We start from the raw sequence: 72,089 nt of genomic DNA on the forward strand, positions 1-72,089 counted from the left end.
TGTGCATTTATCTGTTACATGTCGACATGTTAAGTGGGATGGGTTGAGGTTGTACTGCTCCGTGCGGTAGCCAACAAACCCCATAGTATTCCAGATATGAGCTGAGGGCTGGTAGGCATTCCAGACTCGTACTAAGGACTTGGGAGCATTCCAAATACAAGTTGAGGGCCCAGTACGCATTCCAGACTCGTACTGAGGGCTCGGTGGCAATCCAGATGTGAGCTGAGGGCCCGGTAGGCATTCCAGACTCACGCTGTGGGCCCAGGGGTATTCCAGTCTGTAAAGCTGTGGACCCGTTACGTGCTATTCTGTTTCAGTTTGTTATGATATGTTATTACTGATATGGTTATGTGGACTGTATGTGTATCGGTATTTTGGGGGTAACTCACTAAGCTTTCGGGCTTACAGTTTCAGTTTATTGTTTCAGGTACATCAGGGGATCGCGGCAAGGCGAAGGCATGATCGTACAGTTCCTCACATTATGTTTATGTTTCTGGGAATACTCTGATAAATAATATTTTGAAAACAAAGTTGTAATGTTTTGATGAACTTGACATGTTTTAAAAGTTTAAATTGGTTTGAAATTTTTGGGTGTTACATCAAGTTTTGTAACAATCTTTATATTAGTTTTCTTGTTTACACTTATGTAATTATTTTGAACCAAATAAAACTTGCTAATATAATTTAATTATGAAGTTTTGATACGTCATAATATAGTTCAATTATGAAGTTTTGATTCCGCCCCTAGCTGTAGTGCTTGTGTTCAGCCCCTGGTACCATGCAAATCAATTTGTTAATATGGGTTTTATGGTTAAAAAAACCACCACGGACCACCTTACATGCAAATTAGTTTATATGGCGAAGCATTTTCTCAAATATGGTAGCATAATTAGTTTATATGACAAGCATTTACGATATCAGTTTTTAATTAATTTTTTTAATCAGTCTTTTATTAATTTTTTTTGTTTTGTTTCAATTTTGCAGGAAAAAATGGCTAATATTTCGGATTTTTCTACCGATGAAGTATAATTTCTAATCTTATATTTATATGTGTATATTTATTTGATATATTTATCGATTTTTTAACATTAAATTTTTCTCTTAATTTTTAGGTTTTTAGATCTCTTGAAGATTTGAAGAATTGAGTATAAAATATTGCGCGTTCACAAGGTTATGTTACAGTCACTAAACGATCGATGGCAACAACTTTTGGATTCAAATCTAAAGTATTTCTTTGTTGTGATCGTAGTGGCATATCCAAAAGTAAAAATGCGGAAACAAAAAAAAATTAGTTGTCCATTCGAATTGATAGCAAAGTATTTGAAGGCACAAGATGGTTGGAAGTTACAGGTCGTACGTGATGATCACAATCACGAACCATCAATGTATATGGAGGATCATTCATTTGCAGTGCGATTGTCGGATAAAGAGACTCGTTTGGTCCATGATTTGACAGAGCTGAATGTTAAACCACTAGATATTTTGTCAACAATAAAGCAGCAAAATGAAAATAGCGCGTGTTCACTGAAAACTATGTACAATTGTCGCCATAAGTTTACGATATCTCAACGAGAAGGTAGAAGCCCGATACAAATTGTCATGCACATTTTGCATACTAAAGGGTATAATTATGGGTATCGTTTAAACGAGAGCACTAACGAGTTAGATGAGTTTTTTTTATGCACCCAATATCGTTACAGATGTGGCAAACATTTCCATATGTGATGTTGATGGATGCTACATACAAAACAAACAAATTTAATCTCCCATAAAGGGTATAATTATGAGTATCGTTTCAATTGATATTTTTTTGGAGAACGCTTGATTTTAAGCCTTGTGTATTTGTGGATTATGGAAATCTTAATGTTGATGATCATATGCAAAGGTGGAAGGAAAAATTCAACAATCAACCAGATCATGTCAAATACAGTTATATAAGAAAGATGGAAGCGATAATCGATCCTTCAAAAATTTTGATCAATGCACCTTCGGTTAAGAAAAATAATCGTGGACGCCCAAAAGTGAAGCGTGGTCACCATCAAAGTCAAGCTCCTCACCGATATAATTGTTCAGACTTGAATCAGGAACCACCCAGGCATAGTTCATCATTTTTCGACTTGAACGATGAACCAACTAGGCATAGTTTATCATTCTTCGACTTGAACGATGAATCGAATAGGCATAATTCATCATTCTTCGACTTGAACGATGAACCGACTAGGCATAATTCATCATTCTTTGACTTGAATGATGAACCAACTAGGCATAGTTCATTCTTCATGGGCATGAACGAGGAACCAATAGACCAATGTTCGTACCAGTTTGACTTGAATGAGGAACCAACATGCCAATGGTCGTACCAGTTTGACTTAAAAGAGGAAGCACCGATGGAACATAGTTCATTGTTGAAGGAAATTTCATCAATATTTCATCTGTACATCACGCGTATACAAAATGTAATGGGTGATGGAAATTGTGGTTTTCGATCGGTAGCCGTTTGTCTCGGGTATGATGAAAATGAGTGGCTTTTCATTCGCCCACAATTGCATGACGAGTTATTGACTTCATATGAAGAGTATTCTAGAGTTTTCATTGGATGTGATGGAGTACTTGATTCAATGTCTTTCTTCATGACAAATAGGACAGCACCACCAGAACACTATATGCATATGTCTGAGACATGTATCCTGATAGCCAACAGGTTTGGTGTGATTGTCCAATTTTTGACCACAGTGGGCCCTGTAACCTTGTAGTGAGTTTCAAAATCATCGTGTCCTTACATTTGTACTTGTATACACCAATCACTATGTGATGGTACAGTTAGAAGGAGAGTACCTGATGCCTCCTATTTCAGCATTATGGATCCGTCACAAAGACCCGTCCGCAGCCGAATGACAAACTATGTATAAGTCGCGTCTAGAATTTTATAAGCAACTCAGACCTACAGAAAGATCTTTTATGACAAAAGATGATTAGTTGTTTATTTTTGTCTCGTATTTTTGTTATGTAATATTTAGAATTAAAAAAAATGATGAAGATTTGTTCGGATTTTATTTCTTATAATATTATTTATAATATCAATGATATTAGATTGACGAAAATTTATTTATAATTTATTTTTTTATAATATTATATATGTTATTATATTATAAAAATTATATTAATTTTGTTTTTTTTATCTTAATAAAAAATAAATATAAAGTTATTAATATTAATTAAGTTAGTAAAAATATAATTATTAAATAATAATGATTTATTGATTATGTAATAATGAACTAATAATAAAAGTTGGTCAAATAATAATTATATTGTGATGATGATTTAAAAAGCAAAGTAAATAATAATTATAACCCAACCTAATATATAGTAGGACCCGATATTATGTAATCTTTTTAACTTCGAAGGGCTGCTTGTTAATTAATAGAAAATAAAGGCATTATTTAATAAAAAAGAAAAAAAAATGACAGGAGTGAGATGGTGACTTATGAGTAGTCAACGTAGGTGTCATAATTTGGGTGCCTTTAAAATGAGGGATTCTATTCACACCATGCTGAAAAACCATTTAATATAGTCAAAACCACTGTTGGTCAAGTCATATTAAAAAATTGAAATAATCATATTTGATTAATGATAGGCTAATACGACGGAACGTTAAATTTCATTCTTTTTTTTTTAACTTTGATGTCAATTAAAATTTTTTATTTTTACTTTTATGCTTAAACTAATTATTTTTATATTAATATTTGTAAGTATACAATTTACTTTCTAAAATTTATTTTGTATATTTTTTTTATTGATTTATAATCTCTAAATTAATTTTTCATAATATAAAATAAATTTTTTAAAAATATCATAATTTTTTTTATGTTGATTAGTTTCGTATTAATAATTTTTGTCTTTCTTTTATATGTTTGATTAGACTCATACTGATATCTCACCTTCATTACACAATAGGTGGCTGTCTCAGCCGTAGTCGCACCTAACTGATTAATCTTTGTGTATGCAAATATTAAAAAATATAATATTAGTCATTTCAGAGCTGCCACTTTTTGTTTCTTTTATTATTATTAACGTCAAACAAAAATCATATTAGAAAAACACAGTTATCAATTGTAACATCCAATTTTCACAAACAAAGTTTTTCAAATTTATATTTATCAGAGTTTTGTTGAATATATATAAGTGGCTGAATATTATTCTTAAATATCAAGGTTTTTTTTCTATACTAAAATAATAAAATATATAAAAACAAGACCATAGAAATTTAGAAACTCTAGGCAACTACCAAGTCGTCCCACACATTCTTATATATGCACGTTTTAGAGATGCATAATTTGTTTTGAATAAAATTTACGATGGAAAAGATTATCGGGTTCTTACAAGTGTCTGACAATGACGGAACCAGGATCAAAGTAAATGGGTATCCAAAACCGATGGGTTCAGTTTCTCGGTTTACCAAACTCGGTTGCGGGTTCAAACTCAAACCCATTCGAAAGTTTAACTTGTTGATATGTGAAAAACTTGTGTTGCTTATATAACATAAGTATATGAGTTATGTTTCATGTTATGGGCGATGTGAGACAATTTTAGAATTTTAAGAAACTAGTTGAAAAACTGATAAACAAAATAAAGTATATCCGTGTAAGGGCCAAAACTCAAAATAGGGACATCAAAGTTAAAAGTTCAACGCTTTACCACTTAAACAACTCAGTACTTTTGTTTAAAATTCACAACATCATCATATAATAGATATAAAATCCATATAAAGCTATATAAAAGGGGTTGTGCTATAAGTACCCCCTTAACCCCCTAAACTCAATCTAATCAATTTTTTGACATTTGATTCGACATCATTTTTTTGTTTATTTTCTTTTTTTTTTGACATTTGATTTGACATCATTAGACTATATATATATATATATATATATATATATATATATATATATATATATATATATATATATATATATATATTGTGTCGGCCGATTTAAAAAACCGATTTATAAAATATAAAATAAAAAAGAATTAAAAACCGATTTTATATAGTAGTTCGAATTTGTAATGTCGTCCGATTTATAAAATGTTGTTCGAAATTTATAATAATAATAATAATAATAATAATAATAATAGTAATAATAATAATAATAATAATAATAAAATATAAAATAAAAAAATAATTAAAAACCGATTTTATATAGCCGTTCGAATTGTATAACGTCGTCCGAATTATAAAATTTTGTTCGAAATTTATAATAATAATAATAATATTAATAATAATAATAATAATAATAATTAAAAATGAAATAAAAACAACAAAAAAAACAAAATAGGAAAAAGAAAAAAAAACAAAATACATAAAATCAAATCAGAAAGGGTAGAATTGGAAAAAGGATAGGGTACTTATAGAAAACCCTTTATATTTTGTTATCATGGTTGACTTGAATCAATAAACTTGTCGTATAACTAAATTTTTGTATAATAGAATATTAAATTGACCAATAACATAAAATAAAATTAAAAACCGATTTTATATAGTCGTTCGAATTTATAATGTCGTCCGATTTATAAAATGTTGCTCGAAATTTATAATAATAATAATAATAATAATAATAATAATAATAATAATAATAATAAAATATAAAATAATTAAAAACAGATTTTATAACCCGTTCGAATTGTATAACCACTAGTACAAAAATGACCTATGGTCACACTTTTGCCAAAACCGCCCAGCCACACTTTTGACTAAAACTGTGTCTAAAGGTTATTGCTAAAGCTCTGCCATTGTTTTAGTGAAATTTTAAGTTGTATTTCATGACCATTAGTAATATAGTTGAAACCTTTAGACACGTTTAAACATAACAAATGTGACAATTATTAGCCACACTGGAACAATAAGGCCAAATGTCACCATCTGCCACATGTTTGTTAGATATATGGAAAAACTCTGTGATGGTTTTTATAAGAGACAATAGATTATTATATGGTCACATGAAGCAAATGTTTATGTGGCTGTATCATGGAACAAATATTGACATTTGAATGCAACGTAACTAAAAGGCAATATATGGTCACATTAATTATTTGTGTGTCCATACGGTAGCATTTATTACACACTGATTAAGAGCAACCAAACAAGTAACTATAAGTATTTTATGGTCATGTTTAGTGTATTATGTGTGTCTAAAAATAAACATTTGTCATGATAAAAGAAAAAAATGTATAACTATAAGTATGTTATAGTCATAGTTAAACATGTTATGTGTGGCTAAAAAGTAAATCATGTTCATGAAAAAGGAAATACTTGTAACTATAAGTAATTTATTGTTACTTTTTACAATTTGGTGTATGTATAAAAGTAAAAGATAGTCATCATTAAAGAAAAAAAAATTGATTGTAAGTATTTAATGGTTACTAATTAAATTATTAAGTGTGTAAAAGGAAAAAAAACAAAAAACTATGATTAAATATAAAACATGTGACTATGAGTATTTTATTGCCAATTTTTAGAACACATAATCATGATTTAATCTCTTATGCGTGTTTAATAGCTAACAATAGTCATTTTATATGACTGTTATTATTTTGTGGACATTTATTCATTTCATACGTATGGTTATAAATAAAAAATATTAATAATCATAAAAAAAACATGTGACTTTTAGTATTCTACTGCCATGTTTTAAGGGAAAATAACAATGACTATAAGTATTATATGGTTACGGTCTATTGAAAAAAGAACCTTGAACTACAAGTGTTGTATGGTTACGGTTTAATTTTTACGTGCGACTAAAAGTAAACAATTGTCATGAAAAAAGAAGAAACATATGACTATTAGTATTTCATGGTTACGGTTTAATTCTTATGTGTGTCGAAAATGAAGAATTTTCATGATAAAAACATTTAAAACTTTTTGCGTATAGGTATTATTATACCGCCATGTTCTACTCTATAGGGCGTCGAAAAGTGAATATTTTGTTATGATAACACAAAAAAAAACATGTGACCATAAGTATTTTTTTGCCACTGATACTCAATTTTTAATAGTTGAACTCTAAACATCTTTTGCAAAAATAGTAAAAGTAAATATAGTGATGGTTTAATTTTTTTTTTGGAACGGCAGAGATTTTATTAAAAAACTAGCAAGAAGCTAGAGGAAAAAAATACATCACAACAAATTACAAGCTAAGAGGGGATTATGAAGCCAAGAGATCCAACTAATTTTAGCTTTTCTATACCTACTGGAAATCCAAAAAAAAAAGATCTATCAATCACATCGTCTAAAATGAGAGACTTCGGGTTGAGCCGATCCAAAAATGGTGGAGTTACAAAAAATTCCACAGACACCATAAGGTAGTGATGATAACAGTGTCAAAGGCTTGTCGTTGCCCTCTTTTAAGGGAAAGAGAATCAGACCACGAGAGGAGAGAATCAATAGAGGAAAGTTGAGGAAGCTGAACATCCCACCAAACATCTAACCGGGTCCATAAGTCGATCAACTGATTGCACTGATTGCACTGGAGAAAAAGGTGATCAATAGATTCAACAGTATTGGAGCAGACGGGACAAAGAATGGAATACATAGTAATCCCACGGAGCGAAAGATTTTCTCTAGTCGGAAGACTTCTAGACTGCAATCTCCAAATAAAAATATTTACCTGCGAATAAGCAAACTACTATTTTTTATTTCTGTTTTACCGGCTGATCATACCGAGAAAAATAACCCCAATGGTCATGTTTATGAACATGCCAAAATTTTGCCTAAATAGTCAAAATAACAAAATTGGTCCGAAAAAGAAACTTTCTACTAGAATCGGAAAGTTTAAAAAAACCAAAATTCTGATTTTGTTTTTACTAAGCCGAATATAATGTGCAAATTGTTCATTTTGGTCATTTTGACCAACATGCCAAAAATGGACCTAAGACAAAATGACCTAAATGGTCCAAAAGCTAAACTTGATACATGTAATGCCAAAGTTTCAAATATCTTAAATACTAAATATTTCATGTTTTACCATATAAACCTACAAAAATTGGACAAATGATCATTTTGAACAAAATGTCCAAAAGAGTTAAGTAGTCAAATCGACCAGGTCCAAACAACTTAATTTGGACTTGGAATGTGATAATGTTGATTACCTAAAGTATAAGTTCTATATGATTAAGCTAAATAAAATGACCCAATAAAGATATTGAAATTCTTTAATTTGTAGGGTTAATGCGATAGTGAAATTACAGTCGTGCGTGGGTCAAATGTCAAAGTGTTAATTAGTATACTAAGTTGACTTTTTGACCGAAGTGGTGTATTTAAAAAAGTAAAAAATAAGAATACGTAGATTTTTTTAAAATAGTATTGGTAAAGCAATTTAATTTTACTTTGCCATAATTTATGTTTTCCCAATTTCTTATCTTCCGAGAGCATCAAACAAAGCATCACTGTCATCTTATCTCCACTATATGAAATATATATTTTTCGATTTAATTAAAATAAAATTCAATTGATATTGAAGCCCACTGCCACCACCACCACCACCTACCACCGCTACCGTTTCCACCGTCACCACCACCACCACCAACTATCACCGCCATCGCTACCACCACCACCTACCACCACCGCCATCACCTAATGCTACTGCCACCACCACCTAACACCTATCACCTCAACTACTAACTACCGCTACAACCACTTACCACCTACCATCGCCACTACCAACCACTTACCACCATCGCCACCACTACCACCTACCACCAACACCACCACCACCTGCCACCATCGTGACCACTACCACCACCGCCACAACTACCGCCACCACCACCTACAACCGCCACCACCATCTACAACCACCTACTTACCACCATCGCCACCACTACCACCCACCACCACCACCTGCCACCGCCGTGACAACTATCACCACTTCCACAACTACCGCCACCACCACATACTGCCACCACCATCTACAACCGCGACCACCTATCGCCACCCCCACCACCTAACTTTACCACCACCACCACTCAACACCTATAACCTCAACTACCACCTACTTGCTACCACGACCACTACCACCCACTTACCACCATCACCACCACTACCACCTACCACCAGCACCTGCCACCGCCGTGACCACTACCGCCACCGCCACAACTACCGCCACCACCACCTACAACTGTCACCACCTAATGGCACCGCCATCTACAACCGCCACCACCTACCGCCACTACCACCACCACAACCACCACCACTACTATCATGAGCTACCAACATCGCCACTATCACCCACCACAACCACCACCTACCACCGTCATCGATTACAATTTCATTTATAGCTAACCAAACATACCAACCAAACAGTATACGAAATTGGATTCAAAGTCCTGACATATTCCTTTTCCAATTCCAATTTCATTTTCTTTAAAAACATTATATGAACCAAACAACACCTTAGGCTATGGGGAATTATGGATACAAGATTATGAGTAACCATTGAAAGCTAATGGCTTGTGTCTTTAGGGCATATGTGATTATGGTTAAGGGATTATGACATACCACTTAAGGCTAATGAGTTATTATTTATGGGACTTTTTAGGATTATGGCTTTATGCTTATTTTACATTTGGTTTAAAAAGATTTTATTAGTTTTGCAAATAGTTTTTGTATTTATGATTATTAATAGACACTACTGCATAAGGCCAAATGGGAGTTATGGATATATGACTACTAACAAACACCATTACTTAAGGAAAAATGGTGTTATGGATATATGCATGCTCATTAACAACATGGCAATTGAATTATAAGCCGAGATCATTTAGAGCATACTGCGAATGACCATAGGGGATTATGGCTATATGATAATAAACACTCACTAAATGCTAATGACTAATGCCTTTAGGGTATGGGGAATTATGGCTACAAGATTATGAATAAGACTTAAGGCTAATTACTTATTATTTATGGGCCATTTGGGATTATGGCTATTAGATTAATACAAATAATCAAGATATTCGTTAAAAGCTAATGGCCTGTAACTTTAGGGCATATGAGATTATGACCTACAACTTAAGGCAAATGACTTATTATTTATCGGCCATTTGGGATTATGGCTTTATGCTTATACTTTTGCAAAAACCGAAAGTTTTAGATACCGTGCGGTTTTTATATGTACATCAACCGTAAAAACCGTGCCAAACCATACTATTATATTATATATTAAATAAATTATATATTTATATTTTATATATAATAAAAACTATATATACTTAGCCTAACTAAATAATGAATATAATATTCTTTAGCAAAAACTTTTAACAAAAAGAAAAAAAGGTAGTTAATATTTTTCTATTAACGCGTCAAGAAAATGTTCCTATAAAACATGAATGCAAATTTTGTGTGACAAAAAAATCAAAAATATAAACTAATTATCTACAAGGACCAAAATGTAATTTTCATTAAATTTGGTAAATGTCAATGTTGATATAGTTTCAAATCGTTTAAGGGAGGATAAGATGAAATCTAAGAACAATTAGAAACTAATATCAAATACTCTTTTTCGGCTCCAAAATCGTTTTAGGGTTCAGAAAATTTCAAGAATGTGTTTACTCTCTAAAATCAGGCGGGAAGTCTTCATCTTTCTCACCGCCAAAACCATATCAAATCAATTCGAGAAAGGTAATGTCGAGATATTAGGTATCATCCTTCAATCATTTTTATCGTATTCTCTAGTTTGAAAACAAATCAGCTGTACTACAAGTGTTCTTCTACCAAAATCATTCTTTATTCTGTTGTAAGTCTCCATGAATGTTAACATTAAGTTTCTCTTTCAGTTGAATAAAAATATTACTGATAGCATATTGTTTCAAGTTATGTCATAACGAAATTTATTTTTTTGAACACCAGGTGTGCTTATTGCACACCAACTGTTCGATGAAAAGCTTAAATCAAGAATTTATGTTAAATATTATTGTTTGGTATCATATTCTTTAATGAAATACTAATCTAACTTGTATCTTATTTTTCATGTTTAATTAAGCATTATGGAAGGAGAAAACGTACTGATTGAAGATGTGTCTACATTGGAAATGGAGGAGGAGGAGGACCAAGATAATGGATATGCTCTGGATGATTCAGAACATGAAGACAGATCTGATTACACTTCCAGTGATTCCGATAGCAACACAGAGACTACAAAGAAAACAAGGAAGAGGGGATTGACTCGATTGCCAAAGTTACGGACCGAACATACAAATTCTGGTGGAAGAAAAAAATGTGTAAAGTTTGATGAATTTGAAAGGTTCGCAGGGAAGTATAGATCACAGCTACCTAGTTATCTGGGAGACTTAGTACGGGAGAGGGTAGGAGTTAGTGTTTTCAACTGGAAGAAGGTAACAAAAGAAGTCAAGGAAAAACTATGGGAAGAGATAACGGTAAATAATGTTTTTTTATATGTAGCTCATATGTTATTGTTATTCTCCAATGCAATTTCATTCAATGCCTAACATACTAGTTATTCGTATTTTAGCGTTTTTATGAAATTGAAGATAGTCGAAGAAAATATATAATGAATCGGCTTGGTATCCTTCTACGAAATTTTAGAAGAAAATTGTACGCAAAGTACATAAATCCCAACCTAGGGAATACCACCAAGCTTAAAAGAATTCCTAAACGATATCGTACAATAATCCTTAGCCAAGATCATTGGAACAAGTTCGTTGAACACACACAGTCAGAACAATTCAAGGTTAAATTCTTTTTTTTTTCATTATCACTTTTATTTTATAGTTTCTGAAGGTAAAAAATATTTATAAGATCCGTTAATTTATTTTTTGGAAGGATATGTCGACAAAGACGATAAAAGCGCGTTCTAAGTCGAATTATAATCACCGGATGGGACGGGGAGGATATACGGCTCTAAGAGAGAAGATGGTAAGTTCTATATTTTATTCAATTATGTATGTCTATATGTGTTTGTTTTTATAAAGTTACATACTACACCTATATGTTAATATTAGAGCATTGAACTAGCATACGCCATTTGTTTGGTTTTCTATTTGCACAAAATTAACCCTTTGATTGGTCAAAACTATGAAAGTGGGACTACCAATTAGAGCATTGTACTTTCAAGTTTTGAAGTACATTCTTTACTAAAAAGTGGATGTTATATGTCACCGCTGTTGGAGTAATTAAAAACCGGGACAATTTTAATGCCAGGGGTATTTTGGGAAAAGTTTCCTTATTTTAAGTTTTGGTATTTGTTTAAGTTTTTTTTTGAGTAGATGTATTGTACTAAATAGGAATAATATCTTAGTTGTTTAGTATAAATAGGAGTAATATCTTAGTTGTTTTTTAATTGAAGTTCATGTTTAATAAGTTTGAAAAGTTTTGTTTTGTCCCATGTTCTTTTACATCACCTGATCACGTTTCTGTATGAAGTTTTGAAGAACAAAGACTTGCAATTGTTCTATTTGTGCATCCGGTTTTAGTTTCACTTAAAAGACCCGGTGAACAAGTCAAATTTCTAGAAGTTCTTTTGTCTTCTGTTCGTCCTTTCCTCTCCCCTGTTTTCTGTCATGTTGCTTTGTTGCTGTCACAAAGTCTAATACCAAAAATAACATTTCAAGTATATTCTTCTTTTACTAAATTATATGAATTTTAAATAATACCTTTATATTTATTAGCTTTTTACAGATTTGATACACAACTTTTTTTTATTACACTACCTTTAAAGATAATATAATAAGAATATTAGACAATAATAACAAAAATAAATTATTTTTATGTAATTAAATTCGATGTAGTTATCATATTAACAAAATTAGCATGTTATCACATAGAAAAAAATTAACACCAATTTTAGAGTATTTCATATGATGTTTAGGGTCAAACAATCCACTATTCAACTTTGAAATTTCATAGAAAATTTCTTAATCTTTCAAGAAGTTATCAATAATAAACCAGACTGTGTACAAAACCTACTTCTGGTATGATTTCCGACTCGTACCACCACTTCAGATTTACATCAGATGGTCAAGAAAGACCAAAAATTTACCAAACTTTTTTTCTTTGGAAATGAAACATTTACCAAACAGTTAATGGACTAAAGGACCTTTTTATTAAAATGTTGCTTCTTATTTCATTCATTGTGTGTCGGACGAGCCATGTGTCTTATGGGTAACCGGGTTATTCATCTGGTCAGATCCATATGTCATGTGGGTAATCGAGTTATTCATCGGGTAATAGTTTTTGTTTGGCTGAAAGAGGACATGAAAATGTTAATAATCTGACATAGGAAAGTAAGCTACAGGGAAAAAAAATAAAAAGGAAGCGCCTCTATCTTTCTGAATAACTACATAACTTAGAATAGGAACATTAACATATTGTTATTGGATTTTGTAATATATATATATATATATATATATATATATATATATATATATATATATATATATATATATATATATATCGTGACTTTTATGAGTTGACAACTATGATTACTAGGTAAATAATAAAGTACTTGCCAAAGATGAAATGCCACCCCGGTCATTAATGTGGTGTAAAGGACGTGAAAACAAAGCAGGCGAAATAGAAGATGCTAATGTAAAACTTATGGCAGAAAAACTAGTAAGTTATTGAAAATTTCTCCTTTGTTGTTTGATTACTGTAATAAATGTGACTTGTTTAATAAATGTTGATGTTATTTTGATATCGTTTTGTGTACAGGTGGAACATGAAAAACAAATTAAAGATGGAGATGTGAAGCTTGATCCTGGGATGGATGCCATGTCACTAGTCTTTGGCAAGGATAATGGTGGATTCTTAAAAGGGGTTGGCACAGGAGTGACTGCCAGTAGATATTTCTATATTCCTAGAACCAATGGATCTTCAAAAGAACACATTGCGGACCTAAAGTTTGAACTACAGAATGAGAGACTTGAGCTTCAGAAAAAAGATGCAGAACTTAAAGCGTTGTCAACAAAGGTGAGAGAACAAGATAAAACACTAAAGCTAGTTTTACCTCATCTTGAATCACAAGGAACAATGATACCAAATCTACCATCTCATCCAAATCAATCTCCAACACAAAGTAAGTGAATTGTTATTGTTTCTGCAAAATGTATTTATTGCATAAATTGACCCTTTTCCTTCAATTTTGTAGGTCTTTTCAGTGGACAAGAATGTTGAATCTCATGTCACTCTTGTTACTAATACTATCATAGAGAAAGCACCTATGACAGATTTAGCATCGACAAATGAACCAGTTACACGAGTAAGTAATTATTTGACAAATTCATTGATTTTAATATTTTTATAGTATTTTGTAAGTAATTATTTGAAAATTTCATTGATTTTAATATTTTTTGTAGTATTTTCTGATTTCCATATATTATTGAATTATTGTCTTCTAGGTAATGGCCAAAACCACCAAAATAACTGTTGAATCTAAGAGTGCGACTACAAATTCACATCCAAAAACAAAAGATACGCATTCACCAAAACTCCCACAGGTATGTATTTTAAAATGAAAATATAAATATATGTTTATTCTTTTTTATCTAAATATGTGCAATCATTGTAGACAATGAAGACGATGAAGTGCATTCTACAATATCCAAATAACAGAAGCAACGTTGCTTGTGGTACAGTTTACATGTCTTCAGAAAGACAAGCCATTCATGGAGTTCCACTTCAAGACGACTGCTATAAAGTATCAATTGATGAAGTGATAAAGGGAGCTGCATTTTTACCATATCAAAATGGTGATATCAAAACAGTTGAGGAGGCACATAAAACTTTTGTTGCATGGCCAAAATACCTTGTCAAATGTGATGAAAAGGTTTGTTTCTTCTACTAACTATTTTATGCATTAAACTTTTTTCCTTTGGAAATTAGTCTTTTAAATTATTAGTTATTCAAATTTGGTTCAATGTTGCTACAGGTACCACGTATGAGATTAACTCAAGATGATGAACGTAAAAGCTCCAAGAAGCAAAAAAAAAGGTTTTATAACGAGAGATAACATTGGCAAGCATACGAGGAGTACTTTCAACAAGACTGAAAAATCTAGTTTTTGGTTTATGCCTTTTTTTTCATTTCTTTAGCATATTTAAGTAAACGTGTTTTGATTACAAGGATTTTTACCTTTATATATGAGAATTTTCATTTGAATTATTATTAATATTGATCTTTTTTTGTCGTTTCACATTGTCCATTTATGGTTACATTTATTTAACATTGTTTTTTTATTCCATGGGTCTATAATAATTTTATCGTCATGTTTTATTATGTTTTGTCACTAAAATGTATATAGTAGTTACTTTACAAAAAAATGCGTCGTGTCACTAAAGGGTTAACAATAGTCATGATAGAAACTCAATATGTGTCTACAAGTGTTTTATGGTCACTTTTAATTAAACATATGTGACTAAAAGTAAAAGAAATACAACATTGAAAATTTTTGTGTCTCGGAAAAGATACACATATCACTTTATTTAATAATCATATAACTATAAGTAATATCACAATAGGGTAAATGTAGTCACGTTGAATGAAATTGTGTGTCGATACAACACTAAGAGCAACTCCAATCGACCATCATTATTGTCGGATAGCGGCCTAAATCGTTCCAACCATACGCCATTTGAAACGCTATTTTTGTGGAGAACAAATTTGGCCGCCATATATGGCGGTGGTTTAGTCCTACACCAAATCACTTTTGCTAATATATCTTATTATTTTATTCAATAAATTCTTTTATTAAACCACAACCATATGCACTGAAGCTTCATTACACTAAACCGATTCTATATATATATATATATATATATATATATATATATATATATATATATATATATATATATATATATATATAATTGTTATGGAAATAAAAAGAATCAAAAATAATAAAAGCTTGTTGTAATAAACTTAAACACATATTTCAGTAACGTGGTATTTTAGTTTTAAAATTATTCATAATTTGTAAAATTATTTAATTAAATTTTCTATATTAATTTAGATATTAAATATAGTTATAAGAAATAATATAAGGATAAAGTTATTATAATATTAAAATATGTTTTTTTGTGTAAGTTTTTAGTGTGTGGTTGGAATTGAAAAAGGTTTTGGTGTAAAATTTACACAAAAATAGTGTAGAATTTAGTGTTAAGGTTGGAGTTGGTCTAATGGTTATGATTGCATTGATTCGCGGTATCTAAATTATGATCAATAGCCATATTGAAAACTATAGGTGTGTCTAAAGGATAACAAATGTTATGGTTATGAAAAAATTGTGTGGCTAAATACTAAACAATAAGGACAATAAACATTAGCTGTGTATCTACAATGATTTTATAGTCATGCTTTAATTTAATATACGTGACTAAAAACTAAATAGTATTGTCAATGTAGATAAATTTGTGTCAAAATCTTTACATATGTCACTTATTTCTACATTCGTGTGATTGTATGTTCTACAATAGTCATTGCTATAAAAACATTATGTAACTATACGACATTTACAACTATGGTTTAAGTATGTATATGTGACTATAATAAAAACAATAGTCACAGTCTGCAATTTTTTAATGTCTAAATGATAAAATCGGTCATACTTAAAACAAATTGTTATGTTCATAAGATGAATATTAGCCACTGTTATATATATTTTTATGTCTATAGATCAATTACAGTCATGTTTAATTGATTTTCTATGTCGAAAAGATATAAAATAGCCACACTTACAACTTTTTATATGTGTAAATCATAGTAACGGTCATGATAAATTATACATATATGGCTGTAAGCTATAGGATAAACATAGTTAAAAAAATAGTATGTGTCTTTAAAATACTTTTGGTCATTGAAATTATAAATTTATGTGACCATTTTGGGAACATGGTCATGATTTATCTAATTATGTGTGTCTAAAAGATTGTTAATAGTCATAAAAAATAAATTTTGTGTGACAAATTATCAGCAAAACGCCATAGTGAAATAAATTAATGTGGCCATTTGTTGAATATGGTCATGCTTCGCTTAATTTTGTGTCTCTAAATGATAGTCAATAGTCATAATGAACATTTTTTTTGTGTGACGAATTATTATCAATACGCCCTAGTGAAAATAACTTCATGTGACCATTCCATGAAAGATGGTCACCAAAATAACTAGAATGTGTGTCTAGAAATGGTTTACAATCACAATATTGGATAAAATGATATATTACAACAACAAAACACTTCACCTTATAGCCACACTTTTATGCTATGGTCACAGTTTTTCATATGATATAGCCACTAAATTTAAATGTGGCCGTATGGTGCCTAAAATGGCACGACCTTCGGTGACACTTTCGATGAAAAAAAAAGTATGACTATAGGCATATGGTCACAATTTTTTTGTGTGGCCATAACCCATTTTTGTACTAGTGAACGTCGTCTGAATTATAAAATTGTGTTCGAAATTTATAATAATAATAATAATATTAATATTAATATTAAAATATAACAATAATAATAATAATAATAATAATAATAATAATATAAATTAAAAATGAGTTAAAAACAACAAAAAAAACAAAATAGAAAAAAAACAACAAAAGACAAAAAATCAAATAGAGGGGTGGAATTGGAAAATTGAGGGGGTTACTTATAGAAAACACCTATAAAAGGAGCTACGAAAAAGCGGGTCGACCCTACAAAAAACAGTTTGTTCCCTTAAAAGGCACGAAAAAAAACTTTAGGGACTGAAAATGTAAAGTCACAATACATAATAGGGCCGTTTCGTCACTCAAAAAAAATTTCAATCCCCGAAAAAGCGGGTCGACATCAACTTTGTTACCTTAAAGGGCCCGAAAAAAACTTTAGGGACTGAAAATGTAAAATCAAAATACAGAGTAGGGCTGTTGCATCATTTTTCATATATATATATATATATATATATATATATATATATATATATATATATATATATATATATATATATATATATATATATATATATATATATAGAGAGAGAGAGAGAGAGAGAGAAGTAATAAGGATTGAAAATAATTTTTCAAAATAAAAAAGGATATAAATTGAAAATAAGCTTTAACTAGGAGGATTAGAGATGTAAAAATTGTGTGATAAAATGGTTGCTTAGAGTGTAGGGTATGAGAGGGGTGTTTCCCTCACTTTTTGTGGGCCACATCACCATTTTCCTCACTTTTCTTTCTCTTACCTAAAACCCAAGGAATGGGTGGGAAGGGCTTTCCTCACTATTTTTTTAAATAAAATTAATTGATTTTTATGATTTATAATTTTTAAATTAAAAATAACCAAAAAATTTAATTAAAAAGAAAATGCATTTCATTAATTAAAATAAAAATTACAATAAACCTAAAATTAAAAAAACTAGAAAATTAAAAAAAACACAAAAAAAAAATCAAACAAACCAACAACGACCTACGAAAAATATTTTTTTAGAATTTTTTCTCTCTTTTTCATCACGAGCTCGAGAGCCGGTCCCGAGATATAATCGATGTTTTCCATCAAAAACTTCATATCCTCCATTTCTTGTTTCTCCACCCGCTCCTTCTTCCTTGCTTCTTCTTTTTCTTTGTCAAACGCCAAACGTTCGGAGAAATTAAGATTATATCGATCAAACGTCGCTGTTACTTTCCGCATTTCGTCAACGTCCATGCTGAAATCCGATGCACCCGAAGAAGTCCCTTTTCCCTTCCTCTTTGCTTTATCCCTACCCATTGGACGGACAATTTCTTCTAGCTCGAGTTTGTCGTCCTGATTCAAATCTAGACCGACCCGAGCATCAGAGGAGGTTGTGTAACCACTAGAGCCCGTTTTCGTTCGCTTTGATTGTTGGACTCCAAAAATAAAATATTGCTCGTATTTTTTCCACCTAGGACTTCAGACTAATATTTTCCAACAATTGTGCCACTTGAATGGTTTTTCGACTTCCTCAAGGTAAAATTGCAAAGCTTCTTGAAGTGTTTGTTCGTCGCCTTGGCCGCTTTTTCGTTGGGTATTTAGGTTGTTGTACAACCCGTTTATTTTTAAAACCCCATTGCTATTTCTCGAAACTTCGAATTCAATTGATGTTTCGTACGGTAGTCGTCACCTTTTTCTAGCTCCTCTTGAAACCGTTCTAAAATGCGAGACCAAAAATGGTCTCCCGGTTGTGCGTTTCCATGAATCGAATCTTCAAAAATGTCAGCCCAAACTTAACCAAAACTAACTCTTCGTGTGGAAGCCATGTTGTGGGCTTTTGTCTTCCCGGTTGTGCGACACCGTTGCGCGCTTGTTGTTTTCCTTTGCGTCGTTGTGAGGGTGGTGTGGGTTGAGTTTCGGGAACCATCTCTTCTTCTTCCGAGTCATCCAACTCATCGGCAAGTTGGAATTGTTGTTGGGTTTGGGTTTGGGTTTGAGGTTGGGTTTGGTTTTGAGGTTGATTTGGCGATTGTTGATCCAGAAAAACAACAAAGTTTGAAAACATTTGCGACGTAACATTTGGAACCTGGATCGGGTAATATTGTCTAACATTTTGGTATTGAAATTGTAGTGGAGATTGAATGGGAGCATCGAGTTGGGGGCGATAAACTCCTTGTGATGATGAATCGATAGCAAAAATGTTTCGAGTAGGGATGTTTAAACACGAACCATGACTTTTTTTCCTTCGATCGGAAGTTAGAGTTTGATTGTCGGGATTCATTTTTTTTATTTTTTGAGAAGAAAATAGAGAGAATAAAGGGTTTGTTTGAATGTTGATTGAAGGTAAATAGTTGGGTATTTATAGGTGTTTAAAAAAATAAAAAAAAATTTAAAATAAATGACTTTTAATGTATATATCCGTTAGTAAAAAATTTTTTTTTTACCTTTAATCAACGGCTAATTCAAAAAAAAAAAAAATTACGGCCAATGATCGACGGAGAGAGAACGCGGCAAGTCGTCCCCTCTCCTGTTCCTGCACCACCGCTTCCCGCACCGACGGTCCGGTGTTCCGTCGTGCGGGAAGCCTCCCGCTCTCCCACGGTGATTCCGTCTAGCCTTAACAGGACGTAAAATAATAATCGGTAGATATTAATGTGCAAGTGTATAATATATAATTATTTAGTCCCATCAAATTGAGTTTTTTAACCAAAGTCAAAATGGTTTTGAGGTTAAAGCCACAGCCACCAACTAGTTTTTATATTAATCATTTTGCAAGCTGTTAACTTGTCATTTATCACATGCTGGTTTTTATAATACTGATTTTGCAAGCTGTTAACCTGTCATATATATATATATATATATATATATATATATATTGAGAGAGAGAGAGAGAGAGAGAGATGACTAAGACTTTACGTTGTATATAGAGCAAAGCAATAATAGACGTAATAATATCATCTCTTTCATGCTCTTGAGCTTTAACTCTTTGAAAGTCCAAGTCCTATTTCCCATTTTTCATTGATCATGAAAGCCACGCCTGTCCATTCCCAAACCCATTATGATCACCTTAGAATACGCCTTGCAGATATACAAAAAGCAACTGACAACTTTTCAGAAGCCCGTCGTATTGGGGGAGGTGGTTTTGGTGAAGTCTATCAGGGTGAACTCATCCATCATTCACGGAGTCAAACCCTTGCTTTCAAACGATTAAATCGCAAACACGGGCAAGGAACACGTGAGTTATGGAATGAGATCTACATGCTTTCTGAATACAAGCATCCTAACATCGTATCACTCTTAGGGTTTTACGAAGATAATATGGAGGGGATTCTCGTTTACGAGTACGCATCTAGAAGTGGTCTGGACATTTATCTCAACAAAAAAGAACTAGATTGGCGTCAACGACTTACGATATCCATTGGGGCGGCTTCTGGACTCGCGTACCTTCATAGTGGTGGCGTTGATGGTACCCTACAAAAAATAATTCATCGCGATGTTAAAAGTTCTAACATCTTACTCGACAATGAATGGAATGCGAAGATCTCTGATTTTGGTCTCTCTAAATTTGCTCCGGCGAACAAGAACATCTCGATTATTCACACCGGTGCTGTAGGCACATTGGGGTATTGTGATCCGCTGTATGTAGAGTCCGGGAGCCTAACAAAGGAGTCAGACGTTTACTCGTTTGGGGTAGTGTTGTTTGAGGTTTTGTGTGGGAGGTTATGTATTCCTAGTAATCACAAACAGGGTGAAAATTTTATTGAGTGGGTGAAAAATTCTTACCAACAACAAACTCTAAATGATATTATCTGTCATCATCTCCTACATGAAATAAGACCAGAATCAATGAAGGTATTTACAGAAATTGCTTATCAGTGTTTGAATAAAAACCGAAAGGAACGTCCATCAATGAATAATATCGTGGAAGCACTTAAAAAGGCACTCGACTATCAAGTAGGTCCATCTTTTCCTTTAACTCTATATTTTCGTTATAACTTCTAAAATACTGGAATAACAAAGACGTGTTACCGTGTATATATATGGTTCATTTAAGATTTTTAAACAATTAACCTTCCCTACAAATTATCAAAATCTGGCAAATAATCATCAAAATACCATAACATCTCGAGAGATTTTAACGAAAAATAAATTAACATCCTAACCATTTATTTTTTCAATCTTAATCCAAAAAATTATCCCTAAAATCCTCACCAATTTTTGAGTCCCGTCTCTCTCTCTGTGTATATATATATATATATATATATATATATATATATATATATATATAAAAGTTCAAATAAAAACAGTAAATAATGTGTAACGTAAAAAATTATGTTTATGTTATTATTCTGCAATGAATATTGTATATGTGTATTATTAAAGTAATTCTAATTTGAATATTAACGTTTGACTATTCATATACTAATTCGACTGCTATTATTCTATTATAAATTTATGTATGTATATTATTGTAGTAAATTCTAATTTTAGTTTTAACAAGTGAGTATTCATTTATTCATTGCTGAATAATGATATAAAACTGTACATACAAAATTAATTGCAGAATAATAACATAAAAGTAATATTTTTACGTTTTCACATTATTTATAGTTTTTATATTAACTATCCCATATATATATATATATATATATATATATATATATATATATATATATATATATATATATATATATATATAGTTACAAGGACTAATATCATAAAAGTCATAAGTTTTTAACTCGTAATTGGAAAAAGCTCAAAACATTATATATATATATATATATATATATATATATATATATATATATATATATATATATATATATATATATATATATATATATATATATATATATATATATACATATAATAGTTACAAGGACTAATATCATAAAAGTCACAAGTTTTTAACACGTAATTGGAAAAAACCCAAAACATTTTTTTTATTACGAGTTTCATGGTTAAGCCTGTTATCTTTTTTGCAAAATCACTCCTAAAATTTGTTTCAAGTTCAAATTTGGTTCGTATAGTTTGCAAAAATTTACACCACATGGTTTTTAACAATATATTTCGCTTTTTTATATTTTATCTATTTTTGTTTATATATATATATATATATATATATATATATATATATATATATATATATAAACGAAAATAGATAAAATATAAAAAAGCGAAATATAATGTTAAAAACCATGTGTAAATTTTTGCAAACTATACAAAACAAATTTGAAGAATATAAAAAATGAAGTATATAAAAAGGAAAAAATGAAGTATATATACGAACCAATATATATATGTATATTTATATATATACTTCTTTAAAGTATATAAAAAATGAAAATAAAGTTAAAAAACCATGTGATGTAATTTTTTGTAAATTATAAGGACCAAAATTAAACTTTAAACCCAATTTTAGGACTGATTTTGCAAAAACAAAAAAAAATAATAATAAAATAACAAAGTTAACCATGAAACTCGTTAAATGAGCTAGGGTGATAATTTTTGCAAGAAAGTTGTGACCATCGCAATAATAAAAAATATATAATGGTTTTTCCAATTACGCGTTAAAAAACTTAGGACTTTTATGATATTAGTCCTAGTTACAAAACACATATTATTATTTCATTCTTGTGAAAAATATATTTAGGATAGTTTACTTAAGCCATTATAATGAATTTTCTTTAATTTTCAGCTTTCTCCGAACAAAGCATATGACCCTGAAACCATACTTTCCCAAAGAAAGATTAATCTACCTCATATGTGTGTAAGTTTATTTTTATATTGCACAAATCTTGGTGTGCCATGAAGAAAATATTTTCACTTTGATGGAATGGCGTGGTTTATAACATTTATGTTGCGTTTGCTTTTCAGAATGCTGCCCTTGCATTAGATTCTTCTATTGTTGATGTTGAACAACTTAATAATCTTTTGAAAGTATTACCTACAAGCGAAGAAAGGGATATGCTAAAGGTAATATTGACTACTTCGTTCTTGTTTCTCTTTCTCCATCATATACATACACAATAACACAGAGAAGTTCGAAACTTTTAACATATAACCTTGACGGATTCATTTAAGTTTGTACTCCCCACATTCACCCTTTCTCTTACTGTGTACCTCTTTCAGCATATCATGTATGATGTTAAAAGCTAAGTATTAACCTTTTTAAAATGGAACCAATATAGATTTGGTATAATGTCTCTTTGATTTTGATATTATGGAATCCACATTTGTTAACCTCGAAAATACCGAATACTTTTGCAAATGAGACTTCTATTAAACTTTATTTCTTAATATCTTATCATAAAACTTCTTAAAGTTAGCACATTTATCATTATCTATATTTAATGTCTATAAAATCCCGCCTTTAATTGGACATTTTTAATACATGTTATATTTTTTAAATGAATATTACTTTAAATTAATAATCGTAGTTTTATGTAATATAAAGGGAAGTGATTCATACACAATAGTTTTTTTTTCATATACAACAATTTATGTTTTATAGAGTTATACAATATTATATTGTAAAGTATTATGTATGAAAAAAAATTTGTTACGTACAAATCAGCTCTTAATATAAAAGTGTTTACAATGAAATTTGTATTAAACACAAGAACAAAATGTACAAAATATATCAAAAAAATAAAAACATCTTTAATGATAGCTTTTTACAACTTTGTATAACTTTTTACCATTATAATGCATATATTTTGGTATTGGTCATTCAAACCGCTTACCAACCTCAAATGTCTAAATATTCTTTTAAGTTATGTATTATTTTGCCAACTAAATTCAACAGTTTTTCATTTTACACCTAAGATGTACAAATCAATAAAAAATATTTTTTATTTTTTTTATTATTTAACATATTTATTTAAATATACAAAATAAAAATGGATATATTTCATAGGAGACTTTATATAAATTATGGTGAAAATAGAGATATATTTGTTAATTTAACAAAAATTCTTGAAAACATTAACCATGTATTTAAGGGAGTTTGTGTTAATAATTTTTTTTATTATGTAAGAGTTAATAGAAAGCTCACATATCAAAAATAATAAGTCCATGACTTTAAAGTTGTGGGAGTTTAACAAGTAACTGGAGAAATTATTTGTTTATATATATATATATATATATATATATATATATATATATATATATATATATATATATATAGGTGATAATATGGACAACATGTAATATGTGGACGTAAGAACAGTTATGGACCAATATATGAAAAGAATGAAAAGATGTGACTTAGGGTGTATGATATTACAATGGAAAAACATGTATAATATAATAATACTAATATCCTTTAAAGGGGTATTTTTACCAATTAAGTTAGATTTAAAAAAGGAAAATTTGGAATTTAAGAGATAATTTATACTCTTTAATTTAAAAAGAATGAACATTTTAAAGAATAATAAAAATTATCTTAAAAAATAACATATTTTGACAAAATATATTATTATGATAGAATGAACATATTGAATAATATAAACATTCTTGAACCGTCAAAGAGTACCAACGTTTTTATATGTTCAAAGAAATTCGGACATAATACAAATCCATACATGTTCTTACAATATAATAGAGTTATATATTTTAATATACATGTACATATTCTAACACGTATTCTACCATAATGCAATGTGCATATTCTATAAGAATGCAATGACAAAAAAGAAAAAATATCATTCTTCTAAGAATAATCATCAAATCATGTAAAAAGTATTACATCAAAAAAATCTTAAAAAATATTCTTCGATGATTTTTTAAGAATGAATGAGAATTCATTTTGTGAGAGTGTCTTTCATAAAATAAAATTCTAATGCTTTTTTTGCTCTGAATCCATGAAGCTGCAAGTGGGAGTATCTTTTGTTACTTATCTTCCTTATTCACCAAGAATATCAAAATATCCTTCTTTATATTTTTATTTTCTTTTGTATGCAGCACCTAGAAGGAAGCATGTAATGTTGATAGAATGTACCGATGTCATTCTGAATATGTATCTACACTTCAATTGAAACACAAAACAAACATGAAACATAAAACACAAAATAAATAAAGTAAGTAATTTTTTTAGTTGGCAATTTGGCACATTTCATAGAGAGATGGAGAAAAAAAGTAATAGTATTTGGTAAATGAATTTAAAGAGTTTGAAAAAGACACATAAGCTACAAGTCCAAAATGCAAAAGTATATATGAAAAATAGATACATAATAACAAATTAAACCTATAAAATACTACCGTATCCACACGATCAATGGTGCTTTTCGGAAATCCATATAATATCAAACAAAAACAATTATGAACTTAATTTGATCAAATTGAAATTTTATTAACCTCGTATCTAATTAATCCACTAAATTTACCAAATTGGCACCTTTTAAGTTTAGAAAAAAAAAAGATGTTACCTCATATTATGAACATGGTGTACGGGATTCAACATTCTACTTCTCCAATGACACCGCACATCCTCCCTTCGTCCTTGGATTAATGTTCTTCTCTTCTACCTAAAAAAATAATTCGAACCCAATCAACTTGGATCCCCATGAACAATCCAACAACAACAAAAAGTTAGAATTTATGGCAAAAATTTGCTAAACCCAAGAAGAAATTTAAACCGCAACATCTGTGGACTCTTTTGAAAATATACAAAACCCTACACAATTACAACATGCCTTTGAAGCTTTGAACAAGAAGAAAATGGAGAAAGGTCAAGTGAAACATTAGTGTATAGAAATTTTACAGTTGTAGATGGAAAAACCAAACTGATAAGTAAAAAAACATAACAAGGCGGAGGATGGAGAAGGCAAGAGGAGACATACGTGGCATGCTTTCCTCTTAAACTTTTTTTTAATGCCTGCAAAAAATTTCGAATTTAACAAATTAAAATTAAAATCAAATCCGTAGCTATCAATTTGTATTTCTGGGAATTGAAATTATAGAACAACGCAAAAGAAAAAGAGGGAAAAAGAAATACTTGCCATTTGATTCCACCAGTTCAGTTCAGTTGCTAGTGTGATCAAAGTAAAGATTTTAAATACAAAAAATAACAACAAAAACGAACTTGATTGAGATTGGTAACACCTTACAAAAGAATTAGGGTAATAGAATCCTTATTTATGAATCTCAACCAAAGGAATCATAAACTTACAAGGCTTCGCAAATCAAACAACTGGTCCTAACACCGCTTCACGATTATCAAGAAAACACAAGAATCATGTTTATCGAACAAGCCCTGGAGAGTCGATTCTTAACTCTGATTTCCGATTCCAAGTCTTTCCCTACGATGCTCATGTCATCTATGATCTTGGGTAGGTTAGGATCGATCGTCGTAAGAGATTAGAATTGTGAAAAACAGAATCAATGTGTACTCTTATAGGGTGAAACTGATCCCTTAAAATAAGGGATTTTAATTAATTTTATATTTTTACCATAACTAATTATAATAAAGATTACCATTATACCTTTGTTTCATTAATTAATAATATATTTTTTCTTAAAATCTGATTGGTTCCTACCTCCACATAAAACATGTTCATCCATATATATATATATAATTGTGTGTGTGCGCGCGCATGTATACATGTTGAATAGATTTCCTACTCTCTGATATCTTAATAAATTCAACGCTTAACATAAGCATATTGTTTACTAAGGTTGTTGAATATATATATATATATATATATATATATATATATATATATATATATATATATATATATATTCTATGTGGAAAATTATCATTTTACCTTTCTGTAAACCTAATCATAGAGTAAATCACATAAATCAAAATACAAGTTGTGGCAATACCAAAATCATAACAAAATTAATTACATTCATGAAACAGAAACCATGGTAATTTGACAAAAACACATTGTGTTTTATGTTCCACCATTTCTTTATCACACATATTGTAATTGTTATCTATTCCGGTATATGATTTACACAAAATGTTGATTGACAGAAAACCCAATAACTAATTGAACATCATAGAATCAGAAACCTCGACAATTGTCTTCGAAAGTTATAGTAGATACCTTGGCAATTGCCTTTGGAATTCATAAAATTAGACACCTCAAAATTAGTTTAAAATACTCGATATATTGCTTCCAAATTCGCAAAAAAAAACATCACTTGATCATATAGGTTTCTTGGATGAAGGATTTGGTAGAACATATAAGAGAATCTAGACCTAGCGGTGCCACATACTCTATTTTTAGAGAGAGTGATATATATATATATATATATATATATATATATATATATATATATATATATACACACACACTCCCTCTCTTTCTCTTTCTCTCTCCCTCTCTCTCTCTGTCTATATATATATATATATATATATATATATATATATATATATATAGAGAGAGAGAGAGAGAGAGAGAGAAAGAGAGAGGCGCACACACACACTTAGGAAGAAGTACGTGGCACCTATGGATAGAATTCCTACAGCAGATGCTCTTTCACATAGGGGAATACATGTTAATTCGGTAACGTGCCCTTTGTGTCAATCGGATTTAGAAAAGACGGACCATCTTTTGGCGAATTGCTCATACTCAGAGGAAACATTCAGGTTGATATTTGAGTGGTGTGGCATTGAGCCTCAAAAATTCGCTTCAGTGGTTGAATTACTTGATTTTGCTTCTAAATGGGTGAACATGCCAAAGAAAAAGAAAATATTCCTAAGTGTTATTTATGGTACTATTTGGTGTATTTGGCGGGCGAGGAACGACATAGTATTTAATAACACTCCTTTAAAACCGGTAAAACAGCTGATAACGTGATCTCATTGGTGTTCGGATGGGTAAAACATAGGGGCAAAATGGGAAATGGAGATTGGGTGAAATGGTGTTGTAACCCATTCACCATCTTATACTCTGGCATATTTTGGTGTTTTTTCTGTTTTCTTCTGTTTGGTGGTTTCTTCCCAGCTTGGCATCTTGCCTAGTTTGGTCAATAAAATTCTAGCCTGTTCCAAAAAAAACCTATGGGTCCGGAGTCTCTTTTGTCCCATTCTCTTTTTGTCTATCTTTCACTATTAAACACACACACTCACACATATATACTCTCACATACAATAATAAACAATCGGATTGCATCGGTTACAAGAAAAGTGAAGAGAGATTTGTGAGGGAAAAAGAAGCTAAATATGAATCGTTCATAGGCTTTTTTTTCCTCTAATAGGCACATTTAATGCACAACGATACATTTTTAATGTTAAACTGCCTCGTAATTATTCCATTGAGAGACTTCCCAAACAACTCTTTACTAACATAATAAATAGAGAAATTAAATATCCCCCTTCTTTTTTTACCTACCATACACACTTAAGATTGTGACACTTATTTAATTAAATTAATAAATTTTTATTACATTTATCATCATCTAAAATTGATAGGAGGATAGGTAGGAAAAATAAGTAGGAGGATATTTAATTTCTCTAATAAATCATGTCTATTATATATATATATATATATATATATATATATATATATATATATATTGCCAATACTTAATGGTACTTCTATATATGTTGAAACATTAAGAGATTGCCTCTTAATGGTTGTATTGAGAGGCTTACCAAACAACCCCTTGAGAGTCTAATGTCTACTATATATGTTGCCAAGACTTAAGAGATATTTGATAGTTGTTGATTTTGTCAAATCTAATTAAGTTAAGACATGTCTTGAATTTGACCGAGTAAGAGTCACATTAGAAGTTCCATGACTAAGACACCAAGTCATAGGTTTCTAAATGTGGTATCGAATAGTTTGAATCTGACTGAATTAGACTTATCATTCAGACCCAATTTCTTTCTACACCTAATAAAAGGCATATCAAAAAACTCCTTAATCAAAATTTTATATTTTAGGGCTACACGGGAGACAAGAAAATGGTTGGAGAGCGTGGTCAGGTATTGTTAGTCATAGTTTGGAATTAGTATTGATTCTTTATCAAATAATTTAACTCATCATAAGGGATTATATGATACTTTGTCTTTTAGTTCATCCTGGAGTGTATGAAGATCCCAAGGATAGAGGCGAAACTACGACTGCTCAAACTAAGAATTTCTTTTACTAATCAGGTAAAGATTCTTAAAAAAATTTATAATATGAAAAAAGTTTTAAAGATTTATGGGAAAAAATATGACAAAGATTACTTGTCTAGCTAATTTATTGCCTTCACTTCCAATTATTGCAGATTAATGAAATTACAGGAAACCTGAAAATAATTAAAGAGGCTACTAAAGAGGTAACTTGTATCTAGGATTCAACAATATATTTATACTTTAATGAGAAATGCACCAGTCGGCTTGTTTTTCTCTGGCTTGTTGCTAGAGTTGCTTTAATGAAATTATTTGTTGTTAAAAAAATTGTATATATTACAAATTTTTAATTTTCACTTACATAATTTAGATACGGGAATCAATAAAGCTGGCTAGCATAATGAAGGAATATGATCAGATATTACAACGGAATCAAAGAGGTACTATAGGATTGAAATCGTTGCAAAAATATAATATATGTATTATATTTCGTTTCTATGTTTCATACGATTCATGAAATATATCGTCTACATTGCAGGACACCTTGGTGGACTTTGGTTTAACAATATTCGGAAACCGAAGGAGACAGATATGTTTCTTTTATACAAGGTACAAGTCTCTTTGACATTTAGTAATTAGTCACACTATCTATGAATTAATTAAAGTTGGTGCTAAATGAACCCTACTGAAGAAACATATGTGTGTGTGGGTCCCATCATGTGTCTTTTTTTTTTGTTAGTTTAAGGTCACACCTACATAATTAATTACAACAATGTTAAAATGATGACATCGACTTTCATTGTATGCTTGAGTTGGGACCAAGAGACTCTAATATGCTATACTCATGTAAACCATGTTCAATTTGGTTGAAATAAACAAGAGAGGGAGAACCAATAGGAGGCAATCGAAGATCATAAAATGCATTTGCAAAAAAATTTAATTTATTTCATGTCACTTTAATTTGTCATGTTGTTATTTTGGATACTTAAATAATTCTATCGTCGCTGGCATATTATATAGGAGGGTGACGAGAAGAATGCAGCTTGGTTTGATTTTGACAAGGATCTAGTTAACTTAGATGCTGCCTCTAAGGTAAATCATATACCTTAATAATGATATAATTTCAGTTGCTAGTAACTATGGGGATGCCTAATGTTGACTTATTTTGTTTATTTATACAAGATAAAAATTCAAGATCTGCGTGAATCCAAGTCTACCATAGTCAAAGAAGTTAAGATGGCTCAACAAGAACTCAATTCTTCCGCCAGTGATGGTGGTGTATCTCCTGAATTCCAGGAGGTATGTACATATTTACGATTTTTTTAGATGAAAAATATACTAAAGTATACACAAATACCAGCCTCCAAAGACCGGATAAGATACATCACAATATAATTTACATACAACACAAGCCAAAAGAACACTTAACTGAAAACTATGCTTGCCAATCTAACAGCCCCCAATTTTTTAGATGAAGAGTGTACTAAGCAACAATTCCGAATATATAGAATGTGGGGAGGGGTTGACATGGAAGGTGGCTTTATATTTCTAACAGGTCGGTACCCACGGTTGAAGCTTTGTCGTGTTCGAAGTTGAGACCCACTCCATTTTAGAGTGTTAAAATCTCAAATGATGAGTGATCAACAATCGGCTAACTTGATGGTGGTGGGGGATGCAAGATTCTATTCAATTGAATTGAGCTTTCAATTTAATAGTATAACATTAACGTTCGTTCCGATTCTTCAAGATTTGCTAAGAAATTAGATTCCTAAATGAGGTGAAATTTCTCCATCAAATGCGAAAAAGTCCTTTCCATAAAAAATAGTAATAAATTAAGTTTTTTACAAGGAAAAGTTCAAAATTGACATAATACCGCTTTTTTCTGGTCACTGACAACCATCATCACCATCGTAATCACCACCACTGCCATCGTCACCACGACCACAACCACCACCACCACCACTACCATTCACCTCCACTACCGCCTCAATGACCACCACCACCATCCTCATCACCACCCACCACTACATCCACTATAATCATATAGTATTTTTATCACTTATGCAATATATATTTTTACATATAAGTTATAATACAAAAAAATAAATAAACAAAAAAAAACAAGAGAAATTCTATAATTTAACATTATTTTAATTTCATTTTCTGTCAACTAAACACTAAACAAAATATAGAATTGGATTCTAATTCTATTTCCTTTCAACCGATATATAATATGGAACTAAATTACAATTCCAAACATATTTTAATTCTTTGACGGATTCCAATTCATTCGTACACATTCTACGAACCACGTAACAGTTTAGAGGGTGTTTGGGATTACTTTTCAAAAGGATTTTTTGAACTTTTAGCTTTTTCAAAAAGTTAAAAGTTTGAAAAGGTGTTTGCTAATTCTAAAAGTCCTTTTAGAATGATTTTTTGGCAAGAAGAAAAAGAAGTGATTTTAAAAGCCAAAAATTATGACTTTTTGTGACTTTTGGCTTTTTAGCCTTTGCTCCCTCAAAATATAATCCAAACTCATTTTAAAACCTTCTTTTGCAAAAAGCTATAAGACAAAAAGTTATTTTATTGAAAAAGATTTTTTAGGTTAAAAAGCAATCCCAAACACCCCCTTAGTTTTAAAAATATTTGAGATAAAAGCGCTCCCAATTTTTATTCCCACATACTATAACTCATGGCTGGCCCGCCACCAGCCACCATTTGTAGATAGTTTTACCGGTCCAAATAGTTTTACCGGTTCAAGTAGTAGTTTGCAGGGCATTGCATTAGTCCAATGTTTTCCTCAGGTTAGACAAGTTGAGATGCATAGGGTTTACACTGGTTGTAATTTTTTTTTGGTTTGACGAAGATGTTATATTTTCAAAAATAATACATATCCATGTCCTAATGTATCTCTTTGTCATCTCCAGGTCTTGAAGACCTTTCTTTATGATGCCGAACAACACCCATCTCTTACCTACTTCTTTGATGGTGTGGTAAGTCTTTATTAACTCCTTTAAATATTATATATATTGGTTCAACACCCGTGGCTAATAATATCTACAAAAAATAGAGGCATTGACCAGCGACAAATGGCGCTGGTAAAGGCTCAATATGTCGCCGTTACTAGTAATAGCGGTGACATCTATTGAGTCGCCGCTATTACACGTGTCGTCAGTAATACCGGTATCTCTTGTAGTGAGAGTTTACTGGATCATAAAGCATACAAATATGTTTTGCAGGACAAAGATACAGACTTACTTGTGCAATATTTTCGGGGGGCTCCCAAAGATCAGTCCTTCACAGAAGGTTAGTTGTAGTTGTGATTTCTTAATTCTCACCTGATGAAGAGTTTTTATTATTGTATATAGTATACTAGTTTATAACCCGTGGGAAACACGGTTATAAAATTAATTAAAATTTCATATTAAAAAATCAAATTATAAATCAATTATTTTAAAGAAATTTTACTTAAAAGATATTTTTTTAGTTATATAAAATTATAGTCGTTGATTTAAATAAATATGTGAAGTTATATCACATTATAATCTCTATTAATTTTATTTTATTTTTTATTCTAATGTTATTAATTTAATATAATTAAAGTGAAAATTTTTAAAATTTGACATTTAAAATGGAGAATCAATTATTAATTTAATGTAATTAGAGAGAGAAATTTAAATTTTGAAATTTGGAATGGATAATTAATAGGTTGACAAGTGGCATAATAGGTTACACATAATATTAATTAGAAGCTCTAATATTATAACATTTGTCAATAACAGAATAAACATATTTATTTATTAAAATAAGGATGTGTGTAACTATATAATATGCCGGTTTTTAAACAGTTTTTAAAATAATTCAAAAAAACATTAATTTGAAAAATGTGCATATGTGCTTGATGTATATATGTCAACATCATGAATTTGCACGTGGACAGTTTTGAAAATGATCTTTTTTTTTTAACACAAATTACCAAATTAAACGGTTAATGAGTATATAAATGATTAGATTTTTTTTAACAGCGAAATTGGGAATACTGTTTTTTTTAGGTTATCACCAATCTTTAAGTGTTCCATTGGGAATACTGTTTTTTTTAGGTTATCACCAATCTTTAAGTGTTCCATGGATTATATATATATATATATATATATATATATATATATATATATATATATATATATATATATATATATATTAGATTTTTAAACAGAAATTATCAAATTAAACTCATAATTAGTGTAATAATGATTAGAATTTTTTTTTTGAAAAACGAAATTGTGAATATGTTTTTCTAGCTAGGCGGGCACCTATGTTTATAAATGTAGGGCTAGGCGGCCGCCTACGGTAAGCCTAAGCGAAGGCGGACATCAACTAGCTATGATTTTACTAGGTGGTCAAATTAGTCACCGACGGTTAACATCGGACTAGACGGGCCTAGGTGGAGCTAGGCGGTCATAGACGGCCAAACTTTTCATTTTTTGAAAATTTGAAAATTTGAAATTACCCTATAAATTTTTAAATTTTCAAAATTTAAATGTCAAATGTTTTAAATATCAAATGATACTCCTAAATTTTCAAATTTTAAATTACGAAATATTTATTTCTTAAAATATAATAATATTTGAATAAATTGTATATACTATATCAAAATAAGTAAATAATCATAAAATTTTGTTATATTTATTAATTTTGTTTGGAAGTAAGTAATATTTAATTTTTTTTTAAAATAAATTTTAATATAATTAAAGGTCTCCGCCTGGATGACGATTAATCCCCTCATAGACCGATTAGACGCTTAACCCTAATGGACTGTCTGACTCCCGCCTAACGACTTTTACAACCTTGATATATATATATATATATATATATATATATATATATATATATATATATATATATATATATATATATATATATATTGAGAGTGAGAGAGAGAGAGAGTAGATGCTCTACCTTCTAGATAAATCTATATGTTGTGTATCTTTATATTTGTATCTACCTCTTCCATGTTTCCTCCTCAAAGTACCTATCTTTTCTTTTTTGTGATTGTAACCAAAACTCCTCAAAGAAAAAGAAATTTTTAAAAGTAACTTGCCATATACTTGATGTCAAAAAAGTTATACTATTTGATTTAGTTTTTTCCACTCTAATGTTCCAGGTTTTCAGATAAATCTGTAGAATTAATTTTGTTGGCTAGTACTATCTCTATAGATATGTGATTTTTTGTTGTGTTTTTTTTATTTTTTTGTAGTATTAGGTTTCATAGGGGTGTTTATTCAGTTGTTCAAGTCGCAACATAATGCTGTGGAAAAAGAGAAGCGTGAAAGACAAAAGGAGGCTGATCGTATTAGAAGGGAGGAGGAATTTGCTGCAGAACCTGTCACCTTAAAGGTGTTTGTGTTGTTGACTGTAGCAGTAGTAAAGACATTTGATTGTTTTTTCAAACCATTGTAAATATCCATGTTTCATAATCATTTTCCCTTGCTTCTTCATTAAGCAACAATTAATATATACATATACATATGAGCTTTTAAGCCAATCTAATGGACTAATACAATACATATTTAGATACACAATATACATTAATAACCCCCGCAGTTCAAGCAGTAGTAACACTTCAGATGCTCAAGCTGTTTCTAAAGTCCTTGAATTGAGGAGTACGATGCCCTTTGGTAAAAATATCTACATACCGAAGAGTAGAAGGGATATACATGACACGAACTTGACCGTGAAAACTTTATCGCGAACGAAATGAATATCAATTTTAATGTGTTTTTTCATTTGTTGTTGAACGGATTGGTGGAGAGATAAATGACACTCACATTATCGCAATACATAATAACGGATTTTGGGAAGGGGGTATGGAGCTAACGAAGGAGATTTCGTAGCCATCACGTTTCAGCAACCGCATTAGCAACACCGCGGTATTCAGTTTAGGCACTAGATCTCGAAACGGTTGGTTCAAGTTTAGAAGACCACAAGACTAGATTATCACTGAGGAAGACCACTAACCACTAGTAGATCGGCGTGTAGATGGACAACCGCCCCAATCTAAGTAAGCAACAAGGCCTAGAAGAGTGATGAAGCTGGAGACCCACATCCAGAGTTCCGCATATGTAACGTAAGATGTGTTTTAGTGCATGAAAATGAGGTTTGTATGGGTCATGCATGTATAAGCAGATCTGTTAAACAGTGAAAGATATATATGGTCCGATGAAGGTTAGGTATTGAAGGCCTCCAAAAAGTCTACGATACAAAGTAGAATTTGCAACAGGTGAACCATAGGCATCGAGTTTAGATTGTGTATCGGTTGGAGTTTGACATGGGTTGGAGTTTAGCATATATTTGCTCTTTCAAGGACCTATAAGGCATATTTTCATTGGATAGGAATAAACCCTCTTTGTTTGATGTCGCCGAAATACCCAAAAAATATGACAGGGTGTTCTAGACCTGTCATGGCAAACTCTTCTGCCAAGAGTTTGATAATGTGCTTAAGAAACACTATGGTCGATGTAATGAGAAAAATGTCATCCACATAGAGTAGCAGGTAAGCAGTGGTAGTTCTAAATCAAAATATAAAAAAAGATGAATTAGTTTTGCTGTGTATAAACCCAATCTTTTTTATAAAGGTAGCAAAACGATTTAACCATGCTTGCGTTTCCTGTTTTAAACCATATAGAGATTTCTGAAGATGACACACGTGATCTGGAAGTTGTTGATCACGAAACCTGGGTGGTTGGTGTATGTAAACGGTTTCATTAAGGTGACCATGCAAGAACATGTTTTTGACATCAAGTTTGTGCACCGGCCATTTATGAGAGATGGCAAGACGGAGAACCATACGAATGGTAGCCAGTTTAACAAAAGTTTCACCACAATCAATTCCTGTTCTTTGACATTTTCCATTTTCCACTAATGGATCTCTATAATGTTCCAACGTGTCATATGCTTTATATTTCTTTTTAAATAACCACATACATCAGAAAATGTTAACGTCCTTTGGTCTCAAAACAAGTACCCATGTTCCACTAGAAATAAGAGTAGTAAATTATGTTTTCATGGCATTGTTCCAATTTGGATCTTTGAGGGCATAAAGGTGGGACTGAGGTATTGGGGATTCAATTATAGTATGGAGGTTTACTTTGGAGATAGGTTTGAAGATGCCACATTGTGCATGAGTGGTCATTGAGTATGTGGGTATGAGAATAGTAGGAGAAGGTGAATGGGAAAAGGGAGGGATGGACTGAGAGGATGACGATGAAAGGGGGTTGTTGTGGGGAGTTTGGTGAGGAAAATGGTTATTTAGATTGGAAGGGAGGGGTATCTTGGTCGGGTTGGTGTGGAGAAAAGATGAGAGGTGTGTTGGGTGTAATGCACTGGGAGAGTCGATAGATAAGGGTTGTTTGTTGGGCGATGAGTGACTAGGTGGAAGTTCAGAAATAAGTGTGACGTTGGGGTTTGAGGGTATATAGGGTAAGTCTTCTAGAAATTCGTAGGATGGAGGATTATCAGTAGTCGTAGATTTAAAAGGGAATATGGTTTCACTAACAATGGCATGTCTTGAAATTATGATTTTGCGAGTGTGAAGATCAAGACACTGGTAGCACGGTGTTGTGAGGGGTAACCGAGGAAAATGCATGGGGTGGAATGGTGTTTTAATTTATGGGTGGTGGGTATTAAATCGTAGCAAAGGTGTAACATCCCCCTCTGACACGTATCACAATATTGTCCGCTTTGGGCTCCCGGCACGAAAATTTTCCAGGGGGTCACCCATCCCTGAATTTCTCTCTCCCGGGCACGCTTAACTACAAAGTTCTTATGGGATATGTTGCCCTCACAGCTTCAAAACACGTTGTGACAAGGAAGGTATCCACACCCCTTATAAGGAAATATTTCGTTCTACTTCCAAGCCGATGTGGGATCAGGTGCAACCCACCTTCACCCCCCATTTTAGGGTTCGACATCTCTGTCGAACACATCGACCCATGCCCTAGATATGATACCATTTTTAACATCCCCCTCTGGCACATATCACAATATTGTCCGCTTTGGGCTCCCGGCACAAAAACTTCCCAGGAGGTCACCCATCCCTTAATTGCTCTCTCCCAAGCATGCTTAACTGCAAAGTTCTAATGGGATCTGCTGCCCTCACGGCTTTAAAATGCATTGTGACAAGGAAGGTATCCACACCCCTTATAAGGAAATGTTTCGTTCTCTTTCCAAGCCGATGTGGGATCAGGTGCAACCCACCTACTTGTAACGTCCCGAAAATCATAGGTTAAAATTTTCATTTTTAATATATATTCAAATATTCATTTATCCTTTATTCAAACATTTAAGAGTATTTCGGAATAAAACAATTATCAGAGTACAATCCCAAAATCACGAATTGCGGAAAATACGGGTGTATGCGGTGCAATCAAGCCGAGCCCTTCCCTTTTGAACCAGAAGTACCTAAACCCATAAACCACAAACTGTAAGCACAAAGCTTAGTGAGTTCCCTAAATACCACATACCATACATAACATACGAGCCATACAAATCATGCATACAATAGGAGGTGCTATGTGCCAACCATAGTCTTGCCATTATGCCACGAGGCGTATCATGGTCTTTCCTTGCCAAGTCGGGGACCGAAACCCTGGTTCTTACAGACAAGTGCCAGGAGCCACCTCCTGATCTTCCATGAAAGCATCACAAATACAACTAGCATATAATCTACAATTACTTATCTACTTAACTGCCAGAGTTCAGACTCCGGTCTTGCATACAGTTTTCTAGGAACCACCTCCTGGTCTTTCATACAAATGCCAAGGGTCACCTCCTGGTCTTCCTATTATACATAAACCAAATGGGTCGACATTGGTGCCTTCGACCCGTAGTACAATGAGGAGACTCACCTCGACAGCTAAACCCACAAATAAATCTCTGACTTCTGATCTGCTAGAATCCTCGTGCTAACAAACAAATAACACCCAATTAACAATTGGGTTCCAAAACAAATCCAATAATCCATATATGGGGTAAATATACCATTTTACCTTCCCCTAGTTTGGACTAAGACTAAGGCATCCAAAGCTCACTTATGGCCTAATTTTCCAAATTGGGCCCAAACCCTTACATGGGCCTTACCCTAAAGCCCATTAACTTTTCCTAATCCAAAACACATATTCTCAGCTGATCCAACAAATCCCCAAGCAACCAAGCCCAAACCGAAGCCCAAACAGACCAAACCCATTCACACCAAGTACGCGGGGCGTACAGGCACGTACGCACAGCGTACTTGCTTGAAGGCTTATACGCTAAGCGTACCTACTTGTACGCCCAACGTACTCACCCTTATTCAGCCCAAACTTGATTTTCACTAAATACATTAAGACAAAGCTTCCAAAACACAGATTTGGCCTCCTTGAGCTGGAATACCATGTAAAGTTGCCAACTTTACGTTCATACATGGCTAAAAGAAGCTCTTAAGCTTAAAAGGGACTTAATGGTTGACTTAATGCATGCATGACTCCATAATACACATAAAGCTTCCACCTTTATGCTCAAGGATACCAAAACAAATTCAGATCTGAAAGGATAAACCCTTAAACAACCTAATTCATCCATAACTCAAAAAGAAGACCAAATTTCATAATAAACTAGCCATGAAGAGATCTAATCATACACAAACCAAGATGCAAACTTGATACCTCAAAAAGCTTCCCCACAAGGTGATGATTCTGGATCCAAAGCTTTCCCACCAAGCAAAACAACTTCAAGCTTCTCTTCTTTCCTTCACAAGGGCAAAAATAAGCACCCATGCATTCCAATAGCTCAAGAACACCACCAATAGGCTACAAGGTCGATTTAGGGTTTTTGGGGTGTGGAGGCTAGCTTAGAAATGAACCAAAGAGACTAACATTAAGCTTATATAGGGTACATCCCTAAAAATTAGGGTTTCAAACCAACCCTCATACGCCCATCGTACTCCTCGTACGCCCAGCATACGAGGTCTCGCACCCCGTGTCACACCCCCAAACCAAGGATGGCGGAAACGTCCGGGGGTGGAGGACTTCATGTATAGTATCACAAAAACGAATATAATAGTGCTCATAGTAAATACAACCATCATAAATATAATTGAAAAGGTTACACCATGGAATAAGTTTACATGTTTCAAAATCAATTACATTAAGATGACAAAATGAAACGTTTGACGATTTATCGTCCCATCCTCAAAATGTTGTTGGTTTTCCTGATTCACTGATTTCCTGAGAATACAAGTAGTTTTGAAAAAGTGTCAACAATTAAGTTGGTGAGTTCATAAGAGTTTGTTTGCTAAAGAAACCGTTTTCCTTGTAAAAGCGACAAAGTATGTTTCCAGAAAATCCAATATTTTCTTTATTAAGTGAAATGAATGCTTCTATGTTACGCGATAATGAACCCTAGAAAGACCCATAGATTTCCTTCTATAATCGCCCAGTGTATATAAGCTATATAAAATTTAAGTTAAATAAACCGTCGAATATAATGGGTATGCCCTAGGTCCACAACCAAACAAGGAACAGGAAGTAAGGCGGGCCCACCAATTCTAAGTCGATTATGACTAGATTCTTATATAACTCTAGCATATACACTTAGCAATTATAGCTGAAGTCTAACAATTCTAGATGAAATATAGTTTTAACAGAGATATGATTCCAAAGAAAATCCTATATTTTCCTTATAAAAGTTATGTGGTCCTAAATCCCAGGACCGAAAGTAAACAAGTATTTTACATACTTAAAGATATAAAAGTGGTTCTAAATCGGCATAAAACCCTTTTTAAAGTTAGGTAGTCCTAAATCCCAGGACCGAAAATGAACAAGTATTTTCCCATACTTAAAGTAATTTTTGCAAGTTTAAATCGACATAAACTCGTTTAGTTTTAGAAGTAAAAACCTTTTTCAAAGTAGAATTTTCCATGTAAACTTGAATGATTGTTAACTACCTATGTGAGTCGCTATAACCATGCTATGACGAGAAATAACCTGCACAACGTTTTTCAGACGTTAAGATACTATGACACTTGTCACCCGTAGACCGGCAGGTCCCACTGTAGCTAGCAGCAAGGTGTGGGGTGTCAAACCCAATATAGATCTATACACAATTATCACGCTCTCCCTACAAGAGACTCTGGTTATAACTTACAGGAATTGGGATCCCGTACTCGAACGTACGGGGAGAGAATTGCCTCACAACCTAAGTTAACTAGTTTACACACAGTTTGATATTAAAACCTCTTCCATGAAGGAAGTAAAATCACCTTTTCTGAATAAATTAGTGATATGAAATCCTTAAACTATTACTATTATAGTTTATTACGTAAAGATATGAAAAACCCATTTGTTTTGAGAGTAAAACCTTTTTCATGTAGTAAAAATCCATAAACTATGCTTATTGAAGTTTATTATAAGTATTCGAAATGAATGAGTAACCTTATCATGAATGACTAAATTTCAGTTTATGATGATAAACTAACAAGAAAATACATTCAATATTTAGAACTTATTGTTATACACTTTGCTCAACATAATACAAAGTGTATTGAAAGTTATAAGCTGTTAACTAGTTTTTAATCGTTCTGCACTGTTTTAGAAAAATCATAGAAAAATCCTACAAAGTCGAAAACTGAATCCGTAAATTTTGAGAGTTCATAAAATGTGTCTAGTTTGTTCATAATTTTTATTATGATTTTTGGAAGTCTTTACCTTGTGTTAAAATGTTCATATTCACAGACTGGTCCGAATTCATTTTTGAAATGATAGGCAGTTTTGTAAAAATCACCATAAATCGTAGAAAAATCGTATGGTGATGTGCAAGTAGTCAGTTTAAAGGTATGAACCTGAACTATTTTCACCTAATACAGTTTTGAAAACTAAAATGTTTAAGTTGACCAAAACAGTCCGTGAATGGAGTTGAACTTTTCTGATGAAGGCTGTTAAATGAGTTTAGTTGAGTTCTTGGTGTTTTAACTTGTATTCCCCCCCCCCCCCCCCTTAAAACTTAAGAAAAACATGAAAATGTAGGGGTATGAACTCACCTTGAGTGATTTCAGTAGATGGATGATGGAGAAAAGAAGTGCTCAACTCAAGAACACTTGGGAGGTGCTTGAAGATTTGAAGATCTAACACAAATATGACGATATTTGTGTAAGCAATCTATGATTTGAATGAAAGATAGTAGAATATCTAAGTGTGGGAGGAAGATACTTACCAATAGTAGAAGAAAAGCTTGGAGAATGGCCTTGAATCTCGAAATTTAGAGAGAGAATTGAGAGAGAATGGTGTTTGTCTTTTGGAGGAAAAATGAGAGAAATGAGAGAATTGTGAGGAGAGATAAGAGTTTTCAGCCTTTGACCAAGAGTGTAGCTGGTCAAATGGTGGGAAAAGTACTCTTGAATGATCAGGTATGGTGGAAGGACAATGGCTGGTCCCTGGAGTGGGTATGGGGTGGTTGCTTGTGTCATACACTAAAGTAAAGTCAACACTCAACCTCAATTATTCACCCACTAGATTTTATTCTTAAATAAAGATTTCCATAAAAATATGTTTAAATTATGAATATTTAGGGTCTTATATGTTAAAATATGATTTTTAGAGAAAATCCCGCGTTGAAATCACGAAAAACGGGCTTATACGTGAAAATGGTCAAAAACCAGGAAGGATATGCGAAAATCCGAAGTTCAGGCCGTGAATGCGAAGGCTCGGCTCCTTAGGAGCTTAGAACCGAAAGTAGGTGGGAGCCGAGAGGAGGGTTCGGTCGCTGTAGAGGAACCGAGAGAAGGAGAAGAGGAACCGAAGGTGCGAAGAGAAGGAACAGAAGGCGAGGCTCGGTCTCGGTGGCTATCTGCGAGGTTCGGTCCAGGCTCGCATCTCGGAACTGAAGGTCAAGTCCTCAGACCGAAGGTCAGGTCCTCGGACCGAAGGTGAGAAAGGTAGAGCCGAAAGTCAGGTCTCGGTTCTGATTAGTCAGGGGACCGAAATAGACCGACCGCTCGGTCCATTTCGGTTGAGAGGGTTTCGGTTCTCAGGAGGTTCGGCTCTAAGAGGTTGGCTCCTAAGAGTTTCGGTTCCTAAGAGGAGTTTCGGCTCCTTAAGGCTGTTTTTCGCGTAGACTTCCGTTTTCGAGCTGTTTTCGTCGAATTCGAGGGTCGGGATGCCCCGAGTGATTATAAAAAGTTGAGAGAGATTTTGAGAGAGATTTGGGAGAGATTTGTCATACTTGGAGAGATTTGGCATACTTAGAGAGATTTGGGAGAGATTTGACATTCTTGGAGAGATTTCTCATACAGAGGGAGATTTGAGAGAGGTTTCACATACTTGGAGAGATTTGGGAGAGATTTGACATTCTTGGATAGATTTCTCATACAGAGAGAGATTTGGGAGAGATTTGACATTCTTGGAGAGATTTCTCATACAGAGAGAGATTTGGGAGAGATTTGACATTCTTGGAGAGATTTGGGAGAGATTACACACACTTGTAGAGATTTCTCCTACTTAGAGAGTTTTGGGAGAGTTAGAGTGAAAGAGATTGGGAGAGACTTCTTTTGTGACCTTTTTGAGTGTTTGGCTTCGCAACGCAAGGTTTGTACATCCCGTTAAGTCTCGTTATGATTGTTATATGCCCCTGAGGGTTAAGGAATAATGTTTTATCGAGTAGTTTCATCACTTGCCCTGATTAGGGTTTAGAATTTCCGAACAAGTGAAAACTCTAAGTGATACTTTGTATTAAGATTGCGAGTTGTTCAATAAGAAACATAATGGAAACCCTGATGTACAAGGGTTAGATGAGTTGACCGGTTTGACTTGTTGACTTTAGTTGACTTTGACTTGGCCAAAAATTGACGGTTGTCACACCCCGATCCCAGATTCGCAATACACTACACGTACTCCTCATTACGCATGGCGTAACTCCTTTCGCATCAGTACGCCCCGCGTACTAGGGTTTTCCCTCAAACCCTAATTCATTCCGAAGGCCATAACTTCCTGGATACAACTCTGATTCCGACCATCGTTATATCTGTGAAGAGGTATCGAGAAGCTCAACACTATTATCAACTTATACTTGACTTAAAGTTCCCCGAACACAAAAATCCAAATTCCATAAAGGCTCACTGCCAATTTACCAAAATGCCCCTTGGCACCAAAACCAATTCTGAATGCCCGAACCATCTACATTTCATCACCCACGCCCAAATGGGTAACGATTCGAAACAGGGCGTTACAACTCTCCCCCACTTAAATTAGATTTTGTCCTCGAAATCAGTCCTTACCTTTCCCAACACGCCAACATCCTGAGCAACACCATCACAATCCCAAGAATAACACATCCTTCCCAAGACGACCAAATCCAACCCTAGAAGAACTCACCAAACCTGAAGAAGAACAAACCTTAGACCCTTACAGAAAACCACCTCTACCTTTCCAGAAACCTGAAATCTCAAACTGTTCTGACTCCCAGACTTACCACCCACACTGAACCACTACCATGCCAATTCCACAATGAATTTCAGACAAAACAAAACACTTCCCACCCTAGAGGATTCCATGGGGAAACCAAAATCACTGACCTTATACTGCTACAGAACACTTATACTTGACAGAAGGCTCAGATAATCCTTGGAGTAGAAGATTCCTCCCTGCAACGGTTAGACTCAAATAAGAGCTGTGCAACATGGTCCAATCAACCACTCTGATATTATTTAATCCAACTGCAAGCGACTTAGCATATGCCCCGAATAACAAGCGACCCCACACACGAATCTGAAATCACTGAAATCACCCTGACTCATCTTGCTTCCCCTAGCTGCTTTCCAAAAGCGGTCGAGACCTCCCTGGTCCCAACTTGTCTGCCAACTATCTGAAACACCGGACTCCTGCCCGGTTTCTGAGTCGTAAGACACATATACACAGTCGCCCCACGCAACGCCCAACATAAACCTTATATGGCGATAATTGCCCAAACCATCTCGCCACTAAAAACCAATGCTAAAAAGAATGCTACATGACCAACTGTAGTCTCAAATCATACCTGGTCTCCAACGACCTACCATTTCCTGATTCCAAACATATTGTGGCCCTCCCACAACATTACGAGTTGACCCACTCTGGTCCTAGCCATCAGAAGAAATATGTGACCAATCATGGATTTGCCACACCCTCACCACTTGCACAGGGACTGGTGAATGCTACGGGTCACCCTGCAGTCTTACAACACTCTCACACTAGCTGTCAACTAGTGAATGCTACGGGCCACCCCGTAGTCTTACAACACTCCTACTTTTCCATAGCCATCACTCATGGTCTTACCGCTCATCTATCAATCCGAACACGTCTAGAGTTGAGCATGCACTCGACCGAAAACCCAAGCTGAACTCAAGTCATGACTGGAATCCCCAATCTGGATCCACCAAAAACCTGCTATCCATCGCCAAGAAGGTGCTAACCAACAGTTAGGAAGTTTCCCGAAATCCTAACTCGTTCGATCCTCAATCCAGATGGCCACTTGGGTTGCCCTCCTCCCCGACGGGGATGTGAAACTCATCCTAGTTTCATGCCTGCTTCTGCTCCTGGATATCCGAACGGTTCTCCCCCACTTTGATTCGACTAAGCTCTTACAACACCCAAGGTTTGAAGGATTCCCAATCCATCTTACCCTCTAATGATCGAATTGTTGACAACCTGCACTTACCAATGCTAGTGTTCCATTACTAGCCAGACCTAAAGACCGCACAACCCTTGAAGACCAGATGGACACTCCCCGAAATCCCAACAAATCTGATAAATCTAGATTCCTTCAATGATACAACACCTAACTCTTAACTCTTGAATTCCTTTATACCAATGACAAGACCAAAACATTCGCAATAGACTCCTTCCCTTGGCACTCCCAGTGACCAACCAGCGCAAAAATTGAATCCACTGAACCCTGACGATACTGGAGAATTAACCCTTTAAATCCTAACCATAGACCTTGCACATAATATCCCTGAACCGATCTCGACCAAAAACCAGAATGTCAACCGAACACTTTGGAATCCGCTCCCCGAGATACAACCCCTCACTAACCCACTAAGAATTTAAGGCATGCAAATGGCATATAACAATTCTTGAAGATATGACCCAAATATATACAGAGAATTAAACCAAAGATAACGCTTGCCCAAACCGATACAAAAATTCCCAACAATATGCATATTGATAATAACCGGAAGAAAAGCAAAAGAGAACATACCTGCAACATCACCCGATGGAGTCCTGGATTCCCCTGTCTGACACTGCATGTCACACCCCCAAACCAAGGATGGCGGAAACGTTCGGGGGTGGAGGACTTCATGTATAGTATCACAACAATGAGTATAATAGTGCTCAAAGTAATTACAACCAATCATAAATATAATTGGAAAAGTTACACCAAAGCATATATTTACATGATTCAAATCAATTACATTATGATGACAAAATGAACTGTTTGACGATTTATCGTCCCATCCTCAAAACGCTGTTGATTTCCTGTTTCACTGAATTCCTGAGAATACAAGTAGTTTTGAAAAAGTGTCAACAATTAAGTTGGTGAGTTCATAAGCTTTTGATAGTAAGAGTTTGAAAACCGATCTTTGTAATGAGTTGTATGTTACCAAGAAAAATCCAATATTTTCCTTATAAAAGTTATGTGGTCCTAAATACCAGGACCTAGAATAAACAAGTATTTGTCATACTTAAAGATATAAAAGTGGTTTTAAATCGGCATAAAACCCTTTTTAAGTTGAGAAAATCCCGTAATGGACGTTGTGTAGTCTTAAATACCAAGACTGAAAGTGTATAGTAATATCCATACTTATTGATAATAAAAGTGATTTTAAATCGACATAAAACCCCTTTTGATTTATAAAAATTCCAGTAAACTTTATGTGTTGTTAACTCCCTATGTGAGTCGCTATAACTGTACTATGACTGAATGAACCTGCCACGGCGTTTCTCAGGCGCCGAAAATTGTTATGACATTTGTCACCTGTAGACCTGCAGGTCCCACTGTAGCTAACAGAAAGGTGTGGGGTGTCAAACCCAATATAGATCTATACACAACTATCACGTTCTCCCTACAAGAGACTCTGGTTATAACTACCAGGAATTTTAAACCGTACTCTAGGAGTACTGAGAAGATTGTCTCACAATTTAAGTTAACAAGTTTACGTGTGGTGTGCATGAGTGTAAAGCCTTTTTCTGTGGGAATAAAACCTTCTGAAATGTGTTTGTTGTGTTGATGGAAACATAAACCATACCTATTATAGTTTATCAAAACAAGGGTAGTAGTAGTAATGTATGTAAACTATACTTAACATAGTTTATCCAAATGTTTGTATGTAATGGATGTACTTTGATTATAACAATTTGTTATTTCTATGCTTTATCTAGCAAAATCCATTTGTTAACTGTTGTATGTCCTTATACTAAGACAAAATGTCATATAATGCAATAACATATAATCACATAAAGATATACACCTTGCTCAACATGTTACAAGGTGTGATGAAGTTGATAGCATTTTTCTGTTGTTAACAATTTCTATTACTGTTCTTAGGAAATTTGTAGAAAAATCATCAAAGGTCCAAATCAGAATCCGTAAACTCTGAGAGTTTGGAAAATGAGTCTAGTTTGTTCATAAATTTTATTATGATTTTTAATGACCTCCAACTTGTTTGAAAAAGTCCATAACCACAGACTGGTCCGGATTGATGTTTGAAATGATAGGCAGTTTTGTAAAAATCACCATAAATTGTAGAAAAATCTTATGGTGATGTGCAAGTAGCGATTTTAAAGCTAAGAACTTGAAATACTTGCACCTTGTACATTTTTGAAAACAAAAATGTTTAAGTTGACCAAAACAGTCCGTGAATGGAGTCCAACTTTTCTGATGAAAGCTGTTAGAAGAATTTAGTTGTGTTCTTAGTGTTTTAACTTGTATTCCCCCCCTTAAAACGTAAGAAAACATGAAAATGTAGGGGTATGAACTCACCTTGAGTGATTTCAGAAGATGGATGATGGAGAAAAGAAGCGCTCAACTCAAGAACACTTGGGAGGATGCCTTGAAGATTTGAAGATCTAACACAAATGTGATGGAATTTGTGTAAGCAATCTATGATTTGGGAAGAAGAAAGTGAAATAATCATAAGAAGAATGAATTATACTTACCAAATGAAGGAGAAAAGCTGGAAAATGCCTTGGAAATCTCGAATTTGTGTGAGAGAATTTGAGAGAAAAGTGAGTTTGATCTTTGGTGTAAATGAGGGAAGTGAGTGAGAATGAGGAGAGAGAGAGGGAGTTGTTCTAGCTCCAAAACGTGATAATGGCTGAAAATGAGTGGGAAAGGACTATGAAGTGACTAGGGATGGTGGGGAGGACAACGGTTGGTCATGGAGTGGGTATGGGGGTGGTAGCTTGTGTCATAAACTAAAGAAAAGTCAACACGCCACCTCAATTATTCACCCACTAGATTTTATTCTTAAATAAAGATTTTCATAAAAATATATTTAAATTATGAATATTTAGGGTCTTATATGTTAAAATATGATTTTTGGAGAAAATCCCGCGTTAAAATAATTAAAAACGGACTTAAAATGGAGTCGTGGTCGAAAACCGGGTGGAAAATGCCAAATCCGAAGTCAGGAGGGTGACTTCGGCCTTAGGAGCCATGGATCCGAAGTGGGGCTCGGCTGCTGGCTGCGGTCGGTGACTGAGGCTGCTGGCTGCGGTCGGTGGCTGCGGCTGATGGCTGCGGTCGGTGACTGCGGCTGCTGGCTGCGGTCGGTGGCTGCGGCTGCTGGCTGCGGCTGCGGCAAGGTGACTGCGGATCCTCAAGGAGACTCCGGCTCAAGGAGGGTTTGATCCCTATAGAGGGACTCCGGCCCTAAGAGGCTATTTTCCAAGGAATCTTCCCGTTTCGCATGGTTTTTCACCAAATCAAGTGTCGGGATGCCCCAATTGATTACAAAAAGATCAAGAGAGGTTTTGAGAGAGATTTGGGAGAGATTTGACATACTTGGAGAGATTTGGGAGAGATTTGACATTCTTGGAGAGATTTCTCATTCAGAGAGAGATTTGGGAGAGATTTCACATTCTTGGAGAGATTTGGGAGAGATTTGACATTCTTGGAGAGATTTCTCATTCAGAGAGAGATTTGGGAGAGATTTCACATACTTGGAGAGATTTGGGATAGATTTGTCATATAGAAAGATAGAGTGAAAGAGATTAAGAGAGGTTCCATTTATGACCTTTTTGAGTGTCCGGCTTCGCAACGCAAGGTCGGTAAACCCCGTTAAGCCATGTTTTAGTGTCCTACACACTCCCGATGAGTGTGCAATAGTGTTTTTATCTCTTTGGTTCATTGTTTAGCACTATCAAGGTTAAGGAAAATTAAACACACGAATTTTCCAACTGATGTTTTCTCATTAAATTAGCGAATTGTTCAGTAGTTACATAACGTAAACCCTAATATACAAGGGTTGATTGCGTTGACTGGTTTGACTTGTTGACTTAGTTCGACTTTGACTTGACCAGAATTTGACGGTTGTCACACTGCAACACCTGGCTCCTCTCTGTTGGGACTCCAACCCAACCCTCACGATCATCAGTGATCCTCAAACTAGCTGGAGCAGGTGCACTCACCGCTCCTCCCCTTAACATCATACAGTTTGCCTTCTTGTGACCCACATGGTTGCAGTGAAAACATAACAGGCTTACCCCCCGAGGGAAATCCCTGCTGACATGACCAACCCTGCCATACTTGTAGCAGCCCATACTCCTGGAACGACAAACTCCATCGTGCAGTTTCCCGCACATGCTGCACTGACTTCGGCCCTACTGAAGCGCAGGTAACGGGCATGCTACATATTCACTTTATTAATTGGGAATGGATCCCAGGAAAACGCTTTGATGATTAAGCTAGATATTAGGTTGATATGTAATGGAATAGATAGAATGGTTTGGTTGATCGTACCTTTATTACTTCTCTTGGTCGGTTTTTATACTCCTTTCATCAAGAATCATTGCTTCAGGCATACCGAGTAGGTTCTGGTCTAATCGTCATTAATACTTTTATAGCCGAAGGTACAAAAGGTTGTACTTAGGTAAGGTCATTTGTCATTCCACCATATCATAAGCACTATTACTGTCTTAGGTTATGTTACAGCTTGTTTATTGGTAGTACCAATTATTAGCTATCTTTATCTCGTCGATTAATCCAGACATTTTGATTTCTCTATTAGTGGATATGTCTCTCGTTTCGCAGTTAAGCGATGACGACCAGCCTAGACTGGTTTGGAAGTTCGGTATAGATCTTCATGGTTTAGCAATACTAAGTCGAACCATAATTTCACTGATAAGGTCATATGCTCGATCGGGCATATACCTTATTAGATACTCTATAGATTATCATATATAGGTTGACTAAGAGTGTCCACTTTATTGTTATTCAATAGAGCTCATCAGTCGAGAAGATAATTGATATCTATGTCAGGGAGTCGGTTTTCCACCAGATCATAAGCACTATTACTGTCTTAGGTTATGTTACAGCTTGTTTATTGGTAGTACCAATTATTAGCTATCTTTATCTCGTCTATTAATCCAGACATTTTGATTTCTCTATTAGTGGATATGTCTCTCGTTTCGCAGTTAAGCGATGACGACCAGCCTAGACTGGTTTGGAAGTTCGGTATAGATCTTCATAGTTTAGCAATACTAAGTCGAACCATAATTTCACCGATAAGGTCATATGCTCGATCGGGCATATACCTTATTAGATACTTTATTGATTATCATATATAGGTTGACTAAGAGTGTCCACTTTATTGTTATTCAATAGAGCTCATCAGTCGAGAAGATAATTGATATCTATGTCAGGGAGTCGGTTTTCCGCCATGGTGTACCAGTTACAGGGTGATGGAGAAGTTTAGGACCTCAATTTATTGCGGAGTGGTTGGACAGAGAATGATGGGGAGCATTAATGTCGTGTTTAAGACTATCGAGCTCATTTAGCAGGTACGTAGGAGATTACAGACTGCACAGAGTCAACAAAAGAGTTATGTTGATCAATGTTGGTCTAATATTGAGTTTCAGGTTGACGATTCTATACTTCTGAAGGTGTCACCTTGGAAGGGTGTCATTCGGTTCTAAAAGCAGGCCAACCTGGGCCCCATGTATATTAAACCTTTTAGAGTGATTGTGTGGTTGGGAAATTGCCTACCGATTGGATATACCCATTGAGCTCAGCCAGATCCACAACACTTTCCATGTTTCTCAGTTAAGAAATTGTATAGTCGAGTCTACAGTGGTTCTGTTGGATGATATTCATTTCGATGAACGTCTGAATTATATGGAAAGTTCGGTCGTGATTTTGGATAGGAAGACTAAGACCTTGCACAAAAACGTGGTTGGTTTGGTGAAGGTATAGTGGCAGCACCGAAAGGGTTTAGAGTAGATATAGGAACCTGAGGAGGAGATGTGCGAGTATTACCCTGGTTTGTTTATGATAGCGGATTTCGGGGATGAAATCTGATTCAAGTGGGGGGGGGGGGATTTGTAACACCCGATTCCTGGCATATATTTTTATCAAAGATGTGGAATTTTGGACTAAACGCGATGACATATGTTGGTCGCAACACGCTTGACACGTGGTAGGCGCGATGCGCTTAAGTAAAAGTGTGGCACTCCTTATCTGGAAAGAGAAACCCTAATTCTCGGACATTAGGCCTTATTTAAATGAACTTACCCCTAGGGTTTGCCTCATTTGGCAACCCCCATTCCCAGAAACATCTCCTCACCTAAAACCCAAGCCTCTTTTTCAAGTTTTAAGCTTTATTCCTTGTTTTTGTGAAGATTAAAGGATAAAGAGGTCATACTTTGTGCAAGGAAGATTTGTTGCATCCTAGATCCAATATTCTCATCATATTTTTAGACCTTTGTGAGTATAAAGTTCCAACCTTGGCATCTATTTCTTTAGATCTAGTTTTTTTGTCATTTTAGTAGCTTTGGGTCCCTTCTCTTGGTGTTCTTGGAGTTTGGAGAACTCCAGAACCTTATGTGTGATTATTATGACTTCTATACTTGGTTAATGATGAAAAAATATGGTTTCATGCATTTCCCTATGTGTCATGCATGAGTTTTGGTCCTTATGGAGTTAGTTTTAGAGTTTATAAGTGATTAAGCCATTGAAATGGATAAAGTTGAAAATTTTATCCATTAAGTCACTTAGAAGATCTAGGTCTAAAATTTTTAGCATCTATCTAAAGGGAATAAGTGCTTAATAGAATGAGGATGTTAAGCCATAAAGGTGGTGCGATATTTGGGTGTCACAGCGCGCTTATAAGGATTTCACGACTATTTGGTCATGTAGTGGGGTGCGGAGCGCCTGGTCTTGGTCACGGCACGTCTGTCGTTAACCATTCACTTTTTGATTAGTTTCACTTTTGGTCAAATATTGAGGGATTTAAGCTGTAGATTGAGGTTTGTCCTCTAATTATTATCTAGGTGGTTCTTGAGACCGATTCTTATGTGTGCGCGTATGTAGATGTGATTCTTCAACTTTTAGTTCGGGTGAGTTATCTGAGTATACTATGAGTTATAGTGTGTGTGTGTGTATGTCACAACTAGCATTTTTAGCTAGGAGATTCTATTTTCATGTAAACATCAGCTATTGCAAGACTTGTACTCTAAGTGAATATCATGCTATATGCTAAAATGAAACCATCCATTTGAATCCAAACTCCTGATTGAAGTTCAAAACCTAATACAATACATCTCATATATTCAACTATGGTTGAAAACCCAAAAATCCCGGTTCAAGTTTATTATGGACTAGGATCCTCTTATTGGGCCTAATGGACCAGTAAACTTTCAACTTGGCTATTTTGGGCCAAGGAACCCTATTTGGGCTCTAATTGGACCCACATTCATGAAACTAAAGTATTTTGGGTCATGTGGGCATAAAATGATTCATCTTATCTTTAATGGGCCATGATGGGCCGTAAATGGTTTCATGAGCCCTAATGGGCCGTAAACTATATTCTTGGGCTTCTTTGGGCCGTGAACCCTCATAAGGGCCCAATGGGCCGAAAAATCTTCATCTTGGACCTCATAAATTCGAACTAAGTCAAGAAAGGGCCCAAACTATCTCATTCCATTTTTCCTCTTCCCTATTCTCGGCCCAATTAGAAAAAAAAGGATTAGCTAACTAATGCATGCCACCTCAAAGTAATCCACCATGTAAACATGCAATATCCAACATATCTCCATAAGGATCACATCACTAGGGTCAAACCCTACACTCACTCATCTTCTCCCCTCTCTATCTCTACTTACGGCCATAAGGGCCACACCACCACCATCCTTCTTCATTTTCAAACACATTATTCTCTCAACTCTCCAAAGAAAGTCCATCCTTTTTCCTCCTAAAAATCGTGAGTATTAGGTCGGTTTTCAAGAAGATCACTTCAAGCTTCACATTGTGGTAAGATCTTACAAACTCAAGTTGATACACTTCCTTTTAAACTCAATCACTCCTCTTACACACAAGTTTTCCGTGAATCATGTTTCCTAGAACCTCCTTAGTTCGAAAAGCTTCTCAAGAACACATCTAGGGCCGAGATCTTCTCATTCCCTCACCAAAAACCAAAAACTTCAAAGCAATGTGAGTTCATACCCCCTATTTCGATATTTACTTTGTTTTGGGGGAGAATACAAGTTGTTTTGTGTAGATCTATGTGTGTATGCATGAGTTTGTGTGTTTTCTTTAGTTACATATGTGTTTATGTGTTGTAAACTTCATAAACTTGAAGATCTACTAAAAGATGATGATATGGGTATAACATAACACTTATTTCAACTTATCTTACAAGAAAAGGGTTTAAAATACATACAAGTTACTTAAAGTTAGGAAAAACTTCATCAAAGGGGCTAAAATCGACAAAATGACAATAGAATGGACTATTTATGTAACTCAAAGCTAGTAAGGGGTTCAAAAGGGAAATTTTTGCTAAATAACGCTAATTTCGACATTTGAGACCTTACAAGGACTAAAAATGTAAACATTTTCATAAATGGGCCTTATTTGGGCTTCTCACGGTTTTGGGCCCAAAAATTGTAAATTTTAATCTTTTGTGCGCTTAAATGTCATTTTCAAGAAAGTTGCTCCAAAAATGTAAATTTTTGATAAGAAGGGTTAAAGTTGCGAAAATATAATAATTTGGGCCAAAAAGATAAAATTTTCTATAATGGGCCGAATATGTATATTTTTATAAAAATCAAGCTAAAAATGATATTTTTGAGAAAAGTGAGTTAAAAATGTTATTTTTACAAAAACTAGCCTTAAATACAAGTTTTGTTCAAAAAGGGGCCTAAAATGTTGTTTTTACTAAAATTAGGCCTTCATTGTAAATTTTTGGCTTAATGGGCCAAGAATGTCATTTTTACAAAAAAAAAATGGGCCTTTTATGCCATTTTAGTAAATAATTGAGCTAATACTAGCAAAATAATAACAAACGGGCTAATTTTTTTGTAACGCCCGGATTCCAGGTATGCTTTTAACTTAAGTCAATCTTATAATTTCACTCTTGGACTCGCCGAGTTGATGGCCCGACTCGTCGAGTCAGATCGAATCCAGATCGGGGAAATAAGTAACCTACGCGACGAGTCGGAAGACCGACTCGACGAGTAGGCGCTGTCTGATGAGAACCCTAATTTCAAGGGTTTGTTCCCCTATTTAAGGAACATAAAGCCCCTTTGGCCTCCCCTATCACTCCTTCCATACCCAGAAAACCCTAAACCGCCACCTTTGAGTATTGTGAGTATTTGAGTGTCATTTCTTGAGTTATCTTTTGTGATTGAAGTTTGGGTGAAGAAGAGGAAGAGGGAAGACTTCAAGAAAAGAGTTCAGATCCAGCATCAACATCACTTTCCCCTCACTTTCTGGTAATAAAACTTCCCTTTTGACTTGTGATTTCCTAGATCTTCTTATGGTTATTTTGGGTTAAGAAGCTTGACTCTTGGGATTTGGACGTCCCAAGTTGTTTCACCTTCAGATCTAGGACCTTGAAGGGTCATCATGGCATAAAGGTGCCATCCTTAGGGCCATGAGAACCCCATGCATGCTAAAACCTCCATTTTCGGCCTTTTAAGCTCCATTGATGCATGCATGAACGGAAAGTTCATAACTTTACGTGTTAGATCGACCCTAGAAGCCCAGATCTACCTTTTGGATAAGGATTTTACATCAGAAATCGAGTTATAGACTTGGAAAATGGGCGACTCGACGAGTTGTTCTTGGAACTCGGCGAGTCTGGGGCTAGAAGTCCCCAATCTGTTATGGTTCAAAGGAACCCAGTGAGTGTTAGAGTGGTCTTAGAGGGGTCCCGGGGAATGACCCAACGCATTGGACTTAGCCTTAGTCCTGGGGATCATAGAACTCGGCGAGTGTATGAACACACTCGGCGAGTCCAAGGCAATCTTCTTAACCACGAGAACAGACTCGACGAGTTATTCATACAACTCGGCGAGTCATGGACTGGACGTGTTCATATGATGAAGGAGGACTCGACGAGTTGTTCATACAACTCGGCTAGTCAGATGAAGGTTGACTTGATGCTATTATAGAAGGAGAACTCGTCGAGTCTTTGCAAAACTCGACGAGTGGAGTCGAGTTGGGGAATAGAAGAAAGGGTAGGGACTCGGCGAGTTGGCCGCCCAATTCGGCGAGTCAGGTCAACTGACAGTTGACTTTGACCAGGATGATGACTTTGGCCAGGGGTAAAATAGTCGCTTAACCTAAGATTAGTATCAGTGTGTGACAAAGTGTCTTTGTGGAAATTGTAGCCGGGGAGTTGTCGGAGCAGCAGTCAGACAGTTTTCGATCAACGCCTCAGCAGTCAGCCTTGCGAGGTGAGTTTTCCTTCCAGTAGGGATGGGTCTACGGCCACAATGCCGACCCGTTTAGATAGTAGTAGTTCCGGACTGCGGTCCGATGCCGGGGTGGTCCCGAGAAGTAGTTCAGTATGCTTGATGTCTTTGTGATTCAGGCCTGTCTATGTGTTATGTGTTCCGGACTGCAGTCCGATGCAGTATACAGTATGTGTGTTATTGTTATATGTTATGGTTATGTTATGCTATGTTCAGTCAGTTCCGGACTTCGGTCCGATGCAGAGGGAAAGGCCCTAGTCAGTTCCGGACTTCGGTCCGATGCAGAGGGCAAGACCCTAGTCAGTTCCGGACTTTGGTCCGATGCAGAGGGCAATGCCCTAGTCAGTTCTGGACTTCGGTCCGATGCAGAGGGCAAGGCCCTAGTCAGTTCCGGACTTCGGTCCAATGCAGTGGGCAAGGTCCAGTATGTGCTTTATATGTTATTGTATGGTATGTGGTAGTTTGGGGGAGCTCACTAAGCTTCGTGCTTACAGTTTCAATTTTGGTTTCAGGTACTTCAGCTAGCAAGGGGAAGGGCTCGGGATGATGGCATGGCACCCACCACAGTTTTAGCCTGGGAGATTGACTCTGATATTTTGATATGATCTTGACATTGGTTTTGTTATGAGACATATTTTATGACATTTTGAGACACACGACTTATGGTTTTCTTATATGATATGTGGATCTTATGGTGTTAGTAATATTTTCAAAACGAAATTTTTGGCTTGTATTTTTTGGATGTTTCATTTTTACCATTCTCAGGTTATTGGGCCTTAGTGGCCCATTTATATACTTGATAGGTCCTGAATACTCTTTATATATTTATTGGGCCTCATTGACCCATTAACATGCTCGACGGACCTTGGATACTATTTGCGTGCTATTTGGGCTTGTAAATACCTTACATGTGAAATGGGCGTTAGTTCCTTTCGGGCCTGAAAATGACTTACATGCTTAGCGGGCCTTAGTTGCTCACTTACATGGTTCATTGGGCCTTGAATGAGTTTTATATGTTTCTCTTCGCGTAAATTCGATTAAGGATCTAGTAAGACGTGTCGGTTGACACCTATTGAGTGTATGATCGTAGCCTGTAGTTATAACCAGAGTCTCTTGGAGGGAGAGCGGGGGTGTGTGAATAGATCTATACGGGGATAACACCCCACACCTAAGTTATTCGCTACATTTAGACTAAACCAGTCTAGGTGACAAAAACCTTATTCTATTTTCCGTGGGCGTTCAACAACGCCAAGACAGGCGAAATTGTCATTATTTAGTATGGTTATAACGACTCACTTAGAGGAATTAACATCATAAATTTACGGGAGACCATTCTCTTTTCTCTTTGGATTACTCGGGAACATACTCGCGCTGGTACTCAACCTTGGGGTTGATGTACCAACATTCTCTTTTTCAGGCAACATAGGGTTGTCTGGGGGCATTCTCTTTACATTCTCTTCATTCACTTTTGGAATTCTATTAAACATTAACACACATGCATTAATACAAGATCGGACACAAACATACTAAACTCTTTTAAGAAAATACAGGATTTTCTTGTGATTACAAAGTTATACAAATCATTTTTTCAAACATGCTTATGAACTCACCAACATTTTTATGTTGACCTTTTTAAATTAACTTGCATTCTCAGGAAACCGTTGAAGCAGGTTGGGCTGAACAAACTAATGGATGTTTTGTTATAATTTATCTCATCAGACGTTAATTATTTTGGCATGTAATATTCAAACACAATACTCGATGTAAACAATGTATGTTGTTATATTACATGTGTGGTGATGATGATGTTATGTTTCAATTATATACTATGTGATGATACTACAAGGATGAAGTCACACACAAGCCCCCGGACGTTTCCGCCATCTGGTTCGGGGGTGTGATAGTGTGTGTGTGTATATATATATATATATATATATATATATATATATATATATATATATATATGTGTGTGTGTGTGTGTGTGACAACCGTCAATTTTTGGCCAAGTCAAAGTCAACCAAATCAACAAGTCAACCAAATCAACAAGTCAAACCGGTCAACTCATCTAACCCTTGTATATTAGGGTTTCCATTATGATTCTTATTGTACTACTCGCAATCTTAATACAAAGTATCACTTAGAGTTTTCACGTGTTCGGAAATTATAAACCCTAATCAGGGCAAGTGATGAAACTATTCGATAAAACATTATTCCTTAACCCTCGGGGGCATATAACAATCATAACGAGACTTAACGAGATGTACAAACCTTGCGTTACAAAGCCAAACACTTAAAAAGGTCGTAATTGAAATCTCTCCCAAATCTCTCCAAGTATGTGAAATCTCTCCCAGATCTCTCTTTGTATGAGAAATCTCTCCAAGAATGTGAAATCTCTCCCAGATCTCTCTCTGTATGAGAAATCTCTCGAAGAATGTGAAATCTCTCCCAGATCTCTCTCTGTATGAGAAATCTCTCCAAGAATGTGAAATCTCTCCCAAATCTCTCTCAAAATCTCTCTCAACTTTTTATAATCACTCGGGGCATCCCGACCCTTAATTTAGTCGAAAACCGCTCGAAAATGGAAGTTTACGCGAAAAACAGCCTTAAGGAGCCGAAACCTCTTAAGGAGCTGAACTCTCTTAAGGAGCCGAACCCTCTTAAGAACCGAAACCTCTTAGAGCCGAAACCCTAAGAAGCCTCGCCCAACTTCGCTTCTGACAAGGTTCGCCTCTGACAACTTCACCTTCGGTCATGACCTTGCAGCCGAACATTCCCTCCCTTCTCGCCTGCGAGCCTCCTCGGACCGAAGCTACTCTCGGCTCTCACCCACAACCGAAGCCACCTTCGGTTCCCAACCTCTGAATACCGAACCCCACTCTCGGTTTCCATCTACTTTCGGTTCTAAAGGCTAGGACCGAACCTCCGGCCCTGAATTTCGGATTTTAGCAATTTCTACCCGGTTTTCAATATTTTTAGCGTTTTGAGCCCGTTTTTCGTGATTTTAACGCGGGATTTTCACCCAAACTCGTATTTTAACATAATAAACCCTAAATATTCATATTTTAATTATATTTTGGGGAAAATCCTTGCCTAAGAATAAAATCTAATAGGTAAGATTTATGGATGGAGTGTTGACTTTATCTTGAGTATGACACAAGCAACCCCTCCCCATACCTTCATAATACAACCCTCAGTCACTATTCCTCCATGCTTAGTCAATTATTTGTCCTTTCACACTATTTCACCAGCCCATAATCAGATCAAAGGGCTGGAAATCTTCACTTCACTCCCCTCATTATTCACTCTTTCTCAAAGAAGAACAAACACACTTCTCTCACTTTCTCTCTCCCTCTCAAACTCGAGATTCAAGGGCTGTTCTTGAGTTCTTCCTTCACTTTTGGTAAGTACCTTCATCCTACACTTTATTTCCTTACATTTCTTCACTCAAATCATGAGTTCCTTACACAAATATCGTCATATTTGTTGTTAGATCCTCAAATCTTCAAGCATCTTCTAAAGTGCTCTTGAGTTGAACACTTCTCTTCTTCATCATCCATCTTCTGAAATCACTCAAGGTGAGTTCATACCCCTATATTGGGATTGACACCCCACACCTCGCTGCTAGCTACAGCCGGACCGGCAGGTCTGCGGGTGACAAGAGTCATAGTATCTTAACGTCTGAAAAACGTTGTGCAGGTTATTTCTCGTCATAGTATGATTATAGCGACTCACATAGGGAGTTAACAATCTTTCAAGTTTACAAGGAAATTTCTACTTTGAAAAGGGGTTTTATCTATTTAAAACTACAAATACGTTATAAGTACAAAACACACACACATATTCTCAGTCTTGGGATTTAGGACTACATGACTTTTATAAGGAAAATATTGGATTTTCTTTGGAAACATATTTTTATTAAAACTACATTTCATCTAGAATTGTTAAACTTCAACTATAATTGCTAAGTGTATATGCTAGAGTTATATAAGAATCTAGTCACAATCGACTTAGAATTGGTGGGCCCACCTTATCTCCTGTTCCTTGTTTGGTTGTGGACCTAGGGCAGACCCATTATATTCAACGGTTTATTTAACTTAAATTTTATATAACTTATATACGTTGGGCGATTATAGAAGGAATCTATGGGTCCTTCTAGGGTACATTATCGCATAACATAGGAGCATTCATTTCACACTTAATAAAGAAAATATTGGATTTTCTGGAAACATACTCTGTCGCTTTTACAAGGAAAACGGTTTCTTTCTCAAACAAAACTCTTATGAACTCACCAACTTAATTGTTGACACTTTTCAAAACTACTTGTATTCTCAGGAAATCAGTGAAACAGGATACCAACAACATTTTGAGGATAGGACGTTAAATCGTCAAACAGTTCATTTTGTCATCATAATGTAATTGATTTTGAAACATGTAAACATATACTATGGTGTAACCTTTTCAATTATATTTATGATGGTTGTATTTACTTTGAGCACTATTATACTCGTTGTTGTGATACTATACATGAAGTCCTCCACCCCCGGACGTTTCCGCCATCCTTGGTTTGGGGGTGTGACAATATATCCTTCGCATGATAGGATGTAGTTGTACTGTAGTATGTTGATTATGCAACTAGGCTAGTATAGTCTTTTGCATGTTGAATGTTTGATTGTATGTTGATATATTATGTTGAGGGGTTGATGGTGGAACAACATTAGAACTATGAGCCTATAATACTCATTGTTGATTACTAGACATCCATCATAGTTGTTAGTCGCTGTTCACGACTAAACATGCTTCAGATCTGTTAGTCGTCATTGGTCATGTGGATTGGCACTAGAGTCGGGAACCTTTATTTGTATGCTTTGTATGTGTATTGTAGTATGTAGTATTTTAGGGAACTCACTAATCTTTGTGCTTACACTTGTGTGATTAAATGTTTTTCAGGTAGTTCCTCAAATCGTAGGAAGGCTCCAGTTTGACTATACTACACACACATCGCTACAAATTTTATCATAGAAACATGTTGTTTTATGATAAATTGATACGTCTGAAAATATGGTTTGATGATGTTTAAAACAATTTACTGAGTTGATCTTTTATGAAAATGTTTTTGATCTTTTATATAATACCATGATCAGAATTAGATAACCCTTTTATATTATGTAATACTATTTTTTTCTTGATATAATGGAGAGACTATTGCTTAATAGCAAGACAAAGCAAAAAAGAAAGAAAAAAAAAAACATAAAAAATGAGATATATAGAATCCTTAACACTCCGTTCCCGAGTTGTAGCAAAGAAAAGAAAAGAAAAGAAAAGACAATAAGGAGAGAAATGAAGAGAAATGAAAGGAAAACAAATTTGTCTTTTGTGTTCCCGAGTTTGAGAGAAGTAGAAGGAAAATTAAGAGTACGTTTAGTTGTGGAAAATTTTCCAGTTTTCCATGACAACTTTCAAATGAAAATGAAAATTTTAAAAACGCGTTTGGTTTATTCAATTTTCCAAATTTTTCCAAAAAAATGTATGTAAATTAGAAAAGTGATTTTTACAATTTTCCAAAGTTTTCTAAATTTCTAATATGGAAAACAAAAACACCTCTAGTTCCAACCAAACGTGTTTTCTAAAATTTTAATTGAAAATTAAAAATGAAAACTCAACTCCATTTTCTGAAAACATTTTCTTGGGAAATGAAAATAGTTTTCCACAACCAAACGCACCCTAAATATTTTGTTCTTTCTCTCCAAATCGGAAGAAAAATTATGAGAGAAAGTGATCATTTTATTTCCTTCCGCTTTCTTCCTTTAATAAAACTCGTGAACACCAATTTATTTTCTTTCTTCTCACTTCAACTCATTCCTTTTCTTTTCTCTCGTTGAGTTAAACTCGTGAACGGTGTGTAAAGTTGGGGGATACATAAAAGATAATGAATGAGATCAGCATCAAAATCACAAGTCCATTTTATAACTTTTTTTTTCTTTCAGACTTTATATGTTTTTCAACAATTTATTTTAACAATTTTACTTTATTTTTTATTTTGTTTTTTAATTATTTTTGCAATTCATTTTGACATCTTCATTATTTTTGTTTTGTAAAACTGAAGTTATAAAATGGATTGTGAAAAAAAATAGATTGTAAAAACATGTAAAAAGAAGTAAAAATATGAATGTCTGAAAACGAATTATTTAAAAAACATATAAAATATAAATATATGAAGTTATCCAAACATATTATGAAAAACATATAAAACAAAAGAAAAAATAAAGTCGTAAAAACGGATCCTAAAAAACATGAAAATGAAATAAAATGAAACTTATAAAAATAAATCCTGAGAAAAACATGAAAAATGCAATAAAACCGAAATTGTAAAAGTGAAGTGGGAAAAAAACATGTAAAAAGAAGTAAAAATGAAGTTATAGAAACGAACTGTGAAAAAACATGTAAAAATAAATTATAAAAACAAATTGTGAAAAATAAAACATATAAAAATAAATAAATATATTTTTTAAAAGTTTGGTGATTAGTTATAACCAAAGAAAAAGCATATAACCTTAAATAGCTAAAAAGAAATTATGAAAACATGTTGTTGGTCATAATGACCATTTTGGCATAATTTAAAAAGTTAAATAACCTTTTAAAAGTTAAAAAAATTAATTGACCAAATGATGGGGCTTATACTTCCTTTTGGCATAATGTTTGGTTGGGAGATCTTTCTCTTGGTGTTTTTTTTCCACAGGTTGTGTGCGTTGGATAATCATCGTACTTTTACCGTCAAAGACCATATTTCTCTTAGTTGCCATATGAGCAATTTTAGACGATTGCCTAGAGGGGGCATTGAGCAGACTCGGTGGGTCATTTTCACCGATGCAGGATGTCCAACTTGATATCGTCCCAGATAGACTAGAGTGGTCTCTTGATATTAATATCAAGATATATTTTAAGCCTCTTCGACTCATTATTTTTTCGATGGTGGACTGATTACTTCGGGTGATATGGTAACCAAATGGAATAATTAGGTTCCTATTAAACTCAATATTCTAATTTGGACGGTGCAGCTTCAGAGTATTCGCATGAGAGAGAGAGAGAGAGGTATTTTGATGGAGTTGATAATGTGTCTAGTTTGTTCTTGTTCAATGAAGACTATTAGATTTTAATGCATAGGATGTTCTGTTTCGATTGGTATTTTGAGTTGTATTACTATTTGTTGGGGCTTGCGTCTGTAGATTTTAGTGCATTTTCTTCTCTCTTGGTCTAGTGCAGTCACGTTGAGGGGAGGTCAGCGTAAGATTTTTTATGCAGTTGTTCTGATAACGTTTTGGTGCATTTGGAATTTTATGAATGTAGTCATTTTTTTAACGATTATCCCAAAAAAGGTCTTGTTTTTTATGATGTAGTTGATAAGGTTTTCTCTTAAATTTCTAATAGATGTAACAAAGCTAAGTTAAATTAGACTCCTTATCTTCATAATCCTTCTTCTATTATCATATACTCCCTCCGTCCAAAATTATTGTCCACCTTACTATTTTAGTTTGTCCCAAAATTATTATTCACTACCAAAAGTAGATTACACTTTTACCATATTACCCCTAACCTTTAATAAAGTAAACTTGAATAATTACAAACGCACATTTCCCATTGGTTTTAGAAAAGGGCAAGAGGGTCATTTTACTCAAAAAGACAAAACTAATGATTGCTTTTCTTAATCTATGTGTTTTTTGTCTGTAGACAATAATTTTGGGACGGAGGGAGTAATTGTTTTTTCTAGCTTCTTGCTAGTTTAATATAATTCAGCCGTTCCAAAAAAAATAATAAATAAACAAAAATTGACAAAATGAACACAATTTCAAAATTTTAGAAACTAATCATGACCTTATCCCTATTAACTATTAACATTAAAAAAAAAAAAAAAAAATTTACACTCATAAATATGACAAACATGTTGCCAAAACATTTTTCTCAAAACAAAGCCGATATTTTACTCTTTCTCAATCGAAAACTATTGTATTTTACCTCTATAAACCAAGTTTCTAATCACATCCCATGAAAAGGTACAATAAATGGGATTTCAATTTTCATCATTCATTACATTCTTCATATATCTTTTCTTCCTCACCACAAAAATACTTTGAACAAGAAACCTACAAAACAATTTATATTCCAAATACACAAACATAATAAATTATTTATATATCAAATTATCAATGCATTTAAACAAAATACTTTGTAACTTGAGCAACATACTTTTTTAAGAATTCAAGTAGGGAGAAGTTGCTGTCTTTCATCAGATCCAACTCGATGAAGAACCTGAAAATAATTAAATTCCCACAAAAAATAATAAATTGTAAAAAAAAAAATAGCTGATTTTTTAATTTTTATAAAAGCATTCGAATCAAACAAAGAAAACACCCAACACCTTTTACCTCATCGTTAGCCCCTGCTGCGATATTAATAAAAGACGAATCCCTTGACCTGTTAAAATTATTTCTTTAAGTAAATTCAATAAATAGCAAAATTGTACTTTTGTTTCTTCTTATTACAATATTTTATTTTCAAATTAGTTTTTATTTGAACATATTAACATATCGTGTAATTGTTAACTTTTTAACTTTTTTTTTGTTATATCGTGTTTGCTTCCAAAATAAATTTCATAAGTTGAGGAATACTAACTTAAAATGATTTTTTATCAAACAAAAATCGAAATCACACAAAAAAAAATCAACATTTCAGATATTTAATTGATAATTAAACATTTTAATTATTGCTTATGTGATAATTTTAATTATTTATACCTCTCATTCTTCTTAAATGATTCCAACTTCAAAACTCCATCTTCTTCCTCTTTGACTTTAGAAAGAGGTGAAAAGAACTAAAAAAAAAACGGATGAAAATATTACAAATGCATAAAGCTTATTAACAATTTCATTTTGTGGGACCCATTTATTTATATTTATATTTATATTTATTTATATAAATATAAATATACCTGATGCATTGATATAAAAACAATGGAAATTCCTAGAATAAAATTTATAGTAAGCGTGTGTCCAAATAAAGCTGCGGATGCAAAGCCTGTGAAGATCGTGGCAACTGTTGAGGAATATTTTTTCAAAATTGTATCTGCATTTCCATAAATAGAAATAAATAAAATTGTGTGGAAAGAAATAATTTATGAAGATTGTTATAAATTATATAATAAGTTAATAACGTTACCGGCATATTTGAAGAAAAAAGACGATAATACCCCTTGTGCTGCATTGTTTATTATCAAAAACATGGTGGCTTTTGAATGTCCTTGAAGAATATCAAAGCTTTCAGGACCTGAAAATTCATTATTACAAACATAAATTAAAATCAGTACTAAACTACTAATAGTTGCATAAGGGTAGAATAGTCATTTTACTTTTACCTTTGATTACAACAGTTCCAAGGATCCCTAGGAAGTTGAATATTGCACCATATCCATATAAGAACAGATTCTGCAATCAGACAAATATTTACAAATTCGTTATATTAATTTTGAGAAAGATATATTAAAGCCTCAACTTTAATTTTTTCCTGAAAAAAAAAAAAAAAAAAAAAAAAAAACCTTGCATTTTTTTATTTTTTCTGAAAAAAAGGGTTAATCTCATAAAAAACCTTAAATTTTGTGTTTTTTTCGGATTAAACCTCAACTTTATTTTTTGCCTGAAAAAAGACTTTATATTTTTTCATTTTTTTCCGAAAAAACCCTCAACTTTGTATTTTTTTTTTTAGAAAAAACCCTCAACATTCTAACTGCTTCCAAATAAACCCTCAACTTTTTTAGTTTTTCTCGAAAAAACCCTCACATTTTACAAATTTTTTTGGAAAAAAATAAGTAAAAGGGCCAGATTGAAAAAAATGAAAAAAATGCAAGGTCTTTTTCAGGCAAAAAATAAAGTTGATGTTTAATCCGGAAACAACACAAAATATAAGGTTTTTTATGAGATGAACCCAAAAAAAAACCCTCAACTTTTTATTTTTTTCCTAAAAAACCCTCAGTTCTTTTTTTCAAAATGGTTAATCTCATAAAAGACCTTATATTTTGTGTTTTTTCCGGATTAAATCTCTAACTTTATTTTTTTCTTGAAAAAGACCTTGCATTTTTTTCAATCTGGCCCTTTTAGTCTTTTTTTTTTCAAAAAAACTTGTAAACGTGAACGTTTTTTCGAAAAAAAAAAATAAAAAGTTGAGGGGTTTTTTTGGAAACAATTAGAAGGTTGATGGTTTTTTTCAAAAAAAAAAAAAATTAAAATAACCTGAAGATAAATGCTTGTGTCATATTGACTCTTGAGTGCATATTCATTGAAGACTGATGCCATAGATGGAACAGTTACCTGTATACAAAACTCAATTTATTTCAACATATACAAAAACAATAAATAAAATTATGATTAATTAAATAATAAAAAAAATATATAACTTACAAAAATAAATGTGCAAATATATGCACTCATTGATATTGAAACACCCATTGAAGTAGTTCCCTTAGGTGAAGAACTCAACTGATTTATGCTAATTCCAATAAGCAAAAGAGCAAGAGCTTCCCACTAAAAAATAAAATAAAACCCCAAATTTTATATATATATATATATATATATATATATATATATATATATATATATATATATATATATATATATATAATATGATTAATAACAAACAATATATAATAAAGATTTTAGGGTTTTACAAGGTTACAAATGAAGTAATGAACCTGAATTATGGAAAATCTTCGCTTCATAATCATCTTCAACAAAACAGCAATTACCAAAACCTATAGATTTTAGGGTTTTACAAAGAACAAAATCAACAAATAAGTTTTAGGTAAAGAATTAAAAGTTAAAAACCAATAAATACCTTGAGATTGCTCAACATTTTCACAGTTGCTGGATTAAAATACAGCTGCATTGTGAACTTAAGATAATTATTGATAGCATAGAGAAGGGCAGGAATGGCAAGAAGCACATTGTTGCGAGCTGCCTGTAGAAAGAATGAAGGTAAAAATGTGAAATGACTAAACTACCCTCATGGGAAAATGTATGGAAAAGTTGATTTGATTGATTAATTGATTGATTACCTGTACAAAATTGGAGACTGAAAGAAGTGGCTTCTCTCCAACCTTCTGATTTCTAGCCTGTAAAAACAATATTTCTTCAATTTGTGAAATCATGTGTAGATTGTAATAGCAAAAAAGTGAAAAACTAAACCTAAAGCACAATGATTTGTTTACCTGTATTAAAAGCATAACAAGTGCAAAGATAACTTTTGCAACTTCTGTCAAAAAATTCACACTAATGGGGCTAAAATTGAACTTCCCATCCACCTTACACATGTACACCAAAATCGGCTGTGAAAAGAAAAGGAAGAATGTAAGCTAATGAGCAACTTGAAGTTGAACAGCTTCAATGGAATGAATATGCATGGTATGATTGGAAGAGAAGAAATGAAGAAGGAAGAAGGAAGAAGGAAGAAGGAAGAATCACCTGTAATCCAACTAACATACAGTCACCAACTACCAAGAGAACATTAAGAGCTCGATGCTTCTTTGATAGTTTACTCTGATGTCTATCATAAGCCCTTGAGATCGATTTTGTAGATGGATTTACCAATTTGGAATGGCAAAAGCTGCACTCGATTGTCCCGTTTTTCATCATCTGAAACCGAACTCTATCTAAACCCTAAGCCACGAAATTAAAGCATTGATTAACCAGTTACCGATTTAAATATCTCAATCAATGACCTGATACACTAACCTCGAATGTCCGATGTATTTATATGACTATCAAATGTGCAAAAACGCTTTTCTGCGCTCTCAAAACAATGCCATGAACACACGATCCATTAGCTCAGAACTTGCAACTCGAATCTCATGAAGTCATGATTCAGTTAATTTGTAGTTGAAAAGGATATATAGAAAGCATCAAAATTGACATCTACCTTAATTATAAAATTCCGGGAAGCGAAAGCATTGTTAGATCTGACGATCGGGCGTCCGGTCACGGCCACCACGATTCAACTTCCGCCGGCGGCTGAATCAATTACTCAAGCTAGCAAAACAAACTGAAAGTCTGATCAAAGGTGGAGAGAATCGAATTACTTCATTTCTTGGTTAAACAGTTGATGAAAGAACATGGGGTTTATTTTTTTGGTTTATAATTTCCCTCCCCCTCCAAAATGCAAACACCTGTTATGACGTTACTTTAAATTTACATCAACGAGTTGAGAAGAAGATCGCGTGAAATTGAAATTGAAATTGAAAGATCACCGACGACGATAATTGTGGGCTATTTTACTCGTTTACATTCAAATCAAGTCTTTGTATTTGGTTTTTAGTTTGAATTTCACAAGTAAAATTTTGAACATCTACTAAAAATGAAGTGTCAACAAGTTATACCTTAAACTACAGATTTTTAGTTGATATTTTATAGGAAATAACGATGAGGTAGGAACACAGAGTAGTCTATAGATGAATGCAACAAGGTCTGTTTGTTCTGCATCTTTTTGGTAGGTAGCTAGTTCTTTGTCATTGTGTATGAAGTATTGAACACGTGTAAATTTTGTGACACATAATACAAAAATGGTAATGTAATAAGGAAAACTACAATAAAGTCTTTATATACAGCTTCATAATCGATTTAATTCCTATATATTTTTTTTATTTAATTAAGTCCCAAATACCGGTAGTCGTATTCAATTTAACCCTTTGACCCGGTCAACAGGTCATCCAACTTTCAAAAATTACATTTTTGGCCCAGATTTCAAATTTTATTACAAATTCAGTCCAAAATTTACACTTTTGACCCAGATTTTAAATTTTATTACAAATTTGGTGCAAACTTTACTCTTTTTGCCCAAATTTTAGAATTTTATTATGAATTCATTCTAAATTTAGTTTTTTTTACAACTATTTTTCTTAAATAATTGTTTTTAATATGTTTTTTCTTTATAAAATCATATTTATACAAAAAAAAACGTATTTTCACATAAAAATCTTATATTTTCTATATAAAAAGTTTTTTGTATATGAAATACCTAGTTATAAAAATAGGTATTTATTAAGTATATAAATATACACAAATCCGTTTTTATAAAAAAATGTATAAAAAAACGTATTTTACAAAAAAAAAATGTATACAAACACGTATTATACAAAAACGGATTTATATACATTTTTTTTGTAAAATACGTTTTTGTATACATTTTTTTATAAAAACGGATTTGTATAAAATCATATTTACACAAAAAAAACGTATTTGCACATAAAAATCTTATATTTTCTATATAAAAAGTTTTTTGTATATGAAATATCTAGTTGTAAAAAGAGGTATTTATTAAGTATATTAATATATACAAATCCGTTTTGATAAAAAAATGTATATAAAAACGTATTTTACAAAAAAATATATACAAACACGTATTATATAAAAACGGATTTGTATACATTTTTTATGTAAAATACGTTATTGTATACATTTTTTATAAAAATGGATTTGTATATATTTATATACTTAATAAATACATATTTTTATAACTAGATATTTCATATACAAAAAGGTTTTTAAAAAAACGTTTTTATATAGAAAATATAAGATTTTTATGTGAAAATATGTTTTTTTTTATAAATATGATTTTATAAAGAAAAAACATATTAGAAACAATTTTTTGAGAAAGAAATTTGTAAAAAATCTAAAGTTAGGATGAATTCATAATAAAATTCTAAAATTTGGGCAAAAGGGTAAAGTTTGGACCAAATTTGTAACAAAATTTAAAATTTGGGCCAAAAGTGTAAATTATGGACCGAATTTGTAATAAAATTTGAAATCTGGGCCAAAAATGTAATTTTTGAAAGTTTGATGACCTGTTGACCGGGTCAAAGGGTTAAATTGAATACGATTACCGGTATTTGGGACTTAATTGAATAAAAAAAATATTATAACTAAATCGATTATGAGGCCAATATGTAGGAACTTTATTGCAGTTTTCCCATATAATAATATTAATTTAGAGCTAGATGGTTTGAGTTTCAAAAATTAAAAGTTGTTTATATCTTTTTTTAGTTGTCATCTCTTACATATATCTTACTTTTATATAAGATCATGACATGTAATTCTCTGTCTTAATCTCGTTGTTTTATTTTGACATTCGGTTTTATCTAATGAATAAAATAATTTGTAGGAAGAAATTATATTTTGACATTCGGTTTTATCTAATGAATAAAAGGACATATAGGAAGAAATTATAAGAGGATATTTGATTTCTATATGAGTTTTGATGCTTTAACAATGTTAATTTAGAACCGGGTGTTGAGTTTTGGAGTTTTGAACACATATGTAGGGGTGTTATTTGGTTTTTAATCGTGACCTTATTTAATATTATATGGCATTAGGTCATCCGTTATACTCACCACTAACCACTTTAGTGGTGAGTGCCAACTCATCATCACATTCAACCACTAAAATGTCGGGATACCTACCACTACATCCCTCTTATTTTTTGATTATTGAAATAAAAAGTATTCATCTTTTAATTAATGAAAATGTAGAGAGAGATAGAAAGAGAAAAAAGCTCATTGGGGGTGGTGGTTCATCCTCCCCACCACAATTGACCACAGTTTTTTCCACCACTAGCCACAACTAAAGATATAGGGTGGTGTTCACAATAGTTGTGTGTGGCCACATAGACCACAGATGTGTTCATTGTAAGCATATCAGTAGGTCTTAGCAAAATAAATACCACAAGTAATTAAATGTCAAGTCAGTTAGGATACAGTTGATCATTTTATTTTTTAAAGTGGTTTAATTGACACCAATTTTTCAATTTTAATGACCTACTATGCAAAAAAAAAATGTTTCAATGATCAATTCATGACAAAACACATAGTTCATCATTCTACGGTTTCATTTTTTCTTTTTACATTTATCGTTTCATATAGAGAAAAATATATAAATGGTTATTGTAATTTAAAATACGTCATACATCCCGTCCTTAACTTTTTTTTTCTTGATGAGAATGGTCCTCGTGATTTCAATTTTTTATATGGTTGGTCGTTAACCTATGTAAAATGACTTTGACACCCTTTGTGTTATCTTTTATCCTTTTTTTACTTAATTACAATTTAAATTAGTATTAAATTTGAAAGTTCCAACATACCCACCTCTCTTTCTTTAGTGGTCCAACATCACATCACAATTTCCAACCATCTTAAACCATTACAAAGATAGACGGAATATGACTTTGTATTATATGAGAATTAAAGAAGTGCATGCTATATAAATTGAAAATTTTTAATTTCTCAAAGTTTTGTTTATTTTTCCCTACTGACACTCATAAATAGGGATGAGCATCGGAAGCGACCCGGCCGGAACCGGCCCGGGAACCGAACTTGGTGGAAAATAGGAACCGAAGCGGACTGCCGGTTCCCGATTCCAAAAATCCACAAGAATATCGTCACGGTCCCGACCTGATCGGTTCTATCCAGTTCCAGTTTCAGTTTCGGTTCCGGTTCCGGTACCGGTTCCGGCCGGTTCCCCGGTCCAAATGCTCATCCTTAGTCATAAAATAATCTTTGGTCAAAACAATTTGCAAAGTAATATAAAAAAAATAAAAAGTTTTAGTTTCTCAAAGCTTCATTGGTTCTCTTTTACACTCTGGTCCATAGTTTAATTAAACGAGATGTAACACTTCAATCCAGGTAGTTACCCTTTATACACTTGAAATGAAATTTTATTGCATATTGGTCCCTTCCGTATGATGGGCGTACTTATGAGTACGCTTAGCGTACTAAGGTGGAATGATCGCGAAGGTGAGCCACGTATGCTGGGCGTATAAGTTGGTATGCGGGGCATACGTGGCAGATAATCAAAACCCTAATTCTCGGACTTGTGACCTATTTAAGCAACCTTTCACCCTTTGGACCAAACCCTAATCAGCCTCCATAGCCTCATTTCGTCCCTTTACCTCAGATTTCCTTGAAAGTGTGATTCTTGAGCTTAGAAAGTGTGTTGGTGGCCATTTTAGAGTGTATTAAAAAAAGGAGAATGCGATGATCAAGTCTTAGGTGGCATTAAGCTTATAGATCTTGCATCAAGTTCATCTTAAGGAACTTCTGGAGGTATAAAGTCATAACCTTGTCATCTCTTTTGTTAGTTTGAGCTTTGTTCCATGGAGTCCCTTTTTTGGTTCTTAGACTTTCTCTTATGAGTTGAGCAACTCCATAGACTAAGATGGTTAGATCTGAGCTTTGTGAACATGCTAGATGCATAAAGGTGCCAACTTGAAGGTTGTCTAGATTCCATGCATGAGTTTGAGGTCTTATTGTTGGGTTTTGAGCATTCTAACACTCTTATGGTGTACATGCAACCCTGAATACCTTGGATCTATGTTTTCTCTATTATACATGCAAATATCAATTTTCCAAGGTATTATCCTAACTAGCATATTATGAAGTACAAGTAATATAAGACTAGTAGAATTACATACCTCTTTGTTGGTGCTTGATTCCATGGAGCTCAAGAGCCTAGTGCCCCAAATGTGACACCTCAAATGGTTCACACAACACCATGAACATTTGGAATAACCATGAGAGAAGATATGAG

The 72,089-nt window shown here is 33.6% G+C and overlaps 2 protein-coding genes and 1 long non-coding RNA gene across 11 annotated transcripts; 1 reads left to right on the plus strand and 2 right to left on the minus strand.

Moving 5' to 3' along the window:
• Positions 1-20,337: 20,337 nt before the first annotated feature.
• On the plus strand, positions 20,338-34,992 carry LOC145159598 (uncharacterized). The gene is made up of 13 exons (XM_079078603.1): positions 20,338-21,375; positions 23,120-23,191; positions 23,299-23,397; positions 29,324-29,365; positions 29,456-29,536; positions 29,653-29,703; positions 29,868-29,937; positions 30,036-30,106; positions 30,518-30,589; positions 30,680-30,796; positions 32,425-32,490; positions 32,737-32,803; positions 34,752-34,992. The coding sequence occupies exons 1-13, from the start codon at positions 20,446-20,448 to the stop codon at positions 34,952-34,954; spliced, it is 1,941 nt and encodes a 646-aa protein (XP_078934729.1). The 5' UTR covers positions 20,338-20,445; the 3' UTR covers positions 34,955-34,992.
• LOC145159599 (uncharacterized) lies at positions 25,069-26,794 on the minus strand. The gene is made up of 4 exons (XR_013737805.1): positions 26,594-26,794; positions 26,265-26,299; positions 25,851-25,949; positions 25,069-25,445 (listed from the first exon to the last, which is right to left on the minus strand). It is a non-coding gene; the product is annotated as an uncharacterized LOC145159599 (long non-coding RNA).
• A 28,275-nt stretch (positions 34,993-63,267) lies between the features above and the next one.
• LOC145159600 (CMP-sialic acid transporter 3-like) lies at positions 63,268-67,983 on the minus strand. Of its 9 annotated transcripts, none has more exons than XM_079078605.1 (17): positions 67,889-67,983; positions 67,432-67,678; positions 67,248-67,298; positions 66,978-67,172; positions 66,725-66,841; positions 66,572-66,628; positions 66,352-66,474; positions 66,209-66,268; positions 65,919-66,041; positions 65,751-65,828; positions 64,880-64,949; positions 64,684-64,791; positions 64,457-64,590; positions 64,263-64,339; positions 63,894-63,942; positions 63,715-63,777; positions 63,268-63,611 (listed from the first exon to the last, which is right to left on the minus strand). In XM_079078605.1, exons 4-16 carry the CDS (start codon positions 67,146-67,148, stop codon positions 63,727-63,729), a joined length of 1,218 nt encoding a protein of 405 aa, XP_078934731.1. In that variant the 5' UTR covers positions 67,149-67,172; positions 67,248-67,298; positions 67,432-67,678; positions 67,889-67,983; the 3' UTR covers positions 63,268-63,611; positions 63,715-63,726. The 9 variants fall into 9 exon arrangements, with proteins under 9 accessions (XP_078934731.1, XP_078934735.1, XP_078934737.1 ...); XM_079078609.1 differs by having other exon boundaries at positions 67,432-67,541; positions 67,889-67,975; XM_079078611.1 differs by lacking the exon at positions 67,889-67,983 and having other exon boundaries at positions 66,978-67,148; positions 67,432-67,876.
• Positions 67,984-72,089: the final 4,106 nt, after the last annotated feature.

The sequence above is a fragment of the Lactuca virosa genome, chromosome 2 (assembly GCF_052849685.1).
Source record: "Lactuca virosa cultivar CGN04683 chromosome 2, Lactuca_virosa_CGN04683_v6, whole genome shotgun sequence".
Lineage (NCBI taxonomy): Eukaryota > Viridiplantae > Streptophyta > Magnoliopsida > Asterales > Asteraceae > Lactuca > Lactuca virosa.

Bases quoted from the DNA above. Each gene is read 5' to 3' on its own strand.
- LOC145159598 (XM_079078603.1), top strand. From the start codon at position 20,446: ATGAAAGCCACGCCTGTCCATTCCCAAACCCATTATGATCACCTTAGA. The intron at 29,704-29,867 runs GTAACTTGTATC...TACATAATTTAG, and splicing joins TTAAAGAGGCTACTAAAGAG to ATACGGGAATCAATAAAGCT. The intron at 30,107-30,517 runs GTACAAGTCTCT...CATATTATATAG, and splicing joins ATATGTTTCTTTTATACAAG to GAGGGTGACGAGAAGAATGC.
- LOC145159600 (XM_079078605.1), bottom strand. From the start codon at position 67,148: ATGATGAAAAACGGGACAATCGAGTGCAGCTTTTGCCATTCCAAATTG. The intron at 66,629-66,724 runs GTAAACAAATCA...TTGTTTTTACAG, and splicing joins TTGTTATGCTTTTAATACAG to GCTAGAAATCAGAAGGTTGG. The intron at 65,829-65,918 runs GTAAGTTATATA...TTTTGTATACAG, and splicing joins ATATTTGCACATTTATTTTT to GTAACTGTTCCATCTATGGC.